Genomic DNA, 67,043 nt, shown 5'->3' with positions numbered 1-67,043 from the left:
TCGCCCTCGGGCCCTGGGGCGAGGCCGGCACCCGCGGGCGCTGCTTTGGGCCTTGAGAGGATGCGGCCGGGAGGGTTTGTGGGGAGGGGCCCCCAAGATGGCGGTGGCGAGGGCGTCCTGCCGCAGCCGGCCGGTATTAGTCCCGATCCAGCCCCTGGATCCCCCGGAAAGTGTCCCTGCAGCCGCCACCGCCCGGAGGCTGGGCTGGACCCACTGGGCCCGGCCCGGACCCCAGCGCCGGCCCCAAGGAAGAGTCATTAAAAATGCTGATCCCCTGCGCTGGCTCTCTGTGTGCTGGGGGGGGGGGGGGTCTGTCTGACCTTGGAGCCATCAGGCCTGCTCTGGGACCAGCAAGGGGGAGCCGGGGGGTCTGCTTCCTCTCTCTACATGGGCACCCCTAGGCGACCTCGCAGGGGCCTCCAGGGTCTGAGGTCAGGGCCGGGCTGGAAGGATGGACTGGGAGGAAGCCCGCCGGAGCCGGGGCAGCTCCTGCGCCCCCGGCCCCATCCTCCAATGACCCGGCCCGGCTGACCCTTCTTGGCCAGCTCCTTTCCTGCAATAGGGCCTCAGGGTGCTGAGGGGGCAACCCAGGAGGGTCGGGGCGGTTTGGGGGAGCTTCCTCCTGAGCTGAGGCCCACTGGTGGGGGTGGGGAGCCAGACACCCTGGCGTTCTCAGCGCTAGAGGTGGGGGGCTCAGCAGTGCTCCCCACCCCTCCTCCCCAAAATGCCCACAAAGCAGGCCCAGGGGCCGTATTTCCACAGCGTCCCTGGTGGGGGCTTCTGGGCCGGACCCTGGGCTGAGTTCAGACCCTGCCCCCAAGGAAGTCATGATCTGGGGGGGGGAGACCCTCCCCATGGTGGGGGGGGACCATGTAGAGGTGCCTGGTCTGGGGAGCCAAGCAGTGGGGGAAGCTTTGTGCCCCCAGAAGCCACCATGGTGCTGAGAACAGTCTCAGAAGGAAAAGGAGGGGAGAGTGGGGCAGCGGGGTGGGGGGGCACAGAGTGGGGGCCCCTTTCAGGTCCCTTAAAGGGGCCAAAGCTGCCCCCCCCACTGGGTGTGCCAGGCTCATGCCCTGGGCCTTGGCTTTGCCCAGCTTCATCCTGGGGGGCAGAAGCCAGGGGCCAAGGTGGGGGAGAGGGGGAGATGGGGAGGGGGGGTCTGTCCTGCCGGGAGAAGAGCAGCCAGATCCTCCCCAGAGAAGGGGCTCTCGCGGCCGAGTGCTCCCCCAGAAGGTGCAGCAGCCCCGACAGACTTCCTGCCTGCCGCGGTGAGGTGCTCACGGTGCCAGTCTCCCGGGGCACGGCACAGAGATGGTACCAGCCTCTTCTCATGGCCCACAAGAGAATCACCCCTCAGGGGGCCGGGATTTCAGAAAGATGGCAGGGGAAGGGCGGTGGGAGGGCCCGGGTAGCCAGAGGTTACTCTGAGCCCCCTCCTAAAGCCTTGGGGTCCTCCCCCACGAGTCTAGACTCAGGCCTCCCAGAAAAGAGGGTGCAAAGGGCCCTTCCCCCCAAGACCCCGGAGGCGCCAGCAGGAAGGAGCCCCATCTCCTGGTCCCCCACAAAGGGGTGCAGAGGAGCCCAGCAGGAGGAGCACCTGGTGCTCCCACCCACCCCAGCTGCTGCAGCTTCTCCTCGGTATTCCAGGGGTTGCCCCTGGCTGGGGGGGGGGGGGGCGGTCTGGGGCAGTTGCTCTTTATTTTGTGTCCTGGACACCTTGTGGGAAATCTGGCTGCAAATAAAAAGGTCAACTTATAAAGCACCTACTGTGTGCTAAGCACTGGGGAGAGAAAAGGAAGCGTCAGAGGGAGGTCCCTGCGTGCAGAGACAGACATCCAAGGCAAACTCCAGCCTGGGGAAGGAGGAAATGAGGAGCTGAGGGAAGGCCTGAGTGTGGGGGGCTTCCTGGAGGAGGGGGCTCAGTTGGGGAAATGGGGGAAGGTCAGGGCTGTGAGCCTTGGTCATGGTCCTGGGTTCAGGGACCGGGTGGGGAGAGCCTGAGGCAGGCAGACCCCCGCAGCTGTAGTCCAGGGGTGAGATGGGGGGGGGTCTGTCTGAGAGGCTGCAAAGGTGAAGGGCCAGGCCTTGGCGCCATCCTGGAGGCCGCCCAGCCTGAGGACTGGGAGGAGGCGGCTGCCACTGTGCGGGAGGCCCGAGGCCACAGGAGGACCTGTAAAGATAAGGGGAATGCCACGTCCGCTTCCGTCCAATTCCAGGTGTCTTAAAGATGGGTCGGATGCCAGGCCGGAGCTCCACAGAGAGGGTGGGCCAGAAGGTGGACAGTGAAACCCGGGGGCCCCTTTCCTTATATTTGCTTTTAAACCATTTTTTCTCTTAGGAATATGTTTTTTAGCTTTTTTTTTTTTTTTCCCTCAATATCATGATTTTTCCAAATACACAAAGATAGTTTTCAGCGCACATTTTTGTAAGCCTTGGTGTTTCATTTTTGCTCCTTCCTTCCCTTACCCCTCCCCCCACCCCCCCAGGTAGTGAGCAATCTGACAAAGGCTGAGGAGCTGGAGCCTTGTAAACATGTTCCCATATTTGTGGTGGTCTCAGGAAAAAATCCGCCCGAGAAAGAAAAAGCGGCGGAAAGGCCACGCCGCCCACGCGCTGGAGGCAGGTGGCGCCCGCCCAGGTCCATGGGAAGTGCCCGGCATCCCTCACTGCTGGGAGGCGCCGAGCTCGCGCTCTTAGCCGAATGAAATCAAACTCATCGGGTCATAAATACAGAAAGCACCAAAGGTCAGAGAGCGCGGGGCCACTTTCCTCCCTTCCAGACTCGGCCCGGGACTGTCTAAAGTGTCTCAGCCCCTCCGGTGTGCCCCCCCTCGCGGCCAGGGCAGGGTTTGACTAGCAGGCAGTTCCGAAAGGACATTTATCTCAAAGACTGAGCACGCACAAAGTTCAGCCATTTCTTCCCCAGCACAGGAGGTGGGCCCAGCTAGAGCTTTGTAGAGCAGAGTCCCCAGGCGGCTTCCCAGGGAGTGACCCATACCGGTGACTGGCAGTTTCCACAGGGCAATCCCTGCCTTCCTCCCCACTCCTCCTCCTCTCCTCCTCCTCCCTGGTCCCTCCTCCCCACTCCTCCTCCTGCTCCCCTCTCCTCTTCCTCCTCCCCCTCCCCCTCCTCCTCCTCCATAACTCTGAGCCCTGCTCTGACCTGGGCCCTGAGCACCTCCCTGCACAATCTTTCATCTCTACTCCCCAAAGTCTCTCTCCCGCCCAGTTCTTGGCAGCCCATCCAGGGTTGGCTTCTGGCCAGTTCCATGACTCAGGACTTTCCAGAGTGGCCAACTCCTGCCCTGACAGCTAGGCGGCGCAGGGGACAAAGCACCCGGACCTGGAGTCCGGAAGAACCAAGATTCCAAACCTCTCCCTGAAGCTCTGGGCAAGTCACTTGTCCTGCCTGACTCAGTTTCCACATCTGTAAAATGGGGATAATAATAGTCTTTACTGTTCAAGTTGTTGTGAGGATTAAGTGAGATAACTTATGCAGGTTGCTTTACAATCTTAAACCTATTATTATTGTTATTATTGTATGTCTGAGGCAAGTATGAACCACTCCTGCATGTTGCTATTCAGCAAAGAATTATTAAGGATTACCATATGCAGAGCCATGGGTCCTGGGGTTGGGTTGGAGGAGACTCCCAGGGACTTGTCAGGGACCGGGTCAGAAAGAGGGGGAGGGGCTGAGGAGCACAAGCTCCCTCACTGGAGCCAACCCCTGCCTCCCTCCAGGAGCTTCAACTACTTTAGGCTGGATAACCCTCAGGGAAGGGGATTGGGAAAGGTTCCTGTACAGGTAGGACTTTAGCTGGGACCTGAAGGAAACAGGGAGGAAGGAGAAGGAGAGACAGTGCTCCAGGCCCAAGTAGAGACCTGAGGGTGGGAGAAGGAGGCTCCTGTTGGAGGGGAGCCCAGAGCAGGTCCTGCAGCAATAGACCTTGGAAAGGGGCGAGGGGCGCCCGGGTGGCCCCCACCGAGAGAGCGCCAGGCCTCCAGTCAGACTGGGACACTCCCAGCCCAGTGAGCCCAAGCAGAGCTTCCTCCTGTCTGACTCAGTTTCCTCATCCATAAAATAAAGTAGAGAAGAAATGCAGCATCTTTGCTGAGGAGCCCAAAGTGGGTCATGAAGAACTGGACAGGAATGAAATGACTAAACAAGAACAATATCTAGGCCTGAGGTCAGAACATATTTCCTAACCCAGAGAGCTGCTCCAGAATGAAACAGGCTGGCAGGGCAGAGAGCTCGCCCTAAGAAGGGCTGGACTCTGGATGCCCACATTGGGGGGAGGACTTGGGGAAGGGACTGCCCAATAAGCTAGGGGGTAAACCAGAGGTCTTGGTGACATCACAGCTTCCACAAGGGGCTTCAAAGAATGGGCAGAGGGGGTGCAGAGGAGACAAACAAGGAACAGGAGAGGAGGTCTCTTCACACCAACACAGACTACTTCCTAGCAAAACCCCAAAGTCCCCATCAGACCCAGGAATGACAATGAACCTAAGGAGACACGATGGTGAGAGACTTCTGCTGCCCCCATGGCAATCAGGGCTCCAGTCACCAGCACAAGCAGAGATGACCAGTCATAGTGTTGATCGCGGTAGCCCCTTGACATTCTTTGTTTGATCTCCAACTTCTTTTGGGACTTTTGATACAAGATCTGTTCAAACTAGTTTGGGCTATCTGAGCTGGCCAGGGTTTTACAGTCCGCATTCTAATCTAGACCAAATGCCAGCAGGAATTCCTTTTTGGGAAGAGATTTCTGTCCCCAAAAGATAACAAGAGAATCCTTATCTTATTTACATCACTCTCCTGAACCTCCTTACATCACTGCATCTGAATGATTATGCTCTTGTATAAAACAGAGTCCTCCAAAATCTATTCTTTGCAAAATTGGCCTTGTACCATGCAGCCATTTTGCCCACCGGCTCTCCAGTGTTTCCATTCTAATCAATAAAGACTATGTTTCCATACAGCCTTGAGTAGCAAATTCATTTGCTGCTGACCCCTCCCTTGGTTACTTTGGGGAAGGAAGGAGAGAGAGAAAAGGAACTGACCCATCTCCGTTTAGACCTCAGTTTACTCCTCATCAATAGGAAGCAATGGGAAGGCCCCAGAGGGACCACTCCCTCCACATTCAATAGCTGCTCAGGCCTGTTGCCTTTGCCTCTGAAGCATCCCTCCTCAATTTCACTTCTGGAGCATCTCTGGTCAATTTCACTCTTTCTTTCTGTTACAATTTTCCACAATTCCTCAATTTCACTTCTGGAGTATCTCTGATTGGTTTCACTCTTGTCAAATTCACCTTTACCATCTTTCTTCAGTTTCACTTTTGAGCATCTCTGATCAGTTTCACTCTTGTCAGTTTCACCTCTGCTGCTCACCCCATCCAGCTCCTCTCCTCTGACTCTGCTCCTGCTCTGGTACAGACCCTCATCCCTTCACACTAAATTACCACAATAGCTGCTGGGGTGTCCACCTGCCTCAAGTCTCTCCTCACTCCACTCTATCATCCATTCACCCATTTAGGGATTTTCCTAAAGCCCAGGTTTTTGTGTGTGTGTGTGTGTGTGTGTTTGTTTTGTTTTGTTTAATGGCTTTTTATTCACAAAACATATGCATGGGTAATTTTTCAACATTGACCCTTGCAAAAACTTCTGTTTCAACTTTTCCCCTCCTTCCCTCCCGCCTCCTGCCCTAGATGGCAGGTAGTCCCACACCTTTTAAATATGTTAAAGTATATGTTAAATACAATATATGTATACATATTTATAGTTATCTTGTTGCACAAGAAAGATGCTAAAACCCAGGTTTAACCATGTCATCATCCTCCAAGGATTCCCTATTGGATCAGATACAAAGATGTCTCGATTTCAAAGCTTTTCATAACTTAGACCCCTCCTCCCTTTCCAATTTTCTTACACCTTATTCCCCAACCAGTGACCCTGGCCTGCTGGCTGTTCACCAGGCATTTTACCACTTCACTCTTCTCTCTCCACTCCATCTACTGACTTCTCTAACTTCCTTTAAGTCTCAACTAAAATCCCATCTTCTACACAGCCCCTCTTAATTCCAGGGCTTTCCCTGTATTATTTTCTTTCCATCCTTTATATATCTTCTTAGTATATATTTGTATGTTGTCTTTCCCATCCCCCCCAGTCTATATATACTGTAAGCTCCTTAAGGGCAGAGGCTTTTGACTCCTTTTGTCTCCAGTACTTAGCACGCTACCTGACACAGTAAATGCTTAACCAATGTTTATTTATTGATTGGTAGAAGGAACAATAAAGGTCCAGGAACTCTTGAGTCCCTAACAACCTGTTCTGAGATCCCAGAGATGACCAGGTGCTCTAAATGTCAAAGATGCATGAAAGTAGAACCCTAGAAGGTGGGATGAGTCCCAGAGTCCAGGAAACTAGGGCAAGACTAAGCAGTCCATCCACAAGGATATGAAGCCTGGCCCTGGAACAAAGTTTCACCTCACACTAAAGCTGGAGACATGAACAAATCCACAAAGACATAATAAAAAATAACATCTAACATAAAAATGATGCTAAATTTTAAGTCAACAGCAGAGACTCAAAAAAAAAAAAAAAAAAAAAAAAAAAAGAGTTGTCTACCAGGATTACACGAATCATTGGAAGAAATGAGGCAAGAGATTAAATAATAAAAGTCCCTAAAGAGAATATCAGGAGAATTCAAAGTTTAGACAAGGAAATGGCCAAATAACAGTGTCCCAGGACACTAGACCAGTGATTCCATGAGAAAGAAAGAAGACTAGAGGAAGAAAAAAAATCCAAAGATTGAAAAAATAAAAGAAAATGCAAACTATCAAATGTCAGAAACGATTGATCTAGAAAACAGTCCAAGGAGAGATCATTTAAACACAAGTTTAAAAAAAAGCCTGAATAGAGAATTTCAAAAAATCAAATATTAAAATTGCCTAGATCTTATGGAACCAGAAGGCAAAGAAACCACTGGTCTCTGTCTGAAAGAACTCCCAAAGGAAGACTGCAAGGAATGTCATAGTCAAAATCCAGGAAAACAATTGCCATCTCTATTCTTGCCAGGCACAGGGGGACACCGGGATGGTTGCATCTCTTCCAAGGGGATGGCTGGACGTTCTAAACAGAAATGAGCTTCATGACTCCAGAGAATCCTGGAAATGGGGCTCATCAGACAAATGGAATAGACTACTCAGTTCTTTGCTTTATCTGCCTTGTGTAGACGAAGCAGACTCTCTGTGTCTGTTTCTCTCTGTCTCTGTTGGCAAAAGGGGGTAAGTGGCTTGCCCAGGGTCCCACAGCTTGTAAATATCTGAGATCAAACTTGAAACAAAGGTTCTCTGGCTCCAGAGCTAGTGCTCTCTCAGCTGTGCCATCTAGTTGCCCTGTATGTGTCTCATCTTCTCTCTGCCTCTGTCTATCTGTCTGTCTGTGTCTGTCTGTCTCCCTTTCCTCTCCTCTCCCCCCCTCCTAAAAGGGAACAGAAAGAGTTCCTTCTAGAATGGTATTCAGTGTACAAGACAGATCAGGTATAGGACAGCTATTTATTTCCTCAACTCAAAAGAAATGCTTAAAAGGGAGTTTCACAAGCACTCGTTGACAAATACTGGAAACATGATGCAATAACCCGTAAGCCCTCTTGTACTCTGCCAGGTAGTTCAAACTTAAAATAGTGCAGCATGGATCACTCAGGGAGACTGTTGAACAGGCACTTGTTTCTCCAATGATTCCCTCAATGTCCACATTGTCCCGTGAGCCGGAGGCTGGGAATATGTTCCCGGCAAACCCGAGGGTTCTTTGGTCCTCCTCTGCTCCCTGGGAGTGGCAGGGGCACGGGGTCCTGCGTCAGCTGCAGGGAGACAGATCTGGCTCTTCCTTGGATTCAGCTTCTTGGAAGGGGGTAGGGGGTGGGCAGCGTTCTCTCCTCCCACTGGGAATTGGGCTCCTCAAGATGCATCCAAGCCTGGCTTTGGGCTGCCTCGGTTATTTTGGGCTCTGCCTGGGTTTGGACAAAGACGTCTCTTTCCTGAGCAGTGAGCATCCAGGCTGGGAGGAGACCCTGGGAGTCCTAGAGGGAAGCTGACGCTATGATACCTTCCATCAGGTAGATTTTCTGTTCTGTCGGAGGACAAAGAAGGGACCAGGAGTTGTTTGGAAAGAGCCAGTGAAACAGAAAATCCCCCAAAGTGTGTCATCTTCTGATGTTTAAGTGTGGGCTCTGGGAGAGCACAAGAAGGGTTATAAGTTCAACTATTACATGACAAATTCTTTCCCTCCCTCCACCCCTTTCCCCACCCATTGAGATGATGAGAAATAATAAAGTCCATTATACATATGAGGTCATGCAAAACGTGCTTCTGCATTAGCCATGTTCTGAAGGGGAAAAGGCAAGAAAAATAAAGGGTGGGCAAAAAACTGTTTCTAGGTGCCCTCCAAAGTCCCCCGGTTCTCCCTCTGGCAGCGGATCCCAGTTTTCCTCATGAGTCTTTTGGAGTCATGATGGATCACTGTGTGGCTCTTTTCAGTTGGTGAGTCGGTGCATATGGAAATAAATGGCTGTCCCCTAACGGGTTCCTAGTGTACACTGAGTACCCCCCCACTCAGCACTTTGGGGAAGATCCATGTGTGAACTAGCCCCCTCCCCAAGCGCTCCAGCGTGGGGGTTCAGGGAATCTAGGCTCTCAAGAAGGAAGTCAAGCCCCTCAGCTGGATGCTGACAGAGCCAGGTCTGGACCAGATGCAGGGCCCTGTGTGGAGCAGGGAGCAGACATGGAGCCCTGACTCCCGTGGGCCCCATGCAGCTGTTCCTTAGACAGAGGAAGGCCGAGCGGGCCCTTGTCTAGGAAAGAACACCCCTTACATTTCTGGCTGTGCTCGCCTCCCCCACAAGGGAACAGAGAAAACAGCCCTATGCTGGATTTAGGGAGGCCAGACAGGACAGAACCTCTGGTGCCGCTGCCCCTTGTGGTCCGGGTTTTCTTGGCTGAGGAGAGTGAGTCTCTAGGCTTGGTCTGGCCAGCCTGATCATCTAAGGCTTTCAGTACTAAAAGCTATCTTCTACTGGAAGCCCTCCCTGCCCCTCTTAATTCCTAAGTTTTCCATAGTAGGGGCCTCATATATGTTTATTAATTGACAAGCTGATGCACTGGGGTGGAGGCAGCCCAGGGGAGGGCCAGGAGGCAGGAGGAGGGGCTAGGCCTCCTATCCATTTCACCTGGAGGGGCAAGAGGGGCCTTTGGGCTGTGGACTGAGGAGGAGGACAAAGGGCAAGGCTCCAGCCTCCCTGGTGTAAGGGGAAGGGAGGCAATGAAGAGGAAAGGGGGCCAACTGCTGTGGGGTGTTGCACAGGCCCCTTTCCCTCTCTGGGCCCCATTTCCTCTTCTGGCAAACCAAGGGATTGGATGGGTCTAGAGAAGGCCCCACAGAGCTCCCTCCCAGCTCCAACTTGCTTCACTGAAGGTGGAGGCAGTTCTGCAGAAGTTGGGGGGAAGGTTTTGTAATTTCTCATGACAACTTCTATTAAGCTGAAGTGGGGGACAAGGCCCTGCCCCCCATTTTTCTTCGGGTTAGGAAAAATGTCTCCCCTACTAGGAGGCCCCACAGCCCCAGGTCCAATTAGTCCCATGGCTGAGCCAGAGCCTGGCACGGGGTCTGTTCTGCTCAGAAATCCAACAGGCCCTTTCTGGGGAGGCTGGCCCTAATCCAGGCAAGGGCTGGGGAGGGGCCCAAACAATGGCAGGATTAATCTGCACTAGGGTGGCAGCCCTGGCCTGGCAGCAGCTGCCAGAGCAGCCAGGTTCTGAGTCAGGGCAGTGCTTGCCCTCACTGGCCATGGTGCACAGGCTCAGGCATGGGAAGACATATGTGTGCGTGTGGGGTGCATGTTCTTGGCCTCTTGGGCCAGCCAGCTCTCCAGACAAGTCCATGCTGGGCCTTGAAAGGGGCCTCCGGTGGACAGTTCTCTGAGGGCCAGGGAAGAGGCTCTGGCCAACAGCCCGGCAGCCTCCCCGTACCTTCTCTTCTCTGTTTCTGCCCCCTGTTCCCCCCATCTCCTCCTTCCCCACCTCTGACAGAAAAGTCCCTGCCTTGCCAAGGCCAGCCCTTCTCTCAGAGGAGCCAAGTGAGCGGTGACAGTCCTGGTCACAGCAGTCAAAGGGGGCTACCAGGAGGTGTTCTGGGGGGCTTTGTGGGAGGGCTGGGTGGAGTTAGGTGGTAACTTTGGGAATGGAGGATTATGGGGATGGAGTTAGCAATGGGGTTTGGATGAGCTCAGTCACTGGGAGGTGAGGGCCTGAATGGGTGGTGAGAAGGGTCATCCTTGACCACTGAGAGGGCACCACTCCTCTACCCTCCAAGGAGTAGTGCGGCCAGAGAGGGGAGGGATGCTCCACATCCCCGCTGGGAGAGCCAAGGAGCTAAAAGGAGGCGGGAGATCTGGGCTGGCCTTTAGCAACCCTTCCTAAGGAAGCACCTTTCATGGGGGGAAGATGAAAGGGGGAATCTTGTTTTCCTCAGGATTGCCCCCCTTATTTGCTCTTATTCCAACCTATCTATCACTTGCTGGTGGCAAGTGTCACATGTACATAAATCCACGGGAGTTTACCCATCTGTCTCTATTCTGGGCTGACTTTTTGGACAGTAAATACTAAGGACCCCAAACATTCTCCCAGTTTGATGCTGGGGCTGATAGGGAATCCTTTGTTTTTGAAGAAGATAAATGACATGAAGAGGATGGGGTCTTTATTTGACTTGGATTTAAGAGAGGCAGGACTGTGCAAAGTCATCAGCTTGGGTTTTTCCTCCAGTCATCCGAATCCTACGGCAAGATGGGTCAGAGAAACAGAGATGGTCCCAGATGCAGTAGGGAAGACAAAGGTCTTTAATTGGTCACAGTTTGACTGAAGCAATGTCCATCCAGTGATTAAGGCTAGGTAAGATGTGAGACCAAAAATGGCCTCTTTTAACTAGTCCAAAAAAAATTCAATCTAGGAGAGGCAGAGCGTCTGGATTTCTTCCCAAACAGAAGCAATTGCTACTTATATTGACTGAGTCTAAGGAATCAACTAATGACCAATGGGGCCTGGCACATTGGCCAGTCAATGGGAGCCAGGGATTGCATTTAAGGTGTGGTACTTCATAAAGAAATCTTGGGAGGTTTCAGCAATCAAAAAAAAGTTTCATTCCTTTGGGCAGAGCACCCATAGGTAAGAGAGGGGGGAGAAGAGAGGAAAGAGAGGAAGAAGAAGAGAGAAAGGGAGAGGGAAAAAGAGAGGGAGAAGAAGGAGGAAAGGAGAGAAGGAGGGAAGGAGAAAGGGAGAGAGAGGGAGAAAAGAAAGAAAGAAAAAGAAAGCTGTTGCCCACCTGACCCAGTTATTTGGGTCCCCAGCAGTATAGTCTACTCATAGAGACTTTTGTCCTTTTTCTTGAATAGGATCATGACATCAGGGAGGTGATACCATGAGATACAAGCAAATTGGATTTATGTGAGGATGGTTTAAGAGTGCTTTAAAAAAAAAATCCAGCTCATGTGGACAGAAGGAGAGGATAAAGGAAGGAACCATTTTGTTTTGTTTTTTTTATTTTTTTAACTGATAAATATAAAATTTTATTTATGTGACAAAGCAAAATTAAAAAAAAAGTTTTCTTGTTCATCTTTCGACAGAAAACACTAATATTTCATTCACTTTCTTTTTAAACTTTTTTTAGTTTTTAATTTATAATATTAGTTCTTAATTTTTTTTCTTTTTTTGATTAAACCTTTTTTTTATTTTCAAAACATATGCATGGATAATTTTTCAACATTATCCCTTATAAAACCTTGTGTTCCAATTTCCCCCTCCACCCCCATCCCCTCCCCTAAATGGCAACTAATCCAATATATGTTAAACATGACAAAAATATATGTCAAATATATTATATGCATATATATTTATACAATTATCATGCTGCACAAAAAAAATCAAATCAAAAAAAGAAAAAACAATCAGAAAGAAAATAAAATGAAAGCAAACAACAACAAAAGGAGTGTAAATGCTATATTGTGAATCATACTCAGTTCCCATAGTCTTCTCTCTTTGTGCAGATGGCTCTCTTCATCACAAGATCATTGGAACTGGCCTGAATCATCTCATTATTGAAGAGTCACATCTACTAGAATTGATCATTATATAATCTTGTTGTTACTGTATAAAGATCAACTGGTCCTGCTCATTTCACTCATCATCAGTTCATCTAAGTCTATCCAGGCCTCTCTGAAATCATCCTACTGATTGTTTCTTATAGAACAATAATATTCCATAACATTCATATATCATAAGTAATTCAGCCATTCCCCAGCTGATGCGCATCCATTCAGTTTCCAGTTTCTAGCAGAGGCTATGAAAAGGGCTGACACAAACATTTTTGCACATGTGGGTCTCTTTTCCTCCTTTAAGATCTCTGGGTTATATAGCTTTTAATTTTCAAAATGCATGCAAAAATAATTTTTAACATTCATCTTTGCAAAATCCTGTGTTCCAAGTTTTTCTCCTTTCTTTCCCCTCACCCCTCCCATAGACAGCAAACAATTCAAAATATATTAAACATGTGCAATTCTTTGATACATATTTCTACATTTATCCTGCTGCAATGAGAAAAATAAGATCAAAAAGGGGAAAAAGTGAGAAAGAAAGAAAAGAAAGCAACAAACAACAAAAAAGGTGAAAATACTACTTCGTGATCCACATTCAATTAGGCCTCTCGCTGGATGCAGATGGCCTCTCCTTCTCAAGTCTATCAGAACTTCCTTGAATCACTTCATTGTTGAAAAGGGCCACATCCATTAGAATCGATCATCATATAATCTTGTTGTTGTCATGTACAATAATCTCCTAGTTCTGCTCACTTTCCAAGTCTCTCTGAAATCCTCCTGCTGGTCATTTCTTACAGAACAATAATATTCCATAGCATTCATATACTATAACTAACTTATTCAGTCATTCTCCAGCTGATGGGCATCCACTCCATTTCCAGTTTCTTGGTACTACAAAAAGAGCTGCCACAAATGTTTTTTGACATGGGGATTCCTTTGATGAGGGGAATGAATGAATGAGTGTGATTCCTTTCTGCTATGCAGGATCTGAAGGGAAAGAATTCGCTAACCCTAGAAGCAGTGACAAAAATAGGAGGCTTTATTAAAAACCACTAAGAGGCATTCTCTTAGTGGGCATATTTTTCTCAATGGAGAGAAATCTGCAAAGAATAGTTTCCAGAAGACCTATTTTATTGATAAGTCTAGGGGAAGTTTGTTAATTCTCAATTGAATTAGAAGTCCTGAGAAAGATCAATAGGAGTTTGATTTGCCCTTGAATGGTTTTCCTTATCTCACTTTGAAAGCACGGGAGCATTTGTGCAGATCAAAGGGAAACATGGTTTTTGTGATTTTACATAATATTACAGAGTTTGCTCAGATCATACAAAGTTCACTCATGTCACCTTTCTCTCCTTTATGCTCTCTTTGGGATATATAGGCCCAGTAGAGACACTGCTGGGTCAAAGGGTATGCACAATTTGATAATACTTATAGTTATAGCATAGTTCCAGATTGCTCTCCAGAATGGTTGGATCAGTTTGCAACTCCACCAACAATGTATTAGTTTTCCTACATGCCCTCCAACATCATTATCTTTTCCTGAAATTGTTGCCAATCTGAGAGGTATATAGTGGTACCCCAGAGTTATCTTCACTTGCATTTCTCTAATCAATAGTGATTTAGAGCATTTTTTCATATTTTAATTTTAATTTCTTAATCTGAAAATTGTCTGTTCATATTGATGGGATGAACTCTGAAATTATGGCCCCTTTGATCTGTAAAAGAGGGGAAATTGGGGTCTCAGACTCCAGAGAGTCTGGGAGGGGGCATACTTCCTGGATGGGCCTTCTCTAAGATAAGCAGTGTCATTCAATTGGAGATCTCGGGCAAATAATCCCCCCCAGTGATCTTTGGGGGTAGCCGGATCCCCATTCAGGAAATTCCAAATTCTGGAAAAGCCTTCAAAGTGATTTCATTCAGTTGGGAGATCTTGGTTTTGATGCAGGCGGTAGCTCCCTTTAAGATTCCTTTTCTGATTCCCCAACCTCCATGATTGACCTTTGATTTACAAGACCTGGTCAAAACCATCCTTTTGTATTCCAAAGGGAGATATCAGGATCTGAGCTAACTTGGGCTGTACCCAGCCCCCATTCTAATGATCTGCTCGGGTTTCCCAACCAGGCAGGTTCTGGCCCTTGAGGAATCAACCTGGGATTCCACCCATAGGCCCCTTCAAGCAAATAAAAGAGCCAAGCTGCAATCATCTCTTTGCAGAGGGTCAAAACATGCAAGCACCATGCTTTGCATTACAGACTCTCTGTCCACCACTTATGGTGTATTTCTTTCTCTATCTAATATCTTTTACTAACCAGACTTTAACTTTACTTCCAAACCCTATAATAAACCTTTTTTTATCAATCTAGATTTTCGGCCTGTAAATTCATTTACAGGGGACTCAGCACCGCCACTAGAACTTATTTAACTTTGTATCCTTGCGCCAAATCCAAAGGGGTTGCAGGGGAGCTCCATTTGACTCCCTGTACCCCAAACCTGCCACTAGACCTCAATTAATCCTAATTTTATTTAGGTATACCTTAGCTAGACCTCATCAGTCTGATAATCAGCTCAAACTGGCCCCAGCCCCCAATATTTCCTCATAAAATAGGTTTCTTTTAACACATTCTTTGCAAATTTTCTCATTGAGAGAGCTTCTTAGTGAAACAAAAACCTTCCTTTTTGCCACTGATTTCAGGGTTCAAGTCTTTCACATTTGGACCTGCCTCTCTGAGCAGATATCTCTCCCCCTTAATACACCACATCAATATCTTTGGCCATTTGTCAATTGAAAAATGGCTTGTATTCTTATAAATTTGAGTTGACTATTTGAGACCTTTTATCAGAACTTTTTTCCCCCAGTTTTCTGCTTCCCTTCTAATCTTGGCTGCACTGGTTTTGTTTGTACAAATTCTTTTAAATTTAATATAATCGGGGGTAGCTAGGTGGTGCAGTGGATAGAGCACCAGCGATGAATTCAGGAGGACCCGAGTTCAAATCTGATCTCAGATACTTCCTAGCTGTGTGACCCTGAGCAAGTCACTTAACCCCAGCCTCAGGAAAATCAATCAATCAATCAATTAATTAATTATAATCAAAATGATCCATTTTATATCTCATAATGTTCTCTAATTATTCTTTGTTCATAAACTCAGGAAGGAACTTTTAAAAATACATTTGAAAACATTCCTGTCTGTCTTAGGAAGAGGAGAAATGCAATTCTATGTTCCAGGTTTCCAGCTTCCCAGGGGAAGAGGAGAAACCTTATTTCATTGAGCACAAGACTCATTTCTTCCAGAGAAGAGAGGAAACATCATTCCATCAAGTCTCCAGCTTAGTTTCTTGCCTTGGAGAAGGAGATTAATATCATTCCTTCAATTCCTCCCCTGAGCTTCCTAAGAGCCATCCTGGGGCCAACCTATGAACAATGAAAACCTTCCTGAAATCATTCATTAAAGATTAGTAAATTCTCCAATTTTATAATTTTGAACCCCTAACTGTCATCATGCCTCTCCCCCTGAACAATACTTTATTCCCATGCCCCTTAACTCAAACTACTCCTGGCAATACCTCCACAAACTACTCCTGGCAATACCTCCACGTTAGAGAGAACCCTAATCCTAAATTCACCTATTCTGAAGGTATTAAAGCTTTTAGTTTCCATTTTTTCCCTAACCTTTCCTTCCATCTTCTGGTTCTCACTGAGACCTGGCTTCCTCCTTATGGCAGCCTCTCAGATCTCCCTTTCCAGCACTGGCTAAACTCCCACTCCTTTCCCTTGACTCACTGGTCATCTGGTGAAACTGGAATATTCAAACACCATGTGACCAATCCCAGCCTCTCTCTCTCTACTATTTTCTCTCAGTAATTTTTCCTCCTTGGAAGTTTCTTCAATCCATATCTCCTACTTAGTCAAAATTCTAATTATTCAAACACTCTAATTTCACAGACGCTGGGCTTACTCATCTCCCAGGACCTACTCCTCCACTCCCCTTCAGACACACAAAAAAGTGGTCAAACCCTCGATCTGATAAGTCTTTAGCCACAAATGCTCCACCCCACATTCACAAACTCTGATGCCAGTCTATTGTCTTTCTACTTCTCCTTTTGCCTGGTAATCTCAAGCTCTATTCTTCCCTCTTCCCTCCCCTTTTTTTGTATTTATATAAAACTGAAATGCAAAATAATAATAATAAAAAAATAAAGACAGAAAAACAAAAACAAAAACAAAAACAAACTTTGTCATGTGCCCAGCAGAACATCAGGGAGTATTCAAAATATGTAATAATATTTTTGTCCATAAATGTTTTTGTTCCTTTTTTATGATCTCTTTGGGATACAGACCTGGCAGTGGTATTGCTGGATCAAAGACTATGCACAGTTTTATAGCCCTCTGGGCATAGTTCCAAATTGCTCTCCAGAATGGTTGGATCCCTTCATAACTCCACCAACAAAGCATCAGTGTCCCGATAATGATCTCTTAATTGCCAAATCTAATAGGCTTTATCATGCCTATTGACCTCTGTCCCCAATTTGCTATTGTGGATCACCTTCTCCTCTTAAATCCTCTCTAGGGTTTTTGGACACTGCTCCATCTGAGCACTCTAACTCCATCTCCTTTGCGGCTGTCCTCCAGAGCTCTATCTCTGGCTATTCTCTACGAGCCCACTTGGGGATCTCACCAGCTCCTACGTCATTATCCCACTCCTCACCTCTCTGCTGACCTTCAGCTTCACCTCCAGACCTGCCTTTCAGACCCCTTAAACGGGACTCAACAAGTCTCAAATCGGACTCATTGTGTTTCTAAAATGTGACAAAGTGACTGACCCGGCTCTTCCTGTGAAGGATTCCACACCTGTTATCTTCTCATCAACACTCCCTGGAAAGGTGAAGCTCGGACACTTCATAGGGCAGGTGCGGGCCCTGACCACCACACCTCCTGCAACATCTGCTGGGGGGCTTCCTGCTCAGTCTCTCCCCGCCCTGAAGATATTCCAAAAGCACCAGTCTGACCGCGTCACCTCCCTCTGCCAAATCCAATAAATTCCAGGGGCTTCTTACTCCCCCAGAACTAAGTATGAAATCCAGTGTTTGATGCTTAAAACCCTTCAAACTCGCCCCCCCCCATCCCCTTCCCAGTCTTTTTACACCTTACATTCCCTCCCTTCATGCACTCTGCGATCCTTTATGTTCTAGAACCAGACCCTCATCTCCTGGCTCTGGGGCCTCTCTCTGGCCGGCCTCGGCTGGGATGCTCAGCCTCCTCCTCTCTGCTTCCCTTCGAGTTTCAGCTAAAATCCCACCTTTGACAGGGAGGCTTTCCTCTTAATTCTAGGGCTTTGTCTCTGGAGATTATCCTCAATTCATCAAAATACAAATCCATCCACACACACACATGTACAGTGTATCCAGTCACACACACATACACACACACACACACACACATACAGTGTATCCAGTCACACACACACACACACACACACACACATACACACACACAAAGTGTATCCAGTCACACACACACATATATACAGTGTATCCAGTCACACACACACACACACACACACACACACACACACACACAGTGTATCCAGTCACACACACACACACACACACACACACACACACACACACACACACACATATATACAGTGTATCCAGTCACACACACATATATACAGTGTATCCAGTCACACACACACATATATACAGTGTATCCAGTCACATACACATATATACAGTGTATCCAGTCACACACACACACAGTGTATCCAGTCACACACACACACATATATATATATATACATATATATATATAGTGTATCCAGTCACACACACACACACACACACACACATACACACACACAAAGTGTATCCAGTCACACACACACATATATACAGTGTATCCAGACACACACACACACACACACACACACACACACACACACACACACACACACACATACAGTGTATCCAGACACACACACACACACATATAAGCATAGTATATCTTTTGCTTGTACAGCTGCCTGCCTGTTGTGGCCTCCTGAGGCTGTCAGCCTCCTCACCGCAGACTTCTGCCTTCCTCTGTGCCATCGTTCTTAGCCGGCACCTTCCCAGGTGGTACAAGTTTAAGGTTGCCACTTCTTTGACTTCCAGGGTCCTGGGACCACCCTAGTTCAACGGGCGGCTCCCCCGATCACCCTTCATGTCGCCTCAGGTGCCTGTCTCTGTGTCACACACAGCTTCCATTTCTCTCACCTTCTTGGCCGTTTCTCTGCCGCAGACCTTTCTGCAAACTGGCTTCCAACGCCTGTGACTCAATCTGCCGGCCTGTTCTCAGTATTCCTGCTCCCGGCCGGCTCTGCTGCCTGGGACGCTGGGGAGCCCCCTGCCCTCCCGGGTCTCCCTCCTCTCTCTGCCTCCTCTCCATTTCACTCGTGTCTCCTAACCCTTTCAACAGCGATAGAGTCAAAACTACAATTTCTGGAAAGGTCAAGACAGTGTGTTACCTGTGGGCTCCCCTCCCCATACATCAGCACCCCCAGCTTGGCTTCCCCTGTTGGGGGGTAAGCTCTCTGAGGGCAGAGAGCCTGGTGAAGGTGAACACCGACCAAGTGCTGGGTGCCCAGCTCGGCCTCGGTGCTGACTGCCCCGTCTGTAGAGGGCCCCGGCCCTCGGCCCCACTGAGGAGGACGGACATTTCAGCCAAGACAGCAGAGAGACATGCCAACCTTATCTGGCCTGGCAAAACTGTCCCTTCCAAGGCTTGTCAAGCGGGGCTGTCGGCGCGTCCCATCCCACGGACACCACGGGCGCTTCTGGGGCCTTGGCTGGGGGTGGGCCTGAAACATGCCCGGCATTTACGGGAGTTGCCTCCAGGGACAGAAAGGCAGCAGCAGGGCCTCCAAATGGAGGGAAGGACCTAGCCTGAAGGTTCTCCCTCCCCCTGATGGAAAGACATGGGTCCAGGTGAGCTTTGAGACCCTCAGGAATCAGCCAGGTGAGCGGAAGCAAGTGCCTGGAGGAGGAGGAGGAGGAGGAGGAGGAGGAGGAGGAGGAGGAGGAGGAGGAGGAGGAGGAGGAGGAGGAGGAGGAGGAGGAGGAGGAGGAGGGAAGGAGGGAGGGTTTGGCCTAGTGGCGCCCTGGGGAGCCTGGCCTCGTGATTCACGTTGGAGACCGGAGGATCTCGTTCTGTGAGTGGGGGTGGGGGCCGCTGTCCTCCGCTCCGGGCTCTAGGTGGAGGGTAGTCCAGATTTTACACTTCCTGGCTGGGTGACCCTGGGTTAGTCACTTAATCCCAATTGCCTCAAAAAAAAAAAAAAAGAATGAGTGGGGCGGGGCCCCCCTTAGATCGGGAATTCCTTCGGGGCCGGGAATGTCGCTATAGATTAAGAGCCCACTAAGTGCTAGGGGATTCTCGCCACGACCCCCTAACAGGGCCGGGAAGGGGCACAGGAAATGTCCAGAGGCTGGAGGTGGGTGGGGGTCGCAGGATCCCTGGGATTCAAAGTCGGGGTTTAAGGGAAGAGGAGGCGGGGGACTAGGGCCCTCACTGCCCAGCACACAATTAGAGACTAATAAATGTCGCCTCCCCCCGGAGAGCGCGGGGGCGGGGCCTAGAGGAGCGAGGCTCCGCCCCCTCAGAGGCCCGACGTGTCCTAGGCCTCCATTGGGCGAGCGCAGCGAAGGCGGCTCTCCTCTGGCCCGCCCTCCCAGAGGAAGCCGGCCTGGGCTGGGCTGCTCGCGGGTCCCGTGGTGCATTGTGGGCCCAGCTCTCGCGCCTCTCGCACTGCCAGCCTCGCTCTGGTCCCGAGGGAGCGCGCGCCTCCGGCCCAGCCCCGCTCCCGCCGCCTCCGCTCTGCTTCCCGCGCGCGCCCCCGCGCCATGGCTTCCAACTCTCCCGTGAAGCGGCCACGCATGGACTCGGCGCTGGAGCAGCTGCGGCGCTTCACCACCGTGGTGGCCGACACGGGCGACTTCCGCGGTAAGTCTGTTTCGGGCGGCCGGGATCTGTCCTGCAGAACCCGGACCCGTGAGCACTGAGTAGGCGCCTACTGGGCGCTTTCCGCGCCCCAGAGCAGGAGCCGAGTTCCCCGGGGGAGTGGCCCGAGCCCGGGGGAGTGGGCCGCCCCCGGTTCGGGGCCTGCCTGGTACGCTGGGAGCGCTTAATTAATGCAGTGCTGAAGGAGAGCGCCCGGCCGCCGGGGAAAGGCGGGGTCCCTGGTCTCTGGCCAGAGGCCCACGTGCTCCATCTAGTTGGACTTCGGTTCCTCCCGGGACCGGGACGTCCACCTCCAGCCCACCGCTGGCAGGCCCGGGCAGGAGAAGGGCGCTTCCAGTGGCGTCCAAGGCGCCGCCGCCGCCGGAGCCCCGAGCTGCTGCTCCCTGCTGCTGCAAAGCCCCCGCTTCCCAGCTGCCGGCCAGAGGCCCACGTGTTCCGTCCCCTCGGGACTGCGACGGCCACTCCGAGCCCACTGCTCTGCGGCCCGGGCAGGAGAAGGGCGCTCCCTCCAAGGCAGCTGAGACCGGCCTGCCACGGCCACTCCGGCCCGGCGGCTGTCAAGCCTTGCGTTCCTAGAGCAGCCCAGAACTGCCTCCCGGCAGAGGGACCAGTGTCCTTCCCTGACAGCCACCCAAAAAGCATCAGGTCAGGAGGGTCTCCAGCTGAGCCGCGGCCGCTATCAGCCTGCAGCTCTTCCCCATTTCTCTTAATCAGCCCCGCTTCTTCCCTTTTTCTCTCTCCTACCGAGAGTTAGTGCTTCCCTGTCCCTCGAGGTCACAGCCTCCCCTCCCCCCCAGCTATTTGACTGAGAAGGAAATAGAACCTTGAGAGATCCTGAATTGCTCAGGATTGGAACCTTGGTAGCCAGGGCGGGGTCAGAGAACTGGACTTGGAGGCTCAACCTGAACCCAAATCCTTCAGTGTGCAGCTCTGGGCGAAGCTCGCTGTCTTCGGGTGTGCAATGGGAACAGTAACAGCTTCTGCCTCGAGAATTGTGAGGATCAAAGGAGAAGCTGTAAAGCACTTCCTGTGCCCTTCCCTCTGGTCCCCATCTCGCACCCTGATGCTGCTGTGTGTCTAACTGCTCTCACCCAAGAAGTCCAATCGGACGGGCCTCAAAGCTTGTATCCTTCAGCTGCTTCCTCCTAGCAGCGAGCAGAACAGGTCCGGGCAGTGGTGGGGCAGCCTCCCTCCTCTCCTCCATTCTCGGGCACCCCGTGGCTGCTTTCCTTCCTCCTTCCTGTAAGTTGAGTAACTGAAGGTGAGAGAGGCTCAAAGGTTGTCTTTGGAAGCGCGCTGCCTTCCCTGCCTTCTCCCAGCGCGCAGCGTTCTCATGGCTGCATCTTGACCGTTCTCTTCCCAGCCATTGACGAGTATAAGCCTCAGGATGCCACCACCAATCCCTCCCTGATCCTGGCTGCAGCCCAGATGCCAGCCTACCAGAACCTAGTAGAAGATGCTGTTGCCTATGGGAAAAAGCTTGGGGGGTGAGTAACCCAGATTGCTTAGGCAACCTGCCCCCAAGGTATACCCCTTGCTCGGGTTCCCATGTGAATCGCCTTCTCCTACCAGCAGGACGGGAGGCTAAAGCAGCAGAGCTTGTGGGCCTGAGAAGCGGCAGCCCGGGCTCTTGGGTTCTGGTCATCTTTTCCTATTCTTGGACTTAACGAGAAATCACACTTTAAGGCGCTGGCTGTCATTATGAGAGAGCCCTTTTGAAGATCCAGCAGTACTTGTCAAGTGCTCTGCAAGCTTAAGTCTTCGAGGCATCCCCGCAAGCAATGTTAAACTGTCTTCTGTTTTAAGGGGTTTTCTTATTCATTTGCTTTCATGTTCAATTCTTTTTTCCCCCTAAACATATTTCCACATTTATCATGCTGCATGACAAAAATCAGACCGAAAGGGAAAAAAAAAAAAAAAAAACCAAGCAAATAACAAGGACAAAAAGGTGAAATGCGGTGTTGTGATCCACAGTCAGTCTCCATAGTCCCCTCTCCGGATGAGTCCATTGGAATTGCCTCAATTCACTTCATGGTTGCAAAAAGCCAAATCCATCACATAATCTTGTATTGCTGTGTGCAGTGTTCTTCTGGCTTTCCTCACTTCACTCAGCATCGGTACATGGAAGTCTTTCCAGGCTTTTCAGAAATCAACCTGCTCTTTATTTCTTAGAGACCCATAATATTCCATTACCTTCATACACCATAACTTAGTCAGCCATTCCCCAGCTCAAGGACATGCCCTCAGTTTCCTTCTTTGCCATCACACAAAGGGCTGCCACAAACAGTTTTGCCCATGTGTGTCCTTTGCCCTTTTTTATGATCTCTTTGGGATTCAGACCCAGTAAGCTGGGTCAAAGAGTATGCACAGTGTGGTAGCCCTTTGGGCATAGTTCCAAATTGCTCATCAGAATGTTTGGATCAGTTCACAACTTACCAAGTTTTCCCCTTCAACATTTGTCATTATAACTTTCTTTTTTTTAATTTTTCTTTTTTAGAAGCAATTGGGTTTAAGTGACTTGCCCAGGGTCACACAGCTAGGAAATGTTAAGTGTCTGAGACCAGATTTGAACTCAGGTCCTCCTGACTTCAGGGCTAGTGCTCTGTCTACTACGTAGCTGCCCCCAGAGTTTTCTTTTTCTTTTTTTTTTTTTTCAGAGTTTTCTTTATGGTGGTTTAGAGCATTTTTTTCATATGACTAGAAATGGCTTTCTTTTTCTGAAAATTGTCTGTTTATATCTTTTGAGCATTTATCAATTGGGGAATGGCTTGTTTTCTTAAAATTTCAGTCAATTCTCTATATTTTAGGAATGAGGTCTTTATTAAAAACATTGAATATAAACATTTTTTACCCCAATTGTGTTTCCCTTCTTCACGTTTATTTCAAAATGTCATTTCCCACCCTATGAGTTCTCCCAGAACAGAAATGTTCAAAAGAAAAAAAAAAAACAATTTAATAAAACCAACATGACTGGCAATGTACGCAGTATTTTACACCCATGGTGTTAGGGAAGAGAGAGATCTGTTTCCTTCTCTGTTTTTTGGGAATAAAGCTTGATGGTTATAATTGTATCAATGGGTAGTGCACTAAAAACTTGGAATCAGGAAGAGCTGAGTTCAAATGTGACCTCAGACACTTACTAGCTGTGGGGCTTTGGGCAAGTTCCTGTACCTCAGTTTCCCCCTCTGTAAAATAGGAATCATCATAGTCCCTACCTTGCACAGGGTTAGTGTGAGGATCAAAGGAGTTACCATGGGTGGAGCGCTCTGCCAGCCTTTCCTAAGTGCTCTGGGAGTAAGGCTCCTACGATACCCATCACCCAGTGCTCCCTTTGGGGTTTCTTGGCAGTGGTTGCCATTTTTGCCCGCACTGTGGGTTTAAAGGGCAAAATGAGAAAAAAATTCAGCTCGCTCCACTCTGCGGCAGTTCACGGGAGTCTTCCTTAGCTGGCTTCGACTTGTTCGTTCTGTTCATGCAGTCAGTGAGTCAGTTACTATATATCTCTTGAGCAACTCCGACCCTTCTCTGTCCCTATCTCTGTGCAAAGTGTTGAGGGCACCAGGACAGATGGCAGATGGTCCCTGCCCTGAAGGGCCTTTCACCAACCCAGGGGCCCGGGTGCCTTGAATGGGAGCTTTCTTCCAGACTGTTGCCTGGGGCAGTAGGAGCCTTTGGCCGGCAGCCACAGGAGAAGAGACAAGGGGCTCCTTTTTTTGCCGGCAAAGACCGTGGTCCTGTACGTGACTGACCATCGAGGCTTGTTTAGTTATTTCTCATCCTTTGCACACTTGCTTTATTTCTAATTATTTTGCACTCAGAAAGTGCTGCAAGAGCATCATTTCTGTCCTTGAGAAGTGCACGGTCTTATGGGGGAAACAACAAGCAAACATGCCCTACAGAGGATGAATAGGGATTAACAGGAAAGGCTCTGGAAAAAGAGGGGCTGGAGGGGCTTCCTGTAGAAGGGGAGATTTGAGGAAGCCAGGGAGGGGGCTGGAGCCGGATGGCAGACTAAAGGGAGCTAGGGAGTGCAGTCATTGGAGTAGAGGAGGAAGAGCAGTGTGGATGTGGGCAGGAGCCCGAGAGAACGCCTGGACTGGGAGGGAAGGCCTCTCGAGCTCTTTTCTTCCTTGTGGTCAGCTTGATTCTATGTTGATTTGGTTTGGGCACCCAAAGTCCAGGTCGTGATCACCCCGGACACTTTTTCAGGTCTTATTGATTGTCCATCATTGCCCTTTCCTTCCTGGCCCCTTCGGGAGAAGGAAGGGCCCTCATCTTGCACGTGAAGTAGGGGGCGGTTAGGGCCGAAGCGTTCCCCTCGGGTTTTTCTGCCATCCTCTTCTCATTCTTCACTGGCTCCCACTTTCTGGGGCTGCTCTGGGCATTTTGGGGGTAGGTGACAGCGCCACGGGGATGGGCTGGGGGCCCATGGCACCTGCCACAGTCCTGCGGGGCGGTGCCCTGGGGTCGGCCCTGGGCTCGGATGGAGCCAGCTGAAGTGTCCTTGGGGGGTTCCAGGTCCCAGGAACAACAGATCCAGAATGCCAGTGACAAGCTGTTTGTGTTATTTGGGGCGGAGATCCTGAAGAAGATCCCGGGCCGGGTCTCCACAGAAGTGGACGCCAGGTAGGTAGGCCTGTGTCCCTAGGAGCCCTCCAGGTCTTGAGCCCAAGGTCGGGATGAGGGACGGGCTGTGGCAGCCTTGGGAGAGCCCCTCCTGTGCCGGGTCCCTCTAAGATCCTCCCGCAGGGGGCCGGCCTGAATGCTGGAGCCTGCTGGCCCTGGTCTCCTGGGGGGTGGGGGTGGGGAGCTTCCTCAGTATCTCCTGTTCCCTGCCAGGTTGTCTTTTGACAAAGAAGAAATGGTCCAGAGGGCCTTGCGCCTCATCGATCTCTACAAGGAAGCCGGCATCAGCAAGGAGCGAATTCTCATCAAGCTGTCCTCCACCTGGGAAGGGATTCAGGCTGGAAAGTAAGGAGCCCTGAGGGGGCCCAGCGCTTCCTCTCACCTTTGCTTACCGAGGGGGAAACTGAGGCACCAGGTCAGACCTGTCAGGGCTCCTACCCCGGGCAGCAAGTAGGGGTGCTCTTACAGGCCCCTGAGGGGGCCTTCACCCTCAGCCGCTGGGGGTCTTCACCTTTGGATGGAAAGGCTCCCGCTGCACAATCTGACAGCAAAGTCAACCAAGATGTGTTCGTAAAAATGGCCACTGAGTGCGCCCCCCCCCCCAAGCTAAATCCTTGTTTGTCCTTTGTTCTCTGAGGGGACCCTGTGAGGTTGGGGTGAGGGAGGGCTAGGTGGGGGAGAGGGCTCCCCATCCCCTCCAGGGCCATCAGAGGTGCCTGGGAGGGCCCCATCCATGGGAGACTTTGGCCTTTAACTGAGCCCCTTCCCAGGTCTCTTTGCCTGAGGCAGTGACTGCTCATGAAGGCTGGGCATGGAAGGAGCCAGAGAATGGCCTCTTGTTCCTGTCACCCACACCAAGCGGGTCTGGGAGGGGGAGGCTGCCAGGCTTTCTGGTCCGAGGGTCAGAGCGGCCCCACCCCCGGGAGCTCTCCAGGGTCAGGGCTAGCTGACCCCCGCCTCGCTCTTTCTGCCTCAGGATCCTGGAGGAGCAGCATGGCGTCCACTGCAACATGACCCTGCTGTTCTCCTTTGCTCAGGCCGTGGCCTGCGCCGAGGCCGGCGTGACCCTCATCTCCCCCTTCGTTGGGCGTATCTTGGACTGGCACGTGGCAAACACGGACAAGAAGTCCTACGAGCCCCACGAGGACCCAGGTGAGGTTTGGGGTGGGGCGGGCTTCCCTAGGAGGGGGCCAGGCTGGGGGGCTTCCCCAGGTGCTTGATTGGATGTGTATCCTGGGAGGGGTCTTGACCCTGGGGGAAGGGGCCGGAGCCATTATTGGGTGGTGGGACTGCCCTCGAAGGCCCGGGCCAGTGATGGAGAGAAGCAGGCAGAGCTCCAAAGGGAGGAGGGAGGGGGCAGACTCCGGGCCTGGGACAGCTGCCCCCAGCCCCCTCAGAGGGAGCAGCTGCTGGAGAAAATTGTGTCGCCAGGCGTGAAGAGCGTCACCAAGATCTACAACTACTACAAGAAGTTTGGCTACAAGACCATTGTGATGGGCGCCTCCTTCCGCAACGTGGGGGAGATCAAGGCCCTGACGGGCTGTGACTATCTCACCATCTCCCCCAAGCTCCTGGGGGAGCTGCTCAAGGAGAACGCCAAGCTCACCCCCGTGCTCAGCGTCCAAGAAGGTCAGTGCCCCTGAGGCTGGGGGGGGGCAGGAGGTGGTCAGGACCCCCAGCTAGGATGGGGTGTGCCCGCGGGCAGCCTTGGGGCGGGCAGTCTGGGTGGGCAGCCTCGGGGCGGGCAGACAGGGTGGCAGTCTCGGGGCGGGCAGTCTCTGGGCGGGCAGACAGGGTGGCAGCCTCGGTGCGGGCAGACAGGGTGGCAGTCTCTGGGCGGGCAGTCTCGGGGCGGGCAGACAGGGTGGCAGCCTTGGTGCGGGCAGACAGGGTGGCAGTCTCGGGGTGGGCAGACAGGGTGGCAGCCTCGGGGCGGGCAGTCTGGGTGGGCAGCCTCGGGGCGGGCAGACAGGGTGGCAGTCTCGGGGCGGGCAGTCTCTGGGTGGGCAGTCTCGGGGCTGACCACTCAAAGAAGCTGGGGGGGCCACATAAATGGCCAGAGCGCGGGATGAGGGAGGGGCGGCGGGAGCACAGGCTGGGAGAGCTGTGGGTGGGCGGGAGCAGCTTGTCCAGACCCCTCCCCCCCAGCTGAGCCGTCCCCACCCCCAGCCCAGGCCAGCGCGCTGGAGAAGGTCCACCTGGACGAGAAGGCCTTCCGCTGGGAGCACAACCAGGACCAGATGGCCGTGGAGAAGCTGTCCGACGGCATCCGCAAGTTTGCCGCTGACGCCGTGAAGCTGGACAAGATGTTGCAGGTGGGAGGGCGGGGCTTGGGGGGCACGAGTGGGGGGGCACGGAGGGGCGGCTGACCCCAGGGCCCCCCACGCGGGCTTTCTTCCCAGGAGAGGATGTTCGGCGCGGAGAACGGGAGCTAAGGGCCCGGGCCGGACGGATGCCGATTGGGAGACTGGGCTGAGCTGGCCGAGGGGCTGCGCGTCCACGGGACGGACTCAGGCCGCGCTTGGATTTTTATGTCAGAGTTTGCCTAATGCATTAAAAGGATTCCTCACCACGGACGGGTCTTGGGCCTTTGTCTGGCTGCCCCCCCCCTGCCCCGCCCCCGCCCCCCGCCAGCTCCTTGCCCTCTCCTGCCCGGTGCAGGGTCACCGGGACTTCCCTGGGTTCCCTCTTTCAGGCCTTCCTCCGCCCCTGGGAGGCAGGTGCTGTTGTTTTCCCATTTTACACATAAGGAAACCGAGGCAGCCAGAAACCATAGCCAGGGGGTGTCTGAAGCAGAACTGGAACGCCCCCCCTCCAGGGCTCCGGGCACCGTGGCGCCCCCCAGTGACAAAGTCAGGCATTTCTTGGAGGGCACAGCCTCCCCAGAGAAAACTCCTGTGAGGGAGGAGACCTTTGACAGTCTCTTGAGTCTGGGGCTGGGAGTCCCAGTGCACAGGCTTCCTTCCCAGGAGGCTGAGTTCGAATCCAGCCATGGCACTTCCTATCACTTGTGCCACCCCCCACTGCACCCCCCCACATACACACTGTAAAGTGCTGAGCACAGGGCCTGGCACCCAGGAGGTGACTAATAAATGCTTCCTTAGGACAAGTGGGGCAGGGCCATGCTGTCTACCTCAGTTTCCTCATCTGTCAGATGAGCTGGGGAAGACTAGCACTTCTGTGACCAAACCCACCAGCTACAGCCGGGGGAGGGGTCTCCTGGCCCAGCCAGAGGAGCTGGAGCCTGGCAGCCCACCCGGGCCTTGCTTCCTTCCCAAGGTCCCAACCTCTGCAGCCCAGAAGGAGGCTTGGGGCGCTCCTGAATTAGCCCCCGGGCCCATTGTCCCTGGTCTTGGGGGCCTGTGGGAGAGACCTGGAGCCTCCTGACCCTGGTCAGCCAGAGGTCGGCTCCCTGCTGTTCCAAGGGAGGGGTTCCGGGGCCCATTTGAGCCCAGCCTGATCCAGGCCCTGCATCTCCGTTCGGGGCCACGTGCAGGCCTGGCATTCACGCCCCCATCCCTAAACTCTACTCTCTGGACTTTGGGGCACTGGGCAGGAGTAGGATTGGGGGCACCCACTGTACCAAGCAGGAGGATTTGAGGCCTCCCTCTGGACTGGGCAAGAGCCAGACTTTGGGGCACTGTCCGGGCCAGGCAGAAGCATGATTTTGGGGCACTGTCCGGGCCATCTGGGGAACGTGCATTTTGACAGGGGCTCCCCGGGGCCCGTCTCTAGGCTGGGCTGCCGCCCATAAGCTGGGACCCTGGCCTTGAGGCCCCCCTTGGGCAGGGTTGGCCGAGCAGCCCTTCCCCCCCTTCCTGTGAGAAGGGGAGGGTCTGCTCAGCTCCTAAAGGCTCTCAGACCGCCCAAGGGCGGAGCCACAGCTGGGGTGGGGCAAGGAAGGGCCAAGCGTGGGAGCGCAGCACCCCCTGGTGGCCGACGCGAGGGACTGCTCCCACTTGGGCTTCTCAGGCCTGGGAAGGGGCGATTTCTCTCCCCAACAGCTGCCTTCAGACGGACGCGCCCGCCGGGCCCAGGCCTCTGCCTCCCAGGCCGCCCATAGTCTCCCACTTCCTGGGCCGGGGGCAAGGAGGCCAGAATGATGAAAATCACAGCGCGCACTTACAACCCTTAAGATTTGCAGCACTTCCCTATGTTGTCTCCTGGGAGGCGAGCTCCTTTTACTGTTGGGGAAACTGAGGCAGTAGGCAGTGACTTGCCTGAAGTACTATCCAGTGTTCCCCCGAGCTGCCCTCAAGATCTTACGCAATTTGTTCTCCGTTAGACCCCATCTCCAAGCCAAGCAGCATTTATTAAGCACCTACTGTATGCCAGGCATTAGGGATACAAAGAAAGGTAAGAGGATTCTCCTGGCTTCCTCCCCTTCAATCTTTCTCCCCCTGTCCCTTGATGCTCATCAGTGCCTGAGAACTTAATTATCTCTGAGCAGATGAGCCCCAGACCAACCTGTCCAGCCCTAACTTCCCCCCACCTCTCCCCTCTCTTTTCTCTTTCTCTCCCCCTCCTTCCCTCCTCTTTCTCCCCTTCTCCTCTCTTCTGTCTCTGTAGCTCTCTTTTTGTGTGTCTGTCTCTTCCTCTGCCTTCTCCTCTCCTCTCTCTCCCCCCTTCTCCTCTCCTCTGTGTCTTTCTCTGTAGCTGTTTCATTTTCTGTCTGCCCCCCTTTCTTTTTCTCCCCCTTCTCCTCTCCTCTGTCTCTGTCTGTCTCCCCTACCTCTCTCCCCCCGCCCCCGCCTCTCTCCCCTGTCTCTTTCTCTGGCTCCAGTCCCTGCTGGCCAGCATCATCTGGACCTTTCATCAGCTTCTCATCAACCCCCCAAAGACCTCATCATCTCTCCTCCTCACCCCCCTCCTTCCAGACTCTCCTGTTCCTGCCCTCCAGTCGGCCAGGGGCCCGGCCTCTGTAATCCAAGATCTTCCCTCTCATCACCCCCACCTCCACCTGTCAATGAGCAAGTCTTCTCATTTCCACGCCCCCACCCCTCAGACCCCCTGCGAGCCCAGAGCCAGCCTCCTGGCCCCGGGGTGACTCAGCCTCCCTGCCTCCGCTCAAGTCCCTCCTGTGGAAGGCGAGCCGTCCTCTGCCGAGCTCCCCAGTGGCTGCCCGCGGCCCTCAGAACGGGAGCGATGCTTTGGTTTGCTCATTAGTAAGATGCTCTGGATTTGTTGCTCGCTCACCTTCCACAACTCTGGAAGTGCTTTGTCCTTCAGCCTCCTTTCTCCATGACTCCATCTCACTTTATAGTCGGGGAAACCGAGGCAAACAAGATGGGGTGACTTGCCCAGGATCACCCAGCGAAGAAGTGTCTGAGGCTGGATTTGAACGGGGCCTAACTCCTGTGTGCTGCGCCACCAGCCGTCCCGGGCCCGACTGCTTAGGTTCCTTCGCATTTATTTCCGGTTCTTCCTAGAAGGGAAAGTCCTGCAGCTCTGCTGGCCCGGGGGGTTCTGGGTGGGATTGGGCTGGATGAGGAACCGCGGGCCCCTCCCTTTGTCCCCAAGGGGCTGAGAAGGCCCAAGAAGGAAGGGGGTGCGGGAGAGAGATCCGGCCACTCGGCCTCCATTCCCTGGCTCATCAGAGGACCCCAGGATCTCCAAGCCATGGCGGGGGGCAGAGCAGCCTGGCTAGAGGCCAATGGGGCTCCCCTCTGCAGGGGGCAGCCTTGGACCATCCCAGGTCGGAGGGACCAGTGTCTCATCTCCGAATCCCGATGTCCCAACTGGGAGACCCCGGCTCTGTCAGCCTCGGAATGGGCTTGCTCATGTCCAGCGTGTCTGGACGGTGACTGGCAAACCAAGTCACAGAAAAGCCATCCACCCGTCCCCCTCCCCTCCCTGCCCTCTTCCTCTCTCCCCCCTCCCCTCTAGGACTGGTGAGAGCCAGGGGCTTTCCATGGCCCATCCTGCGGCCGGCCGGGGCAGGGTTAAGGTTGAGCATGGCGCCCTCCCCTTTTCGGGCGTGAGAGCAGAGCCGAGGCTCCAGCTGGCCCCCCTCCAGGCCCCGGGAGCCTTTCCGCAGGCCCGGCTTGGGGAACAACGAGGCTCTGTTCTAAAGCACGTGGGCCCATTGATGGAGGTGGAACAGCCCGCACCCTCGGCCAAGGAATACGCGGTGGGCACCGGGGAGAGCCAGGCCCCGGAACGTCCTCGGGCCCCCCGGGCAGAGCAGGCCCTCATCCCCTTCTGGTCCAGCCCAAACGGGCCCCTGGGGGGGCTTGCACCGCCCCCCCCCCCCGGCCCGTTCATTCTCCCGCCCTCTCCGGCGCCCCATTCAGTAAACTCCAGGCTCTGGAGGAAGCCCAATCTCCGGCTTTCTCGGCCCTCGCCCGCCCGCTTCCGGTCAGTAAACATTTATTCGGCACCTGCCGTTGTGCCAAGTCCTGCTCTCAGTAAGTGCCGGGACACAAAGCCGCCCTGTCCTCCGGGGCTCCGGCTGGGGGTGGGGCGCCGAGGGACAGGTCCAACTGGGGCAACAAGCAAGGCAGGCTTCCTGGAGGAGAGAGCTCCAGGCCCAGGGCGGAGGGGGCGGTCAGGAGGGGCTCCAAATGCCAAGCAGAGCAGTTTTTATTGGATCCTGGAGGAAATGGGGGCCGGGGCGGGTTACAAATGAATCTACCAAAAAAACGTACAGGAGCCGGGGCAAAGCGAGCGGAACAGGCTCGCAGGAAGGGCCGTGGGGGACCCTGGGGGAATGACCTGGCTCTCCTCGGCCCCCATGACCCAAGGCAAGCCCAGAGGACCGGCGCTGAGGCGCCCCCCCTCCGGGAAGAGGCGCTACTGGGGTCTGGGCCAAGCGGGGGCGCCTTGCTATTACTGAGTCCTGTGCCAACGATCCGGAGCCGGGGGCTGCCCAGGAGCCGCCCGGACGTAATGCAAACTCCACTAACATGTAACTGGAGGAAAGAACCCCCCACACACCGGGTAACAATGGGGATAACGGCGGAACCTCCAATTTAGGAAAATCACTTTGGAGGCGGGAGGAAGGACCGGAGGGGAGACTGAGGCAGGCTGTGGTCATGGTCCGGGGCAGGGTCAGAGACTGGGCGAAGCGGACAGGCCTTGGCACAGGGGGCAGGAGCAGTGGGAGCGGGCAGTCTGAGGGACGGAGGAAGGGGAGTCCACCTTGGACAGCTGCCCGTGGGATGTGCAGTAAGAGCTGGAAGGGAGTGGGGAGAAGCCAGCTCTCCGGCATGTCCACATCCCACAGTGGGCAGGCTCGGGACCGCGGCTCTTCCTCCCCAGCCCCTGGTCTGGCCCTGCCTGGTGACAGAGATCGGTGACCCAGCCACGGGCCCCAGGTCTGAGGGCACCGGAAGGTGGGCAGCGCTGGCCCCGACACAGCCTGGCTCTGTCCCCGTGAGCCCTCCCCCGGCTACAGCTGCTGCCCACGTCAGAGGCCAGGCCCGCCCCCTCTCCCTGCCCCCCTCCCTGGCTCTTGTGAGTCTCCGTACGGCCAGGATCTGGGTCCAGGTTGGTCCCGGGGGGCCATGAGCCAGGTCCAGTCAAGGCCCCCGTGTCCTAGCCCAGTATCAGGGACCGGCTTCATCCACTTATTCTAAGAAGGCCCAAGTGTCCAGGGACTGGGCACAAAGCACGTGCCAGGGATGGGGGCACAGAGTGTGTGCCAGGGCTACTGCCAGAGCCCTCGATCTCTCCTGGGCTCAGAGAAGGAAATGTGGGGAAGCCACAGCTTCTTCCAGGGCCAAAGCTGCTTCCTTGGGCGTGGGCCGGTCCCAGGCGCGAGGTCTCCACTTACTTCCTGTTGGAAGGATGGCCCAGTGAGCACCTGCTGGTCCCCGGGCCCCATTGGGGCTGCTCAGCCTCCTGGCCCGGCTCAGGGCCCGTCCCTCCCCCGTCCCGGCCTCCTCGGACCCCCGCCGTCCCACCGCGGGCCTCTGCTCAGACCCTCCTGGCGGCCCCTGACCCAGGCCAGCCGGGGCCGAGGCTGGGGGTGCTCTGCCGGGGACACGGCTCACCTGCTGCCGCACAGGAACACCAGGTTCTGCACCGCGAGCACCGTGGAGGCTTCGTTCTGGCCCGTGACCAGGTGCCGATCCAGGACCACGTGCACGGCGTCCGGCTGGCTGGCTGCAGCAGAGCAGGGCACAGTCGGGGGGGGGCCCTCTCCGGGGGGGTGGTCCCCAGGTAGCCTGTACCCCCCTGGGACTCCCAAGGCTGCACTGGGTGGGGGCAGTGAGGGCCCTCCAGGGATCTGGGAGGAAGCCGCGGCCTGGCCAGGCTCAGCCACGCCTTTCCCAGGACTGAAACCAAGAGCTAACCCTGAGCTCCCTATGCTGAGGGGCTACTAGCATGCCCACTTAACATATGAGGAAACTGAGGCAGACTGCTGTTTGGCAGCTAGTCAGTGCTGGTCTCCCAGGCTCTGGCGCCCCCTGGCGGCGGCCCTTCCCTCCAAAGCCCCTGTGTGGCCCGGGGCCCTGGGGTCCCTTACCACTGAAGCTGGCCCCCGCGTCCTTCACAAAGTCTTCCATGATGATGGGCAGGCTCCCGAAGCCAGGCTGCCGGACGAGCTCACACACGGGGGGCTGGGAAGCCAAGAGGAGGGACCCCTTTGGCGGTGTTTTGGGACAGGGCCCTGCGGGCTGCCCTCCCTCCTCCCCTCCCCCCCAGCTTCCGGAGCCCCCCCAGGTCCTGCCCGCTCCCAGCCCTTGGGGGGACTTACCCCAGTCAGGCTGTAATCCTGGAAGACCCAAGCCTTATCCTCCTTCGTGGCGCAGCAGAGGGCGGCCACACCGTGCCCCACGGCGCAGATGGGCTCTGGAAACCGGAAGCAGATGGTCGTGGCTCAGGCTGAGCCCAGACAAAACCGAGGGGGCCCCGGGGACCTTTGTGTGCCCTGCAGCGCCTGCCAGAGGCATTGTGGGTCACAGCATCCGGCCGGCCAGAGAGAGGCACTTCGTTGGCCAGGGCTGTCTGAGGAGTGGGGGGTGCCCAGGCCACGAGTGTCCATCAAGAGCCTGCCTGTCCCGGGGGAGGGGGCTGCTCCACCTCCAGCCCCACGATCCCTACCCCCTCCCAGCAGCCTCGACCGGGGCCCCGTCCAGGCCCGTTATCCTTCTGGGGAGCTCCCTGCCCCCCATTCCAAGCTCTGTGGAGTTCGCATTTGCACCCAGGACCAGACGCTGCATTTACTTGTGCCGAGTCTGCGCCTAAATGCCCCTCCAAGGGCGTTCCCCCCAAGGTCACCAGGTGCCCACAGTAGGATTCTAAGCCCGCTCCTTCCCACTGAACTGAGGACTCTGCCCCTCCCGGGCTCTTTAATGCCTCAGTTCCCTGACCTGCCCCCTCACTCACTCTGCTCAGTGCTGAAGTGCTCCAAGATCCGGGCCAAGTACCCGCTGTTGGCAAGGTCAGTCAGTGCCCCGGGGCAGCTGGGGATGAGCAGGGCATGGTACCTGGCACCTACAGGGGAAGAGAAGCAAATGACGCCCAGGTGCGCCCAGGGGAGGGACACAGGTGTGGAGTGGGCCCGCACTGTGGGTTCCAGTAACAACAGAGGAGAGCTAGGCCCGGGGGAAGTGAGCGGTTGTGGAAACAGAAGGAAACGGTAAATATTTGCCTAAATGAGAAAATTGTGTTGGGAGAGATCCCGGGCCCAGTCTCACTTGCAGCTCCTTCCATCACTTTCTAGGCAAACCCCAGCACCTTGGCTCCCGGTGAAACTCGTTGCACCACGGGAAGGAGGTCTCCCTGACCCACGGGCGTGCAAGGGGCCGGGCTGTGCCCCCGCTCGGCCCCCGTTCTGAGCTCTGGGCTGGGAAGGAAGCCCCTTACCCCAAATGCTGCCTCTCAGGAAGGGCCGAGGCCTCTGGCCAGGTGCTCAGGGCGGGGCCTAGGCCTGAGGAAGTGCCCCCGGGCCCTTCCTTTCTCCCACTCCCCACTGCAGATTGTCCCTGAGAACCTCGGAGTCACCGCAGACCTGAAGGGTGTCTCACCGTCGATGGACTCCAGCTTGGCAGGGCTGGCGTAGGCCTTCATGCGGAAGTCCTGGATCCAGCGCATATTGCTCTCATTCACACCCACGAAGTCCATGGCCTTCCCCTAGAGGAGGGGGGAGTAATGGCCCCCTGGCTCCACCCTGATGCTTAGGGAGCCCGGGCATCCCCTCCAGGAAGCCCTCCCTGGTCTCACTGCTTTCCCCTTTCCGTCCTGGAGTCCCTCAGGTCCTTGCCAGCATCTCTGGGACTGGGACCGGCCCTCCAGTAAACACAGGGGATCCTCCCCAATGCTGGCCAGCCCTGGGCCCCGCTGACTCGCTCCCCTTCTGCAATGGGCCAGCTGCTGGCGCCTTCTAGGCCTGAGTGCCCCGGATTATATATGCCCCCGTCCTTCCTTCTGACAGCCAGGTACACCCCCAGAGGGCAGAGGCCATTCCAGTTACTGCCGGTAACTGCAGTCAGTGCCCAGCCCAGAACAGGCCCAGAACAGGCCCTAACCAAGGCCATTCCTAAAGGACTGGCTGGCCCTCTCCTGACGGAATGAACCTTCTGAAGTGTCCCCCTGCCCGTGACTCAGCGGCTCAGGGAAGAACTGGCGTGTCCATTCCCCTAGCAGCTGCAGGGACGGACCAATCTCTCGACCCCCTTTGTCAATGCAGTCTGGGAGATCCTGAAGGCAATTTTTCCATCTAGGAACATACAGACCCACCCCCATCTCCCCCTGACACTAGGGAAAGAAAGGAAGTCAGGCCCCTTTGGGGGTGGATGCCCAGGAAACCCACTGCCCCAGAATACAGGACTGGGGCTCCTCCCATCTGCAGGGACCACCCAAAGACCCATTGGCACTTACTCCTGGTGTGGCCACCTGCAAGTTGAAGGCGGCACTGCCCATGGTGAAGCAGTGGAGGAATGAGTGGGCTGACACACCTGTAAAACATGAGAACAGATCAGAAATCCTTGGGTGTGAGGCAGCCCTTGGAGGCCAGGCAAGAGCATCCAAAACACCTCCAGAGCCAGGCTGGACAGATGGGAGCCACCCTCCCCCCTCTTCCAGAGGGCCTTCCCCTCTCAGGGGGCACACACCATCATAAGCTTCCCGAGAAAATGGAAAAGTCAAATAGGAGAAACGGAAAAGTCAATGACAAACAAAATCAATGCAGCAATGATGAAAAGATAGGTGGAAAAAAAAAAATCCATACAGCAAGTTCCTCTGATAAATTTGTAAAAATGAAAGCCATTCGTCAAACGATAAATGGTCAAAAGGAGAGGTGGTTTCAAAAGGAAGAACTCCGACTGTTGCCTTATTTTTAAAAAGTGCTCCTATCACTAGTAATTGGAAAATGACAAAGGAAAGCAACTCTAAAATTCCAACTCACACCCATCAGATCGGCAACACTGACCCTTCAAAACAGGAAAACAACAAAAGCTAGAGGATTAATGAAGGCTTTGGAAAAACAGGCACACTGATTCACTGTTGGGAGAGCTCTAAATTGGTTTAGTCATTCTGGAAAACGACTCGGAACCATGACCCCAAAGTTATTAAGTCCTTCCTCTTTGACCCAACCATACTACTAAGAATAGCTAGCAATAGTAGATCTATTGTTAAATAAACAATAAAACCAAGTGTCATGCAGACAAATGATTTATTTAGTGGAGCATGGGTGGCAAGTACCAGAACTTTAGTTTTTACCCAGTACCCTTTGGAGGGGAGGAAAAACAGGGTGAAAGGGTGAAGACACTTGGCTTCTTACTAAAGAAAGGGAGCTGGAGACAAGGAGGCGAGGAGGAGGCTTGGCTGCAGGACACACTCGCAGGAGACCTAAAGAGATTGGAGAAAGGGGGGAAAGGACCTCCAAGGACACAAACATTCATAGCAGCTCTTCCCATGGTGGCGAACAAATGGAAACTGAGAAGATGCCCATCAACTGGGGAGTGCACAAGTTCAGGGACAGCTAGAGGGCAGCAGAGTGGGCGAGTGGGCTGGGTCTCATCTCCCTGAGTGCAAATCTGGCCTCAGATGCTTCCTAGCTGTGTGACAGTTACTTTTCTGTTTGCCTCAGTTTCCTTATCTGCAAAATGAACTGGAGAAGGCAATGGCAGACCAGGATCTTTGTCAAGAAAATCCTAAATGGGACTCGAAGAGTTGAGCGTGACTGAGAGCAACAACAAAACTGACAAGTTCTGGTGTAAGAAGGTGCTGTAAGAAATGACGCAGGGGATGGGAAGACTTGTGGGTGATGGGGCTAATACAACAACTAACCATGAGTCCACAGGACCGAAGAAGCATCAGGTTCCCACCTCCTGAGAGAGAAGTGATGGATTCAGTGCAAACTGAAGCCTGAGCTTTCGGGACGAGCCCCGAGACTTCATATGACTAAAATATCCTCATGACAAAATTTTCTTTTTTTAATGAGGAAGATTTTTTTTTTTTTTTGATTAGCTGAAAATAAATATGGTAAAATGTAAAAAAAAGAAGCCTCTGTTGTTTCACCAACCCTCACTGGTTGGGGAAGAGTAGAAGCAGGCGCAGTAGATTCTGGCAGAAGTTTGTTCCCCTCTTCACAGGCCCGAGCATTCCCACCGTCCTCCTGGGGGTTCATCAAAAGCCCTTAAACCACATGCCTTGTTTTGCTGGCAGAGAATCATCAGAGAATACTAGGACAAAGAGGCCGGGAGAGAGGCCCAGGATTAGCTGGGAGTTTGTTGAAGGATTAATGAATCACCTCCAATGAATGTGGAGCCAAGAAAAGGGCTAAAAGACTGGGTTGGATTGTTTCTTTTGACAAAAGCTCACCAATGGGCTGATGGGGCCATGGGACACACTCAAGTGCCTATTTCCACTAAGAGTCTGGAGGCGAATTTATAAGACTTAAGGCTGAGCTCATTCTTCCCCAAGCCCCCCTTTCCCCCAAACTTCTCTTGGACTTTGGAGGCCATCGCCCCCTCCAGGTCTCCCAAGGTCCCCACCTAGCAGGATTCACCTTCCGGTGTTCATTCTCCCTTAGAGAAGTCTCCAAGACTTGTCCAATCTACCTCCACTAGGAACCATCTTTCACCCTCGATGCTAGTTCACACTGTGCCCACTCCTCCCCTGGATTATTACAATAAGTTCCTTACTGGCCTCATCTCCTTGGGTGGGAAGGGATGCCACAGGGCAGAGAATGCCAAGCCTGGAGTCAAGGAGACTCATCTGAAATCAAATCTGGCCTCAAATGCTTCCTAGCTTTCTGACCCTGGGCAAGTCACTTCACATGTCCCTAAATTTTCTTATTTGTAAAATGAATAGGCATGACTCCTCCGGTACCCCTGCCAAAAAAACCCAAATGGTGTCATGAAGAGCCCAACATCACAAGGGGCCTCCCTGCCTCCCAACTCCCCACTCTGTCTTCCAGTCAGATGTCAAAGGGATCCCCCTCCGGGCAAGCCCGATCCTACTGCTGCCTACTTGGTACAATAAATTCCAGTGGCTCCCTCTTTTCTCCTGGATCAAATGAAAATTGTCATTTCTAGTTTAAAGCTCTTTACAACTAGCAGCTTCTTACACCTTCCCAGTCTTCATAAATATCACCCCCTCTATGAGTTCCAGGCCTGTCTGCAAAGGCTTACTTGTCCAACTTCACACAAAACGCTTCAGCTTCCACCTCCATGCCTTTGCCTTGGCCATCCCGCGGGCTCTTGGAGGGATGCGCTCCCACCTTCCTTGACTGCCTGCAAGACTCAGCAGGACCCCCACATTGTCTGGGAGGCCTTCCCTGGCTGCACAGGCTCCCCTGTTCTAAAGGGAATTCTGCCCACGTGGTTCCTCTCCCGTCAGAAAGTAAGCTCCTTGAGAGCAGGAACCACGTTTTTGCTTTTCTTTGCAGACCCATGACCTGTACGTATAGTAATAGGTCCAGTAAAAACCTAATAACTAAAAAAACAAAAACAAAAAAACTAACAACTGCTTGTTGAACAACGCACTGATTGTTAAAAGTCTTTCAAAAAAGAGACCTAAGCAAAAACAACATCCAGACTCTGGGAGCCAGGGCCCCCAGAGAGATAAATAGGAAGAGAGACTGGGTCCTGAAAGAAGACCCGACACAAAGAGGGCCTCGGGTTTTGTGTGGGCAAAGAGCTGGAAGTGGCGGGACTGCCCTGGGCTCCGTGTGGAGACTCCTGAGCTGATGAGGAGAGCAAAGCAGGAGGGCAAGTTATTGACAGTGGGTGGCAACATTGTAGCAAATGCTTAGATACATTGTTCAACACATAATGAAACATGTTATCTGCCTTTAGCCCAGGAGCTGTCAGAGCAGAGTGGAGCCTGGCTTCTTTCTCTCTCTGTGTCTCTGTCTCTGTCTCTGCCTTTCTCTCTCTCTCCATCTTTGCCTCTCTCTCTCTGTCTCTCTGTCTCTCTGTCTCTCTCTCTCTCTCTCCATCTTTGCCTCTCTCTCTCTCTCTCTCTCTCTCTCTCTCTCTCTCTCTCTCTCTCTCTCTCTCTCTCTCTCTCTCTCTCTCTCTCTCTCCATCTTTGCCTCTCTCTCTCTCTCATCTCTCTCCTCATGTTTCTCTTTCTTTTGGGAGGAGGGGACAGAGAAGAACTAACTCTGGAATCTGCTTTTCATGATTATATCTATTGGGTTATTTACAAATTTCAACCGATTTTATATTTACCAATTATATTTAATGATAGTTTTTTCCACACATTTTTAAAATATTTGGTTATAAAAGCTTTTTCCTCCCTCTCTCTTTTCCCTCCCTCTTCTCCAAGACAAAAAAGCAGTTTGTTTATATATATATATATATATATATATATATATATATGTAACATTTTCATATTAGCCAGTTCTATTAGTAATGGATTTCTTCTGTCTTCTCACTAAGTGGGAGGAGAGGAAAGGAAAAGAGAGGGGGAACAATTAGACCTGAAAATAAAACTGGAAAAATAAAAATAAAAGACAAAATGAGGAAAAGGAAGACTCCTCCTGCTCAGGTGGATGGAGCCAATAAGTGAATGCCGAGGGACCTCAGTGACCTGCTGTTATTCTGTCCAGAGGGAGAGTGACCTTTGAAAGAATCAACATGCGTCACCGGGGACTTGATATCCGAGATAAGGAAGATAGGAAGGGAGCAGAGGGCCCCTGCATGTCTCCTGTCTCAGGTGAACTTCATCCCTGACACACAAAGGCCAGTGGGAGAGGCTGACTGGTGGTACCCCTAGGCAGGGACCGTGGCTCAGAAAAGGGGACACGGGACAGGGACCCAGGGCAGAGAGGATAGTGAGTGTGAAAAGGAGAGCTGGGGAGCCAGCCTTGGGTTCTCGCAGGACTTAGGCCCGGTGATTTCCACCTAGATGGGCTTCAGCTGAGCCATCTTTCTCTGGGGGGAGGTGACCACATCTGGCCCAACCCGTACCAAAGCTTAACTGAGGCTCTCAGACCCTGTTGCTCTGGACAAAAGGGAACAATAGGGCTAGAGTTCAGAGCTGCTGGATGGCACAGCCACAGTAATGGCAGCCGCCATTTCATAGCGTTCTCAGGTTTGCAAAGCCACAGTCCTGGGAGGGAAGTGCTATTATTTGCCCCGTGAATAGATGAGGAAACTAGGACTGGGCAGGGGCCTTGTCTAGGGTCACACAGCTTATGGTGGGGGGGGGGCAGGGATCTGCTCCACCAAATGCTACCTGGACGTCCTGGGAGGCCTTTGTGGCCCAGGAAGGGATGGGTTTAGCCCCAACTGGTTTTCCGCCTGTCTGGACACACGTGCTCAGACCCGCCGAGGAGCTAGGCCGAGCTCCTGGGCCACCAGTGGGCCTGAGTGGTTGGGGAGGCACCCACCAAGATCACAGCCTTGGGGAGCCCATCACATGTGAGTAAAGGGCCAGCTGCAGAGAACAGGTCCTGTCTTATTTATGTTTGGTTTTGTTTAGGTTTCAGTCCAGAGCCTGAAGTCAGGAAGTCCAGAGTTCCAGGCAAGAGCCTCCCACTTCCCAATCTGTGTGATCCTGGACAAGTCATTTCAACTCTGCCTGCCTCAATTTCTTCATCTGTAAAATGGACATAATAATAGCACCTCCCTCCCAGGCTGTGGCAAAGCTCAAAAGAGATATTTGTAAATCTGTCAGCACAGTGCCAGGCCCACGGGAGGAACTTAACAAATGCTTCTTCTTTCCCTCCCCCCTCCATCATTTAGTTTCCCAACTTTGCAAGTGGGAAGTGATAATTACTGCTTGTTAAATTGACAGGAAAGACCTCAGGGCCAGCATCTGGACCAGAGTATCCTAGAGCTTCCGGGGTTCTGCTGGCCCCGAGGAAGGAACAGGGGTTAGGAACCCAGGGCAGAGAGATCAGGTTCCGGCCGCCGGCCTTAATAAGAGGTCTTGGGTTCACAGTGGACGGTCGCTGGCCAGGGCTTTCTGGGCAGTTGGACCTGCTTCCTGAGGTCCTTCCCGGCCTGAAACTGTCACTAGGAAAGCTTTTGCTAGAAAAATGGCCCGATCACGTGGCTGCGGTTCATATGGCTGAGGCCGACTCCACAGGAGGAACAGGCCGGAGCCAGCAGGGCCTTCACAGGACTGCCATTTGTTGGGTCAAGGCCCCTGATGAATCTGGAAGCCCATACGCTGGGGCTGAAGGGCCCGGACACATCCAGTCTAACCGGGAGGCTCGGGCTCGGGTCCCCATTTCTCTCCGGCTGTTCCGTGGGGCCCGGGGTGGCGGCCCCCTTAGAAAGATGAGCTAACTGAGGCTCAGCCACGGGAAGGACTTGTAAGTGCGGTGGGCGGCCTAAGAGGTCTAACTCGAACTGGCAACGGGGGCAAAGGACGGGGCGCGGGAGGGACGAGGGAGGGGGAGGAGGGGAGGACGGGAGGACCGAGTGGAGATCCGGGCCGGGGCCGGGATCCGGATCTCTTCCCGACCCCGGGGCTGGGGGGGCCCATCCCCAGTGGGCGCATGGGGTCCCGCGGAGGCGGCCCCCGAAGCCCGGCCCCGGCCGATGACTCACCGCGGGCGGCGGCGCTGGCCACGATGAGGCAGGCGGGCCGGCTGGGGAGCCGCTCGGACGCCATGGTCACAGTCTCCGCCTCCTGCTTCGCCCCGCCCACCCCACCCGGACACCCCGCCTGTCGGCGCAGGCGCCGCTCCTGGAGCCGGGGTCACGTGGGGCCCTTCGGTCCCGCCCTCCGGGCTGACCTTCCCTCCCCCTCCTGCTCCGTTCGCTCCCCTGGGTCCGGCTCCTTTCCCTGAAGAGGGATCGATCCAAAGGCGGCGCCGCCCGAGTGAGGCTGGCCGAAGGTCTCCGAGCCAGCCTCCCCGCCCCCGGCCCGGCCCGCCCAGTCCATGCGCCTCGCGGGTGGCGGGGCCGGATCCAGGGGTTAAAGTTCATCCGCCCGCTCCCCGCGGCGCTTCCTTTGGGAGCGTTTTGGTGCAAAGCCCAGCGATTCCTAGGGGCCTCTGAGCAGGGAGGGAGGGGGAGGGGGGGGAACATGACCCGGGCCCGGGCAGAGGGCGGCCTGGAGCCGAATCCGGGACTCGGAGAGACCTGCACTGAGCAAGGGGACCGGCCCTCATCTCGGACCTGGCCTCCTGCTCCCCTCTTTGGCCTCCTCGTGGGTGGATGGGGAGAGAGCCAGACAGAGAGAGGGGGCAGGGTCAAATGCAGACAGACAGACAGACTGCCTGGGCACCTCCCGTGGGCCAGGCTCCCCAGCTGGGTCCTAGTTGCAAGGTCAGCCCTGCCCTCAAGTTGCTTAGCCTCAAACAGCAGATTAGATTGCTGGGAGAAAGCAAGGGGGGGCCCTGGGACATCAAACCCCCAGATCTGGCGATGGCCCCCCACTCCTGACAGAGGGAGAAGGAAGCAGCACCAGGTTTAACATTCTGGGGCTCCCAGTTCCCCAAGACTGCCACTGAAGCCGGGAAATTCAGACCCTGCCCCTTGGAAGGAAAGCTGGGGCAAAGCGGATAGCGGGCTGAAAAACAGCCATCACCCTGCTGGCAAAGGGGTCGGCCCGGGGTCTTCTGGGGGCACCGCGTGGCTGGGAGAAGGGACCAGGAGGAAAACTGAGCCCACGTGACTGAGGCTGAAGGAGCCTCTGGAAAGTCCCTTGGCCAAGATGGAAGAAATTCAGCCGGACCACTCGCCAACAAGACCAGTACTGACGCTGAAATCCTCTGGCCACATGAAGGGAAAATGGTCTCGTCAGAAAAGTCCCCGGTGTTGATGTTGGGAAAGACTGCAGAGAATGAGATGGTGCTTCTGGACAGAGCGGAGGACAGAAGGGCCTGGAGTCCATGGGGCCAGGAAGAGTCAGGCAAGACTGAGCTCTCCCCTCCCTCTAGGTCTTCCTCCACAAGGGCCGCCATATTGATGTACAAAAAGCACCCGTCTGACCACGTCATAGCCTGCTCAAAAAGCGCCAGTGGCTCCTCGTTCTAGGATCCAGCACAGCCTCTGGCTTGGCACTGAAAGCCCTTTCTCTTGGGGTGCAGTCAGCCTGGTCAGCCTCCGCCACTTCACTTCCTGGCCTGGCTGTCTGGGCCTTGGGATTGGTTCAGGCCATGCCTGTCCCATTTCCCTGCTTGCTTCTGTTTCGATTGGGAGAATCCCTTTGTGGTTTGTCCTTCATTTTGAGGAGCACCAATGACACAGGTGGTGTCTCAACTTGCATTGGACTCCAGAGGTCAGAGCAGCCCTCTGTGTCAGCCTCACTCTCTCTGTCGGGGCCATTCCAGTCCAAGGGCAGCACAGGGTAGGGGGGGATGGCCCAGGATGCAGCAGATGCCTTTGGCATCTTGGATGTCTGAGCAAGGGCCTGCTTAAGCCTCCTCTGGCTGCTGGAACAAACTGTCCTCATCTCCCCGTTCTTCAGGGGAAGTCTTCCCCTACCTTTCCTGCCTCCCCTACTTCCCTTGCCTCCCCTGCCTCCCCTTCCCCACCTCACTGCTGGGTTTGAGGCCCTCTGCTTACCCTCCACCTGGTCTGGCTGCTCAGCTAAGGTGTTTCTCCCAAGGTGGGGCCTCCAGCCTGCTGCTGCTGGGAGAAAAGCCAGTTCCTCTCAAAGCCCTGCCCTCCCGCCCCCAGACAATTGGAATATAAGCTCTGTGAGGGTGGGGGGGATTGCTTTTCTCTTTGCCAGAAGCACAAAGCAGAGGCTAAATAAGCTAGTGGGTGCCCATCTGGGTTCCCAGCTCTGGATATTCCCAGGTTATCCAGTCTCCCAGAAGTGAGCCCGGGATTCCAGCTGTGCTTGGACATGGCTGGCTGAGCAGTAAGGAAGGATACACCAGGGACTATTCCCTTCCCCTCCTCCTTTTGTTCATTCCCGACCTCCAGGTTTAGGGATGGGAACGCTTACCCACGCCAGCACACTCTGGAGACCATCCAGTTGGTTCTTTAGCAGAGGAACTTGGGCTAGGAGCTACAGGACTTTGAAGGTCATTTAATAGCTAGCCTCATTTTACTGGAGGGCACCATAGTGCCCAGAGCCCCAGCCTGAAGTCAGGAAGCCTCATCTTCCCGAGTTAAAACCTGGCCACCCTTACAAACTGTGTAACCCTGGACTAGTCACTGCACCCTGTTTGCTTCAGTTTCCTCATCTGTAAAATCAGCTGGAGAAGGAAATGGCAAACCTGTATCTCTGCCCAGAAAACCCCAAATGAGGGCATGAAGAGTCAGACACGACTGCACCCCAGCACCTCGTTTTATAGATGGGGTACTGAGATCTAGAAACTTACTCAAGACCACTCAGGGGTCTGACCTGGAAAAGGAACTTGGCTCCTTTGACTCAAATGCTGTCTCCCCTTTCCTTTGGGCTGCTGGGCAGAGAGGACCTTGGAAGTGCTTGGGAACCTCAGGCCCAAATTGACCTCAAGGCATTCTCTCTTCCCGTTACAACAGAAACCTCATCCTGGTGTTTGGGCAGGAGAAAGGTCTGGAGAAGGTCCAGTAATGGCCTGGCCTCTCAAGACAAGTGAGAACCTGCTTCTCTTTCCCCTTCCTGGGAGAGCCACAGCTGAAGGAGCAGACAGATGGAGGCTGTTCCCCTGGCCCTCTGACCTTCTTCATCTTCCCTAGGGGCCCAGATAATCCAGGATAACTGTCCCTTCATACATGGAAGGCCTCCTGGAAAGCTCAGGGTTCAGAAGGAGAGAAACTATCAGGGAATCATTGAGTGGCCTGTTGTGAAATCACTGGGAGCCAAAGGGCAGGGCCCAGTGTGGCAGCCCTGCAGGCAAGGGGGCAGGGGGCCAAGTCCTTCCTCCCTTAAGGGAGCTTCACTTCCTCCTCTCCTTGTAGAAGGCTGGGAGCATTGTGGGAAGCTCTGCTCACTCTGGCCTGATATGGCCAGCAGAGCCTGCCAAAGGTGGTTCCTGGTGCCCTCCAGGCCTGGGTACACTCACCCAGCCATCCTTGACTAATTGATTTTTATTTTGTCTGGTACTTGAGAAACACCAACAAAACCTAATGGATTTGCATACACAAAGAATGGCAAAGAGGAATAGATAGGAAGGAAGGGAGGGGAATAAGATACATAACACATTCTCAGGTACTGCCCTCCCTGCCCTCCCTTCCGGGGCCCCTCTTACTTCCTTCTGGGTGGTTTCTAATATTTCTTGAGTGATTTTTCTTTCATTGGGTATAACACCTGCTCAGGCTCATTCTCCCAATCTCAACTTCTCTCTCACTCTTTCCCCCCCACTTAATATTATATATTTCTCTTCAATTACATGTAAAGAGAGTTTTCAACATTTAGTTTTGAAAAATTTTGAGTTCCGATTTTTTTTCTTTCCCTCTCTTTCCCGTCTCCCCAAGACAGAAAACAATCTGATGTAAGTTATAACTATACAATCATATTAAAGATATTTCCACATTAGTCATATTGTGAAAGAAAAATCAAAACAAAAGGGGAAAACTATAAGAAAGGGGGGGGAAGTGGAAAAAAAACAACAACAACACAGTATGCTTGTTCTGCATTCGCTCTCCATGGTTCTTTCTTTGGAATTGTCTTGCTGAGGAGAGTTAAGTCTACTATAGTTACCACATAATCTTACTGTTACTATGTACAATAATTCTGCTCACTTCACTCAGCATCAGTTCATGTAAGCTTTTCCAGGCTTCTCTGAAATCCACCTGCTTATCATTCCCCCCATTAAGAGTATTTTATTTTTTCTAAATATATGTAAAGATTGTTTTCAACATTCATTTCTGTGAGATTTTATGTTCCAAATCTTTTTTCTCCCCTCCTCCCCCACCTCCCCCTCTCTGAGACAGCAATCTCATAGATGTTAAATATGTACAATCCTACATATATTTCCGTATTTGTCACATTGTGCAAGAAAAATCAGACCAAAAGGGAAAAAACTCTTAAGAAAAAAAAAAAAACAACAATAAAAAGGGTAAACATACTGTGCTTTGATCTAGATTCAGTTTTTAGCTCTTTCTCTGGATTCGGATGGCAATTTCCATCCCAAGTCTTTTGGAATTGTACTGGATCTCTGCTTTGCAGCTGCTCATCACAGAACCTTCTTATAGAACATATCCCATGACCGTCCTTTCATCATTCCTTAGGACACAATAATATCCCATCATACTTATATCCAGCTCTAGCAGCTCAGTGAGACTAAGTTGGAGAAAAAGTACCTAGTTACATTAATAAATGGAGTTTCCTCCCACGAGACAACTCAGGATCTCGTTCCTGATCCCATGTTCACACATAATGATTATTTAATGCATATCCTCTAATTGAGAGCCACCCTCTTGGTTTCCAGTTTCTGCCTTTACAAAATGTGCTGCTACAAATACTTTTGAACATAATAGTCCCTTCATTTTTTTCTTTTAATAAGATTTGTCCTCCCTCCCTTCTTTTCTTCTTTCCTTTCCTCCCTCCTTCTTTCCTTCTTTCCTTCCTTCCTTCCTTCCTTCCTTCCTTCCTTCCTTCCTTCCTTCCTTCCTTCCTTCCTTCCTTCCTTCCTTCCTTCCTTCCTTCCTTCCTTCCTTCCTTCCTTCCTATTATATATATATTTCTTTTTGCCCAGAGAGCAGGTTGGTTTTTTTATAGTAATAATTTTATTTATTTTGAATATAAATTGCTTTATGAATCATGTCGGGAGAGAAAAATGAGAATAAAAGTGAAAAACCATGGGAGAGATAAAAACAAAATAAAGCAAGACCAAAATACCAGAAAAGAGAAGTGAACACAGTGTGTGTTGATTTATATTCAATCTCCACAGATCTTTTTCTGGCTGCAGATGGCATTTTCTGTCCAAAGTCTATTGGGACTGCTTCGGATCACTGACCCGCTGGGAAGACTTTCCCAGTTGATCATCGCCCATGCTTGCTGCTACAATGTACATTGTATTCCTGGTTCTGCTTGTTTCACTCTCCAGGCCTTTCTAGAATCAGCTTGTTCATCATTTTTATAGAACAATAATAGTCCGTTACCTTCATGTACCACAACTTGTTCAGCCATTCCCCACTGATGAGCATCCACGCCTCTTCCAGTTCTTTGCTACGACAAAAAGAGCTGCTGCTGCAGACATGTCTGCTCCTGTGGGTCCTTTCCATCCTTTATGATTTTCTCCAGACACAGACCCAGTAATGTCACTACTGGCTCAAGGGTATGCACACTTTGCCAGCCCTCGGGGCAGAGTTCCAGATTCAGAGAGCTGATTGTTAAACATTGCCCACCTGGCTGGTAGTAAAGCACAGATGGGGCCCAGAGGCTTCTGCTGAACCACTGCTACTCTTACCTAGTACTTGTCACAGAACATACTTTCTGAAGGGTCGGAGTTGGGAATCGCTGGTGAGTTCAGTGGCGGGCAGGTGAAGGTGGCTCCAGAAATGGTTCCAAGCTCACCAGAGCTAAGGAGGGGAGGAGGCTCAACCTGTTCCCTGAGGAGAGGCCAATTAGCCCTTTGGGTCTCCCTTCCTCTCCTCTCAGCAGGGAATGCTGCCCTGCTGGCTGTAGCTCCAAGCTGGGCTTTCTTGGGGGCAACATGGGGCGGGGCTTGGCCATGGGCTGGCATGCCATTGGGACCCTTCTGGGCTGGGCGTCCCTGGGCATTTCCTCACCCGGGGCCCTCTGCTTGGAGTGCCCACCTCCCAGGGTGATTCAAAGCTCCTTTCTATGAGGTGCTCTCAAACCCTGGCTGCTGTGCTGTGATGTTGGAGGCTCTTCACCCCTCTGGGCCTTCTAGAATCAGAAATCATTTCCACTGGGACAGAATTCAGAGAGGATAGAGCCCGATCCAGCTGGGGAAACTGAGGCCCAGAAGTGGGGAGGGACTTGCTTGAGAGTCCGCAGAGTCAGGCTCTCTTTTGACTCCTGTGGAGCAGAGATCAGCAGGCACCCAGTTCAGATCCTGGCTCTTTGACCTCTACCTCTGGTCCTGTCACAAGGTTATTAGGCCTTAGTGGGAAAGAGTCCTCCCTTGGAGGACAGGGAAGGCCTTGTGAGGGAGAGAAGCTGGAGCGTGCTCTGAAGGGCTGACTGCACTCGAGAGGCAGATGGGAAGAAGGAAAAGATGTCCGGGGGGCAGTGAGGCAGGAGGAAGCTTGGGGACAGAACTGCCTGACTTGCTGAGGGCTCTGGGAGGGAGGAGAGAGAAGGGCTGGGGGCTGAACCTGGGGAGCTTCCCCATCTAGGGCTGGGACAGGCCCACATAACCCAAAGAAACCAAAGAGCACCCCTTCTCTGGAGCCTCTGGGCTGAGGGGATGGAGAAAAGGGGCTGCCAAGGGGCTTCTGACTCCTCAGTCTGGCAGGCAGGTTGGCCATTCCCATGGGGTCTCTATGTCACCCCCCCCAACCCAGTTCCAGTATTTCTCCTTACCTGGGAAGGCCTGGGGAAGCCTCCTGCTTCCTCCACAAAGGGCCCATCACTATCCAGAGTTTGGCGCTGGGGGCCTTGGGGCTTTTGGTCTCCATTTCTCCTTCCAGCCAGTCTGCCATTGGGGGGCCTTTATCTGTGGGTTCCTTTTGTGGGGTATTATCTCCTCTTGGTGCTGTTTGCTCACTCAGAACCAAGATGGGAACCCCAAAAGAAGGAGGAGGGAGGTGGAGATGGGCTTGGGCTTGGAGGGGGGAGATGGAGACAGGGTCAGGCTTGGAGGGGGGACAAAGAAGGTGGCAAACAGCCGGGTGGGCTGGCCTGGCCCAGTCTGGGGCAGGCGTCCAGGGGAAGGCAGAGAATGAGGCTGTTTTCTTTCTACAGAATTGAAACGGAGACCCTGAGAGAACTGCGAAGCTGCCCGAATGAAAGACAGCATTAATTCGGAGTCCAGTCCACTCGGGAGCACCGCTGGAGTCTGGCAAGGTGCCACATGGCTCCTGGGGAAGTGGCTTGGGAGGGGGGAGAAATGGAGGCCGGCAACGAGCAGAAACAGTGATCGCTTTTTACAGATGAAATCACGATGTTTTCGAAAACTAACCAGCCAACCAAAAAAGTCACGGAAATGTAACTTCAGCAGCGTTTGCAGGGTACAAAATGAATCCACAAATCATTAACCTTCTGTGTGTAACCAAGAAAACCACCAGGAAAAGTGAGAAAGAGAAAATGCATTTGGAATAACTACAAAAGCTATAAAATATTTGGGAGTGTGTCTGCCAAGATTCATCCAGGAACTAGAGGGAACTGACTACAAGAGGTGATCTACATTCCTGGAGAAATAATGGTTGCTCATAGGTAGCTTGAGCTCAGGTAACAAAAAAGCCAGTAAAATCCCCATTAGTGCCAATAGATCGTCTACCAAAGGGCTGTTTTATGGAGCTAAAAAACCAGTGAAGAAATTCATATGGAAGAACCAAAAGTCAGGAATCTCAGGGTAACAAGAGAAAAGTGGGAAGGAAGAGGATCTCCCAGCACCAGTTCACAAACTCTATTACAAAGCAATTTTTATCAAAATTATTTGGCAGCAATTAACAAATAAAGAAGTCAGTCGGAACTGATTAGATACACAACAATGGGGCAGCTGGGCGAGGCAGTGGATAGAGCGTCAGGTCTGGAACCAGGGAAATTTGGCCTAAGACACTTACTGTGGGACCCCAGGCAAGTCACTGTACCCCATTTGCCTCAGTCTCCTCATGTATAAAATGAGCTAGAGAAACAAATGGCAAACTCCTTCAGTATCTCGGCCAAGAAAATTCCCAACAGAGTCATAAAAAGTCAGATACAACTGAAAAATGACTGAACAATAACATACAAAAGGAAATGAATTCAGCAGCATAAAAAGCCAAACTCACCCTACACCCAACGATTCCAATTACTGGGGAAAGGATTCACTAAAAACTGTTGGAAATACTGGAAGGTAGTTTAGCACAAATTAGGTATAGACCTACATTTCATGTCATCTACCAAAACAGACATCAAAAGGATATATAAAGCAGACATAAGACGTGACATTAGTGGAACACGGAAGAAATTAATTACCTTTCTGATTTATGGATGGGGAGAGGGAAAGCTAGGTGACACAGTGGAATGCCAGCCCTGGAATCAGGAGGACCTGAGCTCAAATGTGGACTCAAACACTCATTAGCTGTGTCAGCAAGGGCAACTTACTTCACCCTGATTACCTATTTAAAAAAATATAATGCGGATTTTGATTTTAAAGCTGAAAATATTTTGCACGAATTTAATGGTATTAAAATTAAAAAAGAAATAGGTGGTTGGAGAAAAAAACAAAAAACAAAACTTTGTGGTCATCTTTTTCTGAGAAAGGTCTCCTATTAAGAGCTTTAATGGACCTGATTTAAATTGATCAGATTAGGAGGCGTTTCCCCAAATAGTCAAAGGCTATGAAAGGAAGACCTCCAAAGCCATCAAAAGCCACAGGAAAAAGGCTCAGATCCCCGGGAGTCAGAGAAATGCAAAGTCTGAGCCACCACCGCGCCCTCATCACATGGGCAAAAGTGACAAAGGAGGAAAACGCCGAATGTTGGGGGGCAGGAGGCACCAGTACCCACTGGTAATGAATGGGAACTAGTCCGGGATCCGGAAAGCAATTCAGAACGGTGCTCCCGTTCACCGGACTATAAAACTCCCAGCTCCCTCCCTGCAAAAGGTCAGGCAAAACTCCACATGCAAACGTGGATGGTAGATGGACGCATGGTGGATTTAGCGGCTCTTTGACGGATGGTGGATTTAGCGGCTCTTTGACGGATGGTGGATTTAGCGGCTCTTTGACGGATGGTGGATTTAGCGGCTCTTTGACGGATGGTGGATTTAGCGGCTCTTTTCCGAGTGGCCCCAAACTGGAAACCGCGGGGGTGAAATGACCAAAAGTGTGATGTGTGAACGTGATGGGACGTTGTGGAGCTCTCACAAATGACAAAATGGCCCGTTTCCGAGGAACTGGGGGTGACCTCTATGAGCTGATGCAGCAAAGTGAGCAGGGACGGTTCGTGTATTTAACTTCACTTTGCCTCAGTCCTTTATCTGGAGCAACAGCAAAGTCCACAGAAGGAGGTAATAGTTCCAGTCCACTCTGCCTGTATGAGCCCTCACCTGGAGCGCTGTTTTCTGTTCCTGGGGTAGAAGGGGCTGGCCACGTGTAACTCGGAGAAGCAGAGGGGAGGGAGGGGAGAGAGCACGTTTGGTCAGGTACTTAAGGAAAGGATGCAATTATTTAGTGACAGAGGCAGTTCTTGGCCCAGACTGCCTTAGATATGGAATCTGGGGTCCCCAAACGGCTTGTCCTTGGGTGATGAGGTTCCAGACAAATCAGGGAGGATGGAGACAGTCAGCACCTGCCAGGTAGTGGCCAGAGAGGTCAGGGACGGTGGGGGAAGGGCGGGAGGGATGTGCGGATTGCAGAAGCTCACTAGCACGGAGGAGCCAGACCTAGAGCAGGGGCTTTAAGTGCAGGCCTCCCTGAAAAACGGGGGGAGCCGCCATCAGAGAGCTGCCTGGAGAGGCGGGAGCTGCCCCTGACCTGAGGGCCCCGTCTCACTGACTCAGTGCAGGGAAAACCAGCCTCCCAACCCGGCTCTCCCTGGCTCTCCCCCGGTTCACGAGGCCTTCTGACTTACCGGCTGTGCAAATGACTCGACCTGCCTCAGCTTCAGTTTTCTTGTCTGTAAAATGGGCATAACAGCATGGACCCCCGTTAACTCTGTTGTGCGGCTCAGATGGGGGAGGGGGTGTGAGGTGAAGCACTTTGGAAAGCATCAGGGCCACGTTCACTATGGTTACCACTGCAGGAGGAAGAGGAGGGCCCTGGCCGGCCCGGAGGAAGGCCGCTCCAAATGAGCCCGGGAGATGGGAGGGCGCGGGGAGGGGCATTTCTGCTGCTTTCCTGGGTTTGAAGTGGGGCCGGTGGGCGGCCGGGAGCAAGGGGGGTGAGGGCGAGCCAGGAGGCCGCCGGGACCGAGGACGGGGCATTTCCCAACGGGGGCCGGGCGGCCCTGGAAGGTGGCGAGTTCCCATCAGGGGAGGCTTTCACTTGGCGCCCGCCTCCTCTGGGAAGCCCTTCGGGATTACGCTTCAGCGTTCCCTCCCCCTGGTATTTATTTCGCGCCCAGGGGGACGAGCTTGTCGGACAGGTTCCCTCCCCCCCCGGGGGGGGGGCAGGGCCGGGCTCTTCCAGCGGGTCACACAATCCGCTCGGGGCTCGGAGCGGCGGAGGGACGCGGCCCACGCCGGCTGGAGCCGGGGACGGAGAGAAGGGGCGCTCCCCGGAAGCCGCCATTTCCGGTCTCGGCCCTCCTCGGGCGGCGGTCTCAGGCGCGGGCGCCCCCCCCGGGGCGCGGACAGATCTGGGAGCCTCCCGACTTAGACAATATAGAGTTTATTTCAGACAAACTCGCTCTGGGCCGCCCGGAGGCCAAATCCTCGGCACCTCGAGCCCCCCGCGCCCGGGGCCCCCGCGCCCCAGAGCCCGCCCGCCCAGCGCCGCCCGGACGGACTCAGGCACGCGAGCGCACGCACGCGCACACACACCCCCTCACACACACCGCGGGGGAGAAGCTAATACTAGATTCCGCTGGGGAGGGGGAGGGGCGGCGGGAGGGGGGCGGGGCCGGGAGAAGCAGCAGCTCGAGGCTACCTTATATTTCAATCTAGTATTTCTAGTCTATCGGCATTATTGCATGTATACGCTTGTTTAAAGTCGAAGTAAAGAGGAGACTGGGGGGCGGGGTGCCGGTCACGGCCCGCGGGGGGCTGCAGCGGCTGGGGGGGGAGTGGGGAGGGAGGAGGCCGGGGTGGGCGGGGCCGGAGCTGGGAGGCCTCCCTCCTTCCTGGCGGGCGCTGTCCGAGGTACGCGGCGCCCGCCTCCTGCGGCCAGGCGTGGTGACCCTCACGCGGGGAGGGGCGGGGGTGGGGGACGGCCAGTTCTCAGAACTCCCAGCTGGGGGGGGGCAGACCCCCGGCCGGCTCACTGGGGCTGGGATCGGCGGATCTTCCTCGGCCCCGACGGGACTCCCTCAGCTCCTGGCCCCGCCCCCAGGCTGGCTGGTCCCCCCACCGCGCACCCCCAACATTTTGTTTCTGGGACGGTTGGGGGGGCTCTCTGCAGACCCCCGGGGGAAGGGAACGCCCACCCAAGAGACGGGAGGCAGGCCCTTCCCGCCCGGGGCAGCCAGCCTGGGCTCCGGCCTCTCCTCCCCCAGCTTCCCCTTCCTCCCTGCCTCCTCTCCCCCCTTCCCCTCTCCCCCTCCTCTGCTTCCTGGTTCCCCTTCCTTTGGGGGGGTTAAAGGCGGTTCTCTCTCCCTACCTCCCAGGGAAGGACGGTACTTCCGGCTGTGGTCCTTTCCAGTCCGCCCCCCCCACCGCCCACCACACCTGGGGCTCACCGTCGCCCCCACCCTGCCCTCCGTCTTTCCCTCAGGCTCCCGCCTGGTCCATGACTCCCCCCAGCTCTGCGGGTCTTCTGGCTGTCCAGCCTCCGCTTGGCACCCAGAGAGAGGTCTGGCAAAGGAGGCGTCTGGAGGCGGGGCTCAGAGGCGTGGAGGCCAAGGGCGCCCGCATCTAGCCCCAGAGGGGCCCCGAAAGCTGCTCCCCCGCTCACCTGGTCCCCAGCTGCTTCTGCCCAAGCCCTTTGCCCGGGGGAAGGGGGGAGGAGAGGTCCTGGTGCGAGGGGGGGGCGGGGGGGGGGCGAAGTTAGGACTCCCCAAGCTCTGGACATTGGGGGGGGGGCTCCAGGAGACAGATAAATGTCTGAAGACTCTGGGCCACACGTGGCTATTGTGGCATCCTCAGGAATGGGCAGCGGAGACACACAGAGGCACCCCAAACAGGCACAAGGACCTAGAAGCTTGGCCGTACACACGCCCCTTTGGGCAGGGCAGCTGTCAGCCCCCCCAAAGCCCTCCAGCCCCTCCCAGGCTGGGAGTCACCGTCAGGCCCCTCGCCTGGCACTTCCTGCCTCTGCCAGCCTTCCCCAGGACCGGCGCCCTTCCTCTCATCACCTAGCCCAGCTAGCCACGACCTGACAGAGAGGAGCAGCCCCCAGGTCCCACCGGGCTCTGTCCCGGAGGCGGGGGAACCAGGGCCTCGGCCCGCCCACTCCCTGTGACAGGAGCCTGTCCTGGAACCAGCCCCCCTGGACCTGACTCACCGTTCCCACCCCCAGGTGCCGGGACCGCCCGGGGAGCTGAGGGAGAGCGAGGGGAGAGCGAGGGGAGAGCGAGGGGCGCCCGGTTAGGGGTTTGTACACCGGGGTGGAGAGAAGGCGTGCGCGATGCAACGTGGGGGCCGGGAAGGGCCTGGCAGGCGAGAAGCAGGAAGGAGGGACACTCTCAGAGGCGCTGCAGGGAGCAGAAGGATCCCGGGGCCCCCCGGAAGCCCTGCCGGCCTCCCTGCTGCCTGAGCAGCCAGCCGCTCCGCTGTCTGTCTCTATGCAGATATAGATATGGATATGGATGTAGAATATGTATATATGTATAGTTACAACAGAGAATCTCCCCGGGCATGCACTGGTTTCCAAAGAAGCTGTACAGGGGGCTGCCGACCCCCACGCCCCCTTCCCCACAGGGGCAGCATTATTTTTTCCGGGCCAAGAAAGCCACCCCCAGAATCACTGCCAGGGCGGCCACGGCCACGCCACCAGCCAGGAGCAGCGGCTTCAGGTTCTCAAAGGTGCCGGGGCCTCCGGCGGGGGAGGCCGCTCCCTCTTCCTCGGCGCCGTCTCCGGGGCCCTTGGGCTCCGAGCCGGCAGGGGGGCTGGGGGCCGCCGGGCCTCCTGGGTTGGGCTTCAGGTTGCTGTGGCTGTTGAGTAGGGCTGGGTCAGCGGGCGCCTGGGCCTTCTTGGGGGGCGCTGGAGGCGTGGATGGCTGCTCTCTCTTCTCTGGAGTCTCCTTCTTCTCAGCCTTTGCCGAGGGGGCCGCGGGAGCTGTGGAGGGCTTGGACTCAGGCTTGGGCCCGCTAGGGGCTCTCCCCTTGGCCTCCATTTGGGCTGGGCTAGCCTGGACGGCCTCACTAAGGACTTCGGGGATCGGCAAGGGCGGGTCTGGAGGAGCGCGACTGTGCCTCAGGCCAGAGGGTCCCTGGGCATGGCCCAGAACCTGGAGAAGAGGCAGGGAGTGAGTCATCGCTGGCACCCGCCGAGACCTCTGACCTGCCTCTCTGCTCCGCCGGACTAGGAGCCAAGGGCTGCTCTTGCCTTAATGGCCAGACCCCTCGCCCCTTCGGGCTTTCCAGTGTCCTGGCCGAAATCCTTGGCAGAGCTTCTGCCGGGGCAAGGGCAGCTGGGAGCCTGGGGGCAGCTGAGAGGAGCCTGGGGGGGACTGAGCCCTACTGGGCTCCGGAGGATGCTCTCCAAGGCAGACTCCTTCGCAAGGGGGGAAGGGGGGGACGCTGGCCCTCGGCCATCCCTGCTCCCTACCTCTCTGCCGAGCACTTTGCTTCAGCCCAGGAGAGGACCTGTTTCCCCAGATGTTCCAGCTGGTCCCCCTTTTAGGTAGGGAGCTCTATAGTCCTAGGTACCAGTAGAGGTTCCCCATACTCTTAACCTTGAGCCAATCGAGGTATGGCCCATACCTTCCAACCTGTAGGAGCTGGGGGGCAGGGCCTATACCCTTCAGGATGTAGGAGCTGGGGGGGCAGGGTCTGAACCCTCAGGGTGTAGGAGCTGGGGGGCAGGGTCTGAACCCTCAGGGTGTAGGAGCTGGGGGGGGAAGGGCCTATACCCTTCAGGATGTAGGAGCTGGGGGGGCAGGGTCTGAACCCTCAGGGTGTAGGAGCTGGGGGGTAGGGTCTGAACCCTCAGGGTGTAGGAGCTGGGGGGCAGGGTCTGAACCCTCAGGGTGTAGGAGCTGGGGGGCAGGGCCTATACCCTTCAGGGTGTAGGAGCTGGGGGGGCAGGGTCTGAACCCTCAGGGTGTAGGAACTGGGGGGGGTCAGAAGGCAGCAAAGGCAAGTTTTACAGAATGAGCAGGAGGGAGAATAATCTGAATGGGGGCACTGGAGGACAGAGGGCCCCCATGTGAGAATGTCAGGTGTGTTGGGGGGGTATGAAAAGGGCAGAGGCTGGAAGAGGTGCCCTGTGTACGGATAGGCATGTGGGGGAGCATGGGACGAGGAGAGGAGGCTCCTCACAACAGGAAGGGGTGCCAGTTAAGGGGGGTATTCACAAGATCAGCCTTGGGGCTCCTGCACCCCTGTTTGCCCTGGATCCCCTCCCACAGCCCTTTCAAGAGAGATTTACTGAAACAGAGCTTTCAAAACCCCCAGCAGAATAAGCACCCCGATATTATTACCCCATTTTGCAGGTGTGATAACTGAGGCCCCGCTCAGTTGTAATTGTCTCAGGTCCATTTTCCCGTTTAGATCGGGCTTTGGGGAGCACCTGGCCTGGCCTGGGAGGGGGGCGTGGACAAATCAGCTTTCTGGGGCATCCTCAGCCCCTAGGCCAAAAGACACCCTGGGCTCTGAGTCATGTGAGCCTGGCAGAGGCTTCCAGGAGGGCCGGCTAAGCAGGGGCTCCTTGGGGCCGTGTCCCGGCCCTCCCCTGGGAGGCCCCGTTATTGCCCCACTTGGAAGATAAGAGAACTGAGAATAGAATGACTAGAACATGAGGCGCTGAGACGTGAAGCCGGTTGCTTAGACTTCTGGGTTGGCCTGTCCCTGCCAGCGGCCGTTTCTGTGGGCTCACTGCTCAGGCTCACTGCTCAGGCTCACTGCTCAGGCTCACTGCTCAGGGCAGGGCACTCTCCTCCCAGGGCCTGCCCTCTCCCTTTCCCTACCCCCCCCATCCCTGAGGGCCTCTGGGCTCCTGCTCCTCACCCACAACCCCCCCCCCCCCACAGTCAGGGAGCATCTGCTCTGGCTTCTCCTCCTCTCCTCTGAGAGCTCCTGCCGGCCTGGCCTGTCCCCAGGGCAGCTACCTGCAGCAGGGGAGCAGCCCCCCTCCCCCGCTACTCCCTGTAGGCCCTCTCCTTCCGCCTTGACTCCATGGTGACCCGGCCCCTGCAAGGGGCCACAGAGGCAGCCTCAGGGACTGGGGGCTGGGAGTGTGGTCCCAGGCTGGGGGGGGGGGGAGGGGAAGTCATCATAGGCCTGAGACCTGGGCACAGCACCGGCAGGGAGAGTCGGGGAGGAACCTGGGAGTAGACTGGGGGCTGAGAGGACCTGGCCCGGGAGCATTCTGGGAAAAAGCTTTGCCTCAGAGGGTGACCTCAGCACCAAGAGCTCCCCAAAGTGCAGCTGGCCGAGGGCCGCAATCTGCCTGCCGGGCTGCCCCCGAGCCCAGCCCCTCCGTGGCCTCCTGCTTCCATGCTGGGAGTAGCCGGGGGCCCAGCCTCCTCGCCTCCACGCAGGGGACGGAGGCCCATTGCCAGCAGCCCATCTTTCAGCCTTGGCACAAGCCATGCCTCTGCCCTACAGAGCCTCCTGAAGGTCACCTTGAAAGGCAAAGCTTAGGCTTTGACAGGGCCAGAGCCCAGACTCCCCCCTTTGCCTGCTCCCTCATAATTTAGATGAGGGGGCCCCAAGCCTCTCCCCCTCCTCTGGTCAGCTCTAGAACGAGGGGTGAATGGGCTTCTCCCTCTGTCCCCTGCACCCCACCAGCTCTGCTCTGCTCAGAGGTAGGGAAGGGTCCTGCAGCTAAGGTTTCCGGTGGGGGGGACCTCCAGAAACTCCAGGTGAAAAGAAAGGAGGAGGAGGAGGAGGAGGAGGAGGAAAGGGGACCAAGAACCCTCCCCCACCTAGGGCTATTTTTAACCCCGGAATGACGTCATTAAATACAAAGCACCACACCTGCCCCTCCCTGACATTCCCCCTTGACCCCCCTTCTCCCCTCCCAGGACCCCAAGCACCCTCCCGGGTTTTATTTTTCCTTCTTGCCCTCTCTTCCTGTCTCCTCCTCAGCTGTGCTAGGCAGACCGTCAGTTACGGCTGGGGAGGGGTCCCGAGGTCCAGCTGTCTCTGCCTGCTGCCTGAGGAGGAGGAGGACCCTAACCCCAGCGCCCCCTTCTCTTCTCCTAAGCCCAGTGACCTTGAGGTGGTTGGTGCAGGCACTCGGCCCCCAAAAGGAGAAGCCCTTCCTGTGACCCGCACGTCCCGGAGCTCCCCCCCACTCCTGGATCCCCGGTCCCAGGTCCCATCCCCACTTCCCTTCATCCCCATCAAGCAGGTGCCAAAAGGCGGCTGAGGGATGAGATGCTTACCAGGAATTGTCCCCGGGGTCAGACTGGGCCAGGCTGGTCCTCTCCCACCAACCGGGCTGTTATCGGTCTGCAAAGAGACAGGACGGACAGGAGGAGGAGGAAGATGAGGAGGAGGAGGAGAAGGATGGGGGCGGGAAGAGAACTTGGGAGTTTCCCACAATGCACCACTCCAGGCTGCACTAAGCCGAGGACCAGGGACTGGAGAGGGAGGGTGTGGGCTGGGCTTCTGGTCCAATGGGAGGCTGGGGGTGGGCCTTCTCCTTCCCTGCCCCCTAGACAAAGACGACTGCACAGGCCCTAGCCAGCCTCCTGAGCCCTGAGCTTCAGGACCAGGTAGCTGCCCCGAGCTCAGCCCAGTTCCAACCCAGGCCCGAGCCAAGCTGGTTCCAGCCCGAGCCTCATCAAATGAGGTCTCTGGCTGGCGATGTCGACTTCCCCATACACGTACATGTGGGGATCCCCCACCCCCCAGGAGCCTGGTCTAGGAGCCACAAAACAGGCTTTATTCCTCCTCAGCAGCCGGATGTGGATACCCAGAGCACAGCGAGAGAGTGGCCACGGGTGGCGGGCGTTGTTCCGCCCCAGAGTCCCAGCAGGGTGGGGCTGCGGTCATTGCTCAGGGTCCCATCAGGTCAGCCCTAGTCCGGGTCCTTTCTCAGAACTGGAAGCCGACATGGATCGGTCTGACGCTCAGATACTGGGAGATGCTGCAGGAATGCCCGGCTTTATCTGGAGGCCAGCTCAGCTCGCCTCTTCTAGGCAGTCAGGAGCCAATGGTCAGGGAGCTGGAGCTAATGGTGAGAAAGCTGCAGCTAATGGTCACAGGGCTGCAGCTAATGGTCAGGGAGCTGGAGCTAATGGTGAGAAAGCTGCAGCTAATGGTCACAGGGCTGCAGCTAATGGTCAGGGAGCTGGAGCTAATGGTGAGAAAGCTGCAGCTAATGGTCACAGGGCTGCAGCTAATGGTCAGGGAGCTGGAGCTAATTAATGGTCAGGGAGCTGGAGCTAATGGTGAGAAAGCTGCAACTAATGGTCACAGGGCTGCAGCTAATGGTCAGGGAGCTGGAGCTAATTAATGGTCAGGGAGCTGCAACTAATGGTCAGGGAGCTGGAGCTAATTAATGGTCAGGGAGCTGGAGCTAATGGTCAGGGAGCTGGAGCTAATTAATGGTCAGGGAGCTGGAGCTAATGGTCAGGGAGCTGCAACTAATGGTCAGGGAGCTAGAGCTAATTAATGGTCAGGGAGCTGGAGCTAATGGTCAGGGAGCTGGAGCTAATGGTGAGAAAGCTGCAACTAATGGTCAGGGAGCTGGAGCTAATTAATGGTCAGGGAGCTGCAGCTAATGGTCAGGGAGCTGGAGCTAATGGTCAGGGAGCTGCAGCTAATGGTGAGAAAGCTGCAACTAATGGTCACAGGGCTGCAGCTAATGGTCAGGGAGCTGGAGCTAATTAATGGTCAGGGAGCTGGAGCTAATGGTCAGGGAGCTGCAACTAATGGTCAGGGAGCTAGAGCTAATTAATGGTCAGGGAGCTGGAGCTAATGGTCAGGGAGCTGGAGCTAATGGTGAGAAAGCTGCAACTAATGGTCACAGGGCTGCAGCTAATGGTCAGGGAGCTGGAGCTAATTAATGGTCAGGGAGCTGGAGCTAATGGTCAGGGAGCTGCAACTAATGGTCAGGGAGCTAGAGCTAATTAATGGTCAGGGAGCTGGAGCTAATGGTCAGGGAGCTGGAGCTAATGGTGAGAAAGCTGCAACTAATGGTCAGGGAGCTGGAGCTAATTAATGGTCAGGGAGCTGCAGCTAATGGTCAGGGAGCTGGAGCTAATGGTCAGGGAGCTGCAGCTAATGGTCAGGGAGCTGGAGCTAATGGTCAGGGAGCTGATTAGTAAAGTCATTAACTCTCCCAGTTTTACAATGTTTATATTCTAAAGGTGTAAAAACCTAAATGGGTTGTATGCCCCCATACATATGGATGTGTGCATGTATCTTGTATATATATGTGTGTGTGTATATGTGTCTATATAGAAAAAATAGACAAATAGAATAACAACCCTGACTCCAGGCCAGTTCCAGGACAAAGCCAGAGACGGCAGCCCCCCACAGGGAGCTTCTCATCCGAATCTGAGTCTCGGCTCCAGGAAGAGCCGAGCCGTGGCCGGGGGTGACAGGGCCAAGGCAGGGATGTTGAGAGACGCGTGGGCATCTGGGAGCTCTCCGGAAACAAACTAAGTTTAGAGAGCCTGCTCCCTGGGGGTACACTGGGAACAGGGGGACCCCAAAAGAAGGTCAGAGGGGACTCCTTTGTCTCCATGGTCCCCAATTCTCGGGGAAGATTCCATCCAGAATGAAAAAGGTAAATCAGACTTTACAAATAACTCTGATAATGAGAAAGAAAGAGGGAGCTGTATCCAGATCTGGATCCCCATTGGGTGCTAGGTCTCCCACTCCTCTTGTTCCCTTTGGACAGCTCCCTCTTTCTCTGGCCCAATGAACTCTAATCGGGCCCTGAAAAAACCGACAGGTGTGGGTGCTGCCCCGGGCTGCGTGAAGGAGCGCGGGAAATCGGGAGGAAGCCCAAAGTAGCAACGAGTAAATGACATCCTGATTTTGGGGCCTTCAAGTTGCAGGCTTGAGATTCCATCCTGGGCAAGCATGGAAGAGAGCAGCGAAATGAGACCCGTGGAGAACAAGGAAGGAGGGAGAAGGGGAGGAGAGGAAGGCAGAGGAAGGTCTGAATGACCTGCCTAGCTCCCATGGCTGGCTGGGAAGTGTCCCAGGCTGAATTTGAACTCAGGTCCCACTGTCTCAGGGCCCATCAATTAGCATTTGCCAAGCCCAAGCAAGGCTCCAAGCCCGGGGGTCCCGGGGCCTGGCTCCGGTCCTTTTTCCATGGGGTCCTCAGTGTCACAGTCTGTGAGCTGGGGGCGGTCCTTCCCTTAGCTCAGCAATGCTGCCAGAACTATCTCGGGGGGAAGTGGGAGAGGCCCCGTGCTCCTCCAGGAGTCAGCCCCCAGAAGTGGGGCTCCTTAATGACTTGGGCCAAATGGAACCAAGGAGATCCCTACACTTGTGATTCCTCCGACCATGAGAACTGTTGGTTACGCCCCCAAAGGTGGTTTTCCAGCGAATTGGAGAAAACTGCCGATGGGCGGTGGTCTGTGCCAGGGCAACGGAGCCCCCAGGGAGCCTCCTGAGCTCAAGGCCTGGTGCCCGGCCCATCTGAGGGTTCTAGGTGAAAAGGAGGCTTGACTTGATGGAGGGCTGGAGGAGGGGGGCCCTGCTGCCTTCTGCCCGGCTCAGGGCAGAATCTGGGGCACTGTGTTGGTCGTGGGCGCTCTCCCGAGGATGTCAACGAGCTGGAAGTTACACGGGAGAAGGCAAAGAGGATGGAAGGAGCCCTTGGAGGAGGACCGCTTGAGGGAACTGGAGGTGCTCAGCTTGGAGACTCCTCCGGGAGGAAACGGTGGTCGGCCGCCCAGACCTAGAAGGTTTGTTCTGGGGAGGACGGATTCTGTCTCAGAGGGCGGGGGACCCCGGCTCAGACACACTGAGGCCAGTGAACTGTACAGGGGGCTGCCTGGGGGGGGTCAGAGACTCCAAAGAGCCCCCTTGTCTCATGGGTTTGTAGGATCTTTGATCTGCTTTGTGCTAGAGCCAGATTATTTCCAGCCTGGAGATTCCGGGATTCTCCGTCCCTGACTATTCCCAGAGGGGCCTGGGAAACTGAGAAGCCCCCATCCCCTAAGGCTGCAGGGGCTGCTGGCCCCAAGCCTTCCAGCCTAGGAAGAGAAGGCAGCCTTCCGGCCCTCCGGCTTCTTCCTAGTCTGGGAGGTATAATCCTGAACAACCAGAATGCCACCGCTGGGACTCCCCAGCCTTGGGCCTCTCTACCTGCCCCTAGTCCTTCTGGCTCGGCTGCACGTGGCCTGTCCAAGGGTCAGGGCCCCAGAGGGCTGCAGGAAACACCGGACTTTTCACAGCCTTGGGGGGTGGGGGCTCCACCCCCAGGGCGACCTTGTTTTTGTTTTTTACAGATGTGGAAGTGGAGAGGCAAGGGCTTCCTTGGGGTCCCCCAGGCGGAGGAAGAGCCTGCTCCTGCCTCCCCCAGCCAGGGAGCGCTGTTTCCCAGAATCCTCTGCGGGGAGCGGGGCCCTCCTGCCCACTGCTGGCCCCCAAGCCAGGGCTCAGGACTCTAGGAATCTATTTAGAATATTTATTTCTTTATTCTTTTACATGACAAGACACAAAAATTACAACTTTTTAAAACTCTTGTTCAGAAGGAAAAAAAATATACTTCTGTAAGCAGCAGCTTTGGAAAGTACAGGTTTGTCCAGGATTTGAGGGGCCGCACAGCCCCCCTCTGGCAGTCAGCCTCAGGACCAGCCTCCTGGGCACCGGGCGGGGCCAAACTTAGTGTCACTGAGGTGTCCCCCAACTCCTAGCAAGCAAGGGGGACGGGCACGGCACTCAGCCTAGGACTTGGGGGCTAACTAAGCTAGTTGGATTAGTTTGGGGGGAAAGAGCTGCCCCAGACCTTCTGAAGTCTACCTAGTCAGGGCCCCAGAACGGGACTCCCCAAGAAGCCCCCGCTCCCGTGGCTGGGAGAACAAGGTGACCTGTCCCTCCTTGTGGACCCCAAGTGGCATAGGGCTGTTGGCTAGGGAGGGGAGGGCTACTACAAGGTCAGGTGGTCCCAGGCCCTAGCCAGAATCCAGAGGGAGCGAGGGCTCGATGACCCTTCCTTCAGGTCCCCTCACACCCCGAGACTCAGCTCCAAGCTGGGGGAGGGGAGGTGTCCAGGGAGGTCCCGGGAGCCCCTTCTCTGGGTCCTCGGCCACTGGGGGTCTTCGGCACTTCTCCCCTCCCCAGGACACGCACTTACACCTTCGCACACTCACGAGTCAGACACGAGAACACGACACTACACTTAACTGCACAGAGACAACACTTGGGAAGCCCCCTCCCCGCAAGCTCCCAGCCGCTGGGAGCACAGAGCAGGATTTTGGGAGGCCCCGACTCTCAGAGAGCCCTCCTCCCTCTGAAGCTCCCCAGGATCTCAGCCAGATCTCCCCTTCCTGACAGGGAGGGGGAAGGGGAATAGGCCCCGCCCGTCAAAAATCTCCGCAGATGAGGCGGCAGGCAAGGAAGAAGGGAGCACAGGGAGCTTCGGGAAGCAAATCCCGGCCCCGGAGTGGGGTCCCTGGGGACTGCGAGTCAGGGGCCTCAGAGCAGCAAAATCCTTTAGAGACCCTGATCGGTGGGGGAGGGAGGAGCCGACCACCCATCCCCCTGGACAGCAGATTAGAGGCAAGGGCTTGGACGGAGGCTGGGGGTGTCTGGGCCCACCTCTGCCCCACGATTGATGCTACTCCCTCTCAGGGTCCAGCCTGGCCCTCTCCACAGAGGGAGGGGTTCCCATGCCCTGGACCCTGCCAGGAAGGCCCTGGGGCAGTGACCAATGGGGGCCCCCCAGCCTGAGGCCAGCTCAGAAAGGGGGAGGGGAAGGATACCCACCAGGTCTCTGGGGGTCCCTCCCCAGCCCAAGTCGGGGAAGGGAACTAAGGAATGTAATGGTCTCGATTTTCCACATAAATAAAAAATTGATCCCAGTCACTGCAGGAAGGGGAGGGGCCACGCCACGGCTTCCCCCGCCCCTGCCACACAGGCTGCCACACGGAGGACATGCGGGAGCGCCGCTGCCCCCCAGCGCTGAGCTCTCTCCTTCCAGGGTTTCCTCTTGTTGCTCTAGGGTGGGGTCTCCCAGAGGGCGGCAGGTGGGGGCGGGGCTGGGCTGGGAGCTGGACGGGGCTCAGTCACGGCGGTGACCCGGGAGCAGCCCCAGCAGGGCCTCGCCGATGCCCACGAAGTAAACCACCTGGGCGATGCCGAAGAGCGGGGCGATGACCAGGGCCCGGCAGTAGGCGCCCTTGAGGAAAGCCGACGGGCCTTCGTGCTTCAGAATCTTCCTGGGAGACCGAGGGAAGGAGGAGAGCGTCAGGGCCCCGGCCGGAGGAGCCCTTCTGCCCCCCTCGTGCCCCGGCCCTGTGGGCGCTGCCGCCCCTCAGACCTGGCGCAGTCCAGGAAGCCGGAGTAGGTGTCCTCGTTCACACCGCGCTGCAGCGACTGGAGGCGGGTCTTGACCACTGCTCAGGGAGAAGATGGAGATGAGCGGGAGGGAGGGAGGGAGGGAGGGAGGGGAGAGGGAGGGAGGGAGGAAGGGAGCCGGGCAGGCAGAGCGCCCTTCTTCTCCCCCCCGGGGAGACACTGACCATCGCAGGGGTTCACGGCCACGGCCGCCGTGCTCCCCGCCACGCAGCCTGCCAGGAAAGACACGTAGAAGGGCGACTTTTCCCCTGCTTCCGAGTGGCCCAGCTGATTGAGGTTGGCGAAAAGAGGGAAGTAGACAATGGAGAAGGGGACGTCCCTGGGGGAAGGAGGGCAGAAGGGTGAGTCTGGAGGGAGAGGCGCCTGTGGGCCCGGCCCCGGCCCCGGCCCCGGCCCCGGCCCCGTACCTGAGCAGCGTGGCGCCCAGCCCCTTATAGAGCCCGGCAATGCCCTTGCTTCTCAGCAGCTCCCGAGTCAGCTGGGTGGCTGTAGGGCGGCTGGAGCTGGCGGACCCCAGCACAGACTGAGCCCCCCCCTCCGCTGAGAGCTGGGCCTGGCTCCCCAGCATCTTCTTCTGAGCCTCTAGGGAAGGGCAGGGGGAGTGGTGGAGGGAGCTCGGTATTAGGGGCTTCCTCAGGCTGGGTGGGGGGAACCCACCACACACAAGCACTTAGGGTTGGCCCTAACCCTGTCCCCCCCTCCCCCCCCCCCCGACCTCGGGCTAAGCAGATTCTCCAGTCATGGTTCGGGCTCTCCTTAGGCTAATTCCCATCCCCCCCCCAACTCCAGGTACCGAGGCGCCCGGCGTCCTGCAGCTGGATCTTGAGCATCTCCATGGGGGTGGTGACGATCACTTGGCATGTGCCAGCCCCGCAGCCTGCCAGCATCTCCTTCAGGAGGGTCAGCTTCTGCCTGGAGGACAGCAGGGGTGTGAGAGCCGGGCCCATCTGAACAAGGGCCGACCGATGGTGGCCAGGAAGGCCGCAGGGAAGCAGGGAGCGCGTTCCCTCCCACGCTCTTGCTGAGAAGAGGGCAGGCCGGGATGGGCACTGTCCCCAGGAGTCCCCCTCCCCACAAGGGCATTAGTGCATGTGGGCAAAGTGACCCATTTTACAGGTGAGGACGCCGGTGTCCTGGGATTTGCGCTGGACATGGGAAGACAGGCAGGAGAAGAATCCAGGCCCTCTGACCCAGTTCCAGGGCTGTTCCTCCAGAGGGTGAGTGGGCACCCAGGAAGGAAGCTCAGGCGGGTGGAGCCCCTTCACTGTGCTGTGCCTTGGGGGGGGGAGCTTGCCCTTTGTGACTCAGCCCCACCTCCCTCCCCCTCCTAGAACACAAATGTGGCCCAGGCCAGCTGCAAGCTCCTTCTGTCCCGGCCCCCCAGCCAGGCCAGGGTATGGGGGCAGGGAGCAGCATCTCTAGGCAGGGGAGCCTGGCTTTGTGCCCGTAGCTCCAGCAGGTCCCGGGGGGCCCCACAGACTCGCCAGGGGGCTTGCCAGCCCAGCCCCCACTCACCCATCCTTGGAAAGGTGATGGCGGAAGAAGTCATTGGCTGCAAGCTTGATGGCCTTCTCCGGGGTGACCAGGGTCAGGTTTACCGCAGCGCCTGGGGGAGAGACAGACAAGACTGACTGGCCCACACAGGGGAGGGCCCGTCGCCAGCCTCTCCTCTGGCTCTTCTACATTTCCCTTTCACCCAAATGCCAGGTGCCAAGCGGCAGAGGGGGCGGGCCAGGCCAGTGGCCAGGCTGTCCCTCAGGCCCCGGCCGGCCCGCCTCATTCATCCCGTTTCCCAGGGGAGCCTGGGACTCGAGCTCCTGGAGTTCCTTGGGGAGGGGGGGCGATGACCAGGATTCCTACTTTGGCCATAGTCCCATGTGGTCAGTGCTCCTTCTAAAGCCCCCGGGATGGGCTCTGGGGAGGCTATTTATGGAGCTTCCTGGAACATTGGGGTCAGTGGAGGCAAAGGACAGTGAGCACGTGAGAACGCACGAGCCTCCCCGGGATCCACGGAGCCTCGCGTGATCTGTGGCCCGGGATCCACAGAGACCCACGTGATCGTGGCCCCGGGAATGCCGAGGGGGGACACGGTCCCGTCCCCAGGACGGTGCCCTTGAGTCTCTTCCCAGCAGCAGCCCAGACCTCCTTTCCAGCATGGAGCAAGGAGGGCCCCCCGCTCCAGCCTGCAGAGCCCGGGTTCTCTGGGGGAAGGGGTTTGGAACCGGCCTCCTCCACATCCGTGCCCAGGAGGAGGGCCAGAGATGCTTCCCGACAAATCCACATTTCTCCAACAGCTGGGAGACTGCCATCAATCCTCTTTGTGCTCATAATCCCCATCAGCTGCCAGCAGCCCACTCCCGGGGGAGGGCGTCTGCCCCCGCCAGTCCGGGCCCCCAGGACCCCCCTGCCTCAGGCAGGCAGCTCTGGCCGGGGCTGACCCAAGACTTGGTCTCAGGTGAAGGGGCTGATGGGATGGAAGACAGATCTCGGGGGTCACTTCCACCTCCAGGGGACCCAAATAGCAGGCTAGTTGGCACTCCGGGTGCCAGGAATAGGCTGGTGAGGGCAGGTGAGAACCAAGTGTGAGAGTCCCGGGGGTGGGGAGTGAGTGCCCTG

The 67,043-nt window shown here is 55.2% G+C and overlaps 5 protein-coding genes and 1 long non-coding RNA gene across 10 annotated transcripts in view; 2 read left to right on the top strand and 4 right to left on the bottom strand.

The window, feature by feature from the left end:
• Positions 1-276, top strand: part of EPS8L2 (EPS8 signaling adaptor L2) — a 17,641-nt gene extending 17,365 nt beyond the window's left edge. Inside the window, exon 23 of the mRNA XM_074273627.1 lies at positions 1-276. This exon is cut by the window's left edge and continues 582 nt beyond it. The gene's annotated coding sequence lies outside the window, so the exon portion shown is untranslated.
• Positions 277-19,829: 19,553 nt separating this feature from the next.
• Positions 19,830-27,336, top strand: TALDO1 (transaldolase 1). Its single transcript, XM_074273626.1, has 8 exons — positions 19,830-20,120; positions 21,502-21,625; positions 24,657-24,764; positions 24,978-25,109; positions 25,741-25,916; positions 26,196-26,393; positions 26,934-27,079; positions 27,167-27,336. The coding sequence occupies exons 1-8, from the start codon at positions 20,021-20,023 to the stop codon at positions 27,197-27,199; spliced, it is 1,017 nt and encodes a 338-aa protein (XP_074129727.1). The 5' UTR covers positions 19,830-20,020; the 3' UTR covers positions 27,200-27,336.
• A 3,992-nt stretch (positions 27,337-31,328) lies between these two features.
• GATD1 (glutamine amidotransferase class 1 domain containing 1) lies at positions 31,329-41,841 on the bottom strand. 2 transcript variants are annotated; one of them, XM_074273622.1, is made up of 8 exons: positions 41,723-41,841; positions 35,592-35,668; positions 34,739-34,844; positions 34,098-34,205; positions 33,466-33,560; positions 33,235-33,328; positions 32,759-32,870; positions 31,329-32,541 (listed from the first exon to the last, which is right to left on the bottom strand). In XM_074273622.1, exons 1-8 carry the CDS (start codon positions 41,784-41,786, stop codon positions 32,535-32,537), a joined length of 663 nt encoding a protein of 220 aa, XP_074129723.1. In that variant the 5' UTR covers positions 41,787-41,841; the 3' UTR covers positions 31,329-32,534. The 2 variants fall into 2 exon arrangements, with proteins under 2 accessions (XP_074129723.1, XP_074129724.1); XM_074273623.1 differs by lacking the exon at positions 31,329-32,541 and having other exon boundaries at positions 32,755-32,870.
• Positions 41,842-46,895: 5,054 nt separating this feature from the next.
• On the bottom strand, positions 46,896-53,355 carry LOC141545590 (uncharacterized). Its single transcript, XR_012483081.1, has 2 exons — positions 48,552-53,355; positions 46,896-48,044 (listed from the first exon to the last, which is right to left on the bottom strand). It is a non-coding gene; the product is annotated as an uncharacterized LOC141545590 (long non-coding RNA).
• A 178-nt stretch (positions 53,356-53,533) lies between these two features.
• On the bottom strand, positions 53,534-58,517 carry CEND1 (cell cycle exit and neuronal differentiation 1). Its single transcript, XM_074272703.1, has 2 exons — positions 58,322-58,517; positions 53,534-55,219 (listed from the first exon to the last, which is right to left on the bottom strand). The coding sequence occupies exon 2, from the start codon at positions 55,103-55,105 to the stop codon at positions 54,698-54,700; it is 408 nt and encodes a 135-aa protein (XP_074128804.1). The 5' UTR covers positions 55,106-55,219; positions 58,322-58,517; the 3' UTR covers positions 53,534-54,697.
• A 4,004-nt stretch (positions 58,518-62,521) lies between these two features.
• The window catches only part of SLC25A22 (solute carrier family 25 member 22), a 40,547-nt gene continuing 36,025 nt past the window's right edge, over positions 62,522-67,043 (bottom strand). For all 4 annotated transcript variants that reach the window (XM_074273612.1, XM_074273610.1, XM_074273614.1 and 1 more), the window contains 6 exons: positions 65,943-66,033; positions 65,221-65,339; positions 64,835-65,009; positions 64,592-64,746; positions 64,390-64,465; positions 62,522-64,288 (listed from right to left, as the gene is read on the bottom strand). In XM_074273612.1, the coding sequence (XP_074129713.1) occupies positions 64,132-64,288; positions 64,390-64,465; positions 64,592-64,746; positions 64,835-65,009; positions 65,221-65,339; positions 65,943-66,033 (773 nt within the window). In that variant the 3' untranslated portion in view covers positions 62,522-64,131. The remainder of the gene's footprint in view (positions 64,289-64,389; positions 64,466-64,591; positions 64,747-64,834; positions 65,010-65,220; positions 65,340-65,942; positions 66,034-67,043) is intronic.

Source organism: Sminthopsis crassicaudata, chromosome 6 (genome assembly GCF_048593235.1).
Source record: "Sminthopsis crassicaudata isolate SCR6 chromosome 6, ASM4859323v1, whole genome shotgun sequence".
NCBI lineage: Eukaryota > Metazoa > Chordata > Mammalia > Dasyuromorphia > Dasyuridae > Sminthopsis > Sminthopsis crassicaudata.
Note: the sequence above shows the minus strand (reverse complement) of the source record. Positions and strands in the feature narration are given on the sequence as shown.

What these genes read in the sequence shown, in the direction of transcription:
- TALDO1 (XM_074273626.1), top strand. Translation starts at nt 20,021, where the DNA reads ATGGCTTCCAACTCTCCCGTGAAGCGGCCACGCATGGACTCGGCGCTG. An exon ending in TATGGGAAAAAGCTTGGGGG is followed by an intron (nt 21,626 to 24,656) that starts GTGAGTAACCCA and finishes GGGGGGTTCCAG; the next exon opens with GTCCCAGGAACAACAGATCC. An exon ending in AGCTGGACAAGATGTTGCAG is followed by an intron (nt 27,080 to 27,166) that starts GTGGGAGGGCGG and finishes CTTTCTTCCCAG; the next exon opens with GAGAGGATGTTCGGCGCGGA.
- GATD1 (XM_074273622.1), bottom strand. Translation starts at nt 41,786, where the DNA reads ATGGCGTCCGAGCGGCTCCCCAGCCGGCCCGCCTGCCTCATCGTGGCC. An exon ending in GGCCAGCGCCGCCGCCCGCG is followed by an intron (nt 35,669 to 41,722) that starts GTGAGTCATCGG and finishes CATGTTTTACAG; the next exon opens with GTGTGTCAGCCCACTCATTC. An exon ending in TGCAGGTGGCCACACCAGGA is followed by an intron (nt 34,845 to 35,591) that starts GTAAGTGCCAAT and finishes CCCCTCCTCTAG; the next exon opens with GGGAAGGCCATGGACTTCGT.
- CEND1 (XM_074272703.1), bottom strand. Translation starts at nt 55,105, where the DNA reads ATGGAGGCCAAGGGGAGAGCCCCTAGCGGGCCCAAGCCTGAGTCCAAG.